This window comes from Macrotis lagotis, chromosome 3 (assembly GCF_037893015.1).
Source record: "Macrotis lagotis isolate mMagLag1 chromosome 3, bilby.v1.9.chrom.fasta, whole genome shotgun sequence".
NCBI lineage: Eukaryota > Metazoa > Chordata > Mammalia > Peramelemorphia > Peramelidae > Macrotis > Macrotis lagotis.
Window position 1 is genome coordinate 170,724,424 of NC_133660.1, and position 72,089 is coordinate 170,796,512.

Below are 72,089 nucleotides of genomic sequence, written 5' to 3' on the forward strand. Positions count from 1 at the left end.
ACTGGAAAGATCTGGCTTCATACATACATACATATATACATACACACACACACACACACACACATATATACACATACATATATTAGATTTAACAAGCATTTATTAAGAATTTTGAAGGTTTGAGGAACTGTTTAAAGAACTGGGCATGTGAAGGCAAAAATTCTTGCCCTCAGTAAGCTTACAGTCAAAATAAATAGATGAAATGGATTATTAGACATATCTACATGGTATCAAAGTATTTTCTTTGGAGGAAAAGAAAGTTGGCTTTATATGAATACTTAAACTAATCATGCTGTAGTTATCCAAAGCATTTTTAGACTTTCTCTTTGGAGTTATTTAGATAATCATCCAAACTATAACTTATTACTTTACAGTTGTTATATTTTCATTTTATTTAACTATTTATTTGCTTATTTGCTTTACCAAAATTGTTATTCTATGCTGGAATCATCAATTCCATCATCTATAAGTACTGGTTTGCCACAACTGAACATATCTAAAAGACTGGAATAGGATTTGAAGACAATTTTTAAAGGAGATTGCAATATTGTGAGCACTGAACAATGATGTCATTCCAATGATTTTATAGACTCTAAAAGTAACTGACTTGAAGGAAACACTAGTCACTTCCAAAAACTTGGACATGTTTGCTTAACATGCCACTATACAAAAAGCTATTTTCTTTATGGTACTTTATGTTACTTCTAGGAAATATTCCATGTGAAAATCAACTATATCATAGTATTGTTACCTGAAATAATCTTAAATTCATAGGAACATTTGTTATTAAAATGATAATACTTGTAATATTAATGATAATCCACTGCTTTCAGCCCCATAGAACATGGGTTCAACTCTTATTTCTGATGCTTACTCTTGAATGACCTTGGACAAGTCATTCATCCTCCTTAGCCCTCAAATCTCTTATCTATAAAATGAAGAAATTGGACTTTAAGACCTCTGAAGGACCTTCAAGCTGAAGATCTATGATTCTGTGTACCACTGCCCATATGTACTTTTCTTATTATGGATGCAAGCTATAGTTCTAATGTGCATGACTTAAAAAGGATTTGGATAGGTTGTCTTAAAGTCAAATATCAAAATATATTACAGTCTAAGAGGTGATATGGTCTACAGCCTAGAATGCTAGGCTTGGAGTTAGGAAGATCTGGATTAAAATCTCTTTTCTAATAGGTACTAGCTGTGTGATTGATCAAGTCTCTTAACCTCTATTTGTTTCAGATGCCTTGCTAGAAATGGATGGAATTCTCTACCCTGATGGAATTTCAGAAATTTTACATAACCAAGGATGGTTATGTAAACTAAATATTGTTAAACAGTATATAATTATTTTGCTGTCAGGTCAAAAAGGAAGGATTAAAAGAATGGTTCAGCCAAAACTGGAAGAGAATTACAATACTATTCTTTTTTTTTTTAGGTTTTTGCAAGGCAAATGGGGTTAAGTGGCTTCAAGGCCACACAGCTAAATAATTATTAAGTGTCTGAGACCGTATTTGAACCCAGGTACTCCTAACTCCAAGGCTGGTACTTTATCCACTATGCCCTAGCCGCCCCAATAATATTCTTAATGTGTCAATTTGTAAAGATTTTTCCATGTTTAAAAAAGTTTTTATCATAGAACTTTTTTTCTGCTAAAATTTTATTTATAGAAAACAGGGTCTTATGCCCATTATCAGTCAGATAGTGTGTTAATATTCAGGGCAGCACATTTTTAGACTTTTAAAATAGAAACTACCTGGTTTTTAAAGAGAAGATGAACGTGGAAGTCAAAAATGGGCATTTAGAGAATACTAACCTAAAGGCATTAAAAATTCTGGAAAAATTGAATTATATTTATACTGATTTATAAGTTAATAAAAGCAATAGCATGTGTAAAATAGAGTCAATTTTCATAAAGTTTCAATAGAGATTGTGTCTAGATTGTCCAACAGAAGTAACTAATCAGAAAACACCAGGTATAAACAAGTTATTTGCTTTATAAGGAAGGAAAAATTGTGACATATTTCCCCCTTGGTCCATTGTCAGTGTTTCACCATCAGAAAATACATATACATTCACACCCTCTCCCTCATTCACACTCTCTCATACACACACACACACACACACACACACACACACACACACACCCCATCATCATCATCATCATCATTCTCTAGTAAGAGTAATGTGAACTAATATTAGCTGCTTTAGAAAACTCACAAGAATTTTTTGATGATATGATCCATGTGTTTAGAGACAAGCCATCTCTATAACCTTGAGAGTTCCAAGATTCTATCAGTGGTTATTGCTACCATCATATCAACATAGTTTTTGACTATGATGAGAGACCTCAGGATATTTCTGTAACTGCTTTGTCTTTTCTGCTGCATTATGTGACTGTCAAGTACTTTTTAAAAATACCGTGTGACTGGGTGCTGTTAACAATATGTCTCTTTACTGTCTTCCATCACTTACAATAACAATTTCATATATATATATTATATTTCCTTTTTAATAATATAAAGAAAGCCTTTATAATACTACATATTGTTTTCAGAATTGTCCATCTTTTCTCTGCTTCCTTGTAGATTTTCTTCTATTCTCTGCTGCTACAATTGAGTATGGATATGTGCATTCAAATACATAAACATTTACACACATACTTGCAAACAAAAACATACTAATATGCATACCCATATATATATATATGCACATTATAAAATATATACATATACTCACATGCATACATATTCATAGATATCTATATATTTGGTTTGTGTATATATATATCTCTTCTTTTTATAACATTTTCTGAAAGCAGTAGCCCCTCCTCACTTCCCCTCTCTACTTCAACTCACTACCTTGCCCTCCTATTCCTTATCCTACCACCCTCCCAAGAATTTCTCCCTTACACACCTTTCTATAACCCTTCTCCCCATTGATCTACCCACCCTTTTTTATGTCCCTTTATCCTATTACCTCATCCTCTTACTCAATCCCTCCTCTTATTTATTTATGAATTTAAAGGCTTTTATAATACATACGCATACATACATATATATGTATTCATACGTATGTATGTATATGTACATGGGCTTCCAGAAGTAGGCTTCCAGAACTACCAGCTTTCCTTCCTCTGGATTGATTATATTGTATTAATTCCTCTATATTGATTCTTCCTCTCACCCCTTATTTGTATAAGATGATAACTTTTTTTTTACCTTTTCCTACACCTTTCTACTTTTTACAATCCTGTCCTACTCAGCTCTACCTCTATCTGTTCTCCAAACTACCCAATTATTAATAACAATCTTGAACACATGGGTTTACATTTCTATGTATAAGTAGTAAGCAACTTATCCTTAGATCCTTGAAATCAGTCTTTGATGTTTGCCTTATATTTCTTTTGGATCTTGAATTATCAAATTTTCTATTAAGTTCAACAAAATCTTGAAAGTCTAACAATTCATTAACTGTCCTTTTCTTTTTATTCAGAATTATGCTTAACTTTTCTGGGTATAATTTTTTTTGTTCACAACTCCAGATTTTTTTGCTCTTCAAGAGCTGCAGTCTTTTAATGTAACCACTGCTAGGTCTTGTGTAATTGTCATTGTGGCTCCACTGAATTTGAATTGTTTTTATTGTCATTATTGTTACTCTTAATATTTTCTCCTTAACCTGGGATTTTGAATTTAGCTATGACATTTCCTGTCAATTTTCTTCTTATAATCCCTTTCAGGTGGTAATTGGCAAAGTTTTTCTATTTCCATTTTCTCCTCTTTATTCTAGCACTTCAGGGCAATTTTCTTTAATTATTTCTTGTATTATTGTGCCAAGATTCTTTTCTACATCATAGCTTTTAAGCAGTCTAATTATTTTAATGTTTTAATCTTCTTGATCTGTCCTCCAGATCTGTGGCTTTTCTCACACTGTATTTCACATTCTCTTCTATTTTCTTTATTCTTTACATTTTTTTTTATTATTTCATGGACTCTAATAACTTCACTGGATTCTCCTTGTCCAATTCTAATTCTCAGGAAGTCATTTTCTTCCTTAAAATTATGGATCTTCTTTTCCATTTTGGTTGTCTTGTTTTTCTTGGATGGTTCTTTTTCTATTTTTTAGTTTTTCCTTGATCTGTTTTGTTTTTTTTTAAATCTCTTTTAGTTCTTCTGTGAATTCTTTTTGAGCAGGTAGCTATTTAACATTACTCTTTGATGTAGGAGAGTTTTACTTTTTTTGCTTCAGTATCTTCCACTAAAGATGAACCCCAGTGTTCTCTATTCCCATTGTAACTATCTATGGGTTGGGTTCTTTCTTTCCCCCCCTTCTGATTGGTTTATTTATTTTATATTATTACAATAATCTTGTTATGAGAGTAAACATAAACCCCCCTCCCCCCAAGAAGATGAGAAACCTCAAGAATAGTGAGAGAGAAAAAAATGTCCTTCAGTTTGTGTTCAGATTCCAATGGCTCTGTTTCTGAGATGAGTTACCTTCTATGTCATAACTGCACCTGAGAAGTTGCTTCAATATTTTTCCCACAGTTGCTATCACTAGTTATATTTACCTCCACTCTATTCCTTTCTACTCTCATATATTTCATTCTCTCTCTCCTTTAACGCTGTCCCTGTTCAAAAGTGTGTTGTATCTGAGTACCCTCTCCCATGATCTTCCCTCTCTTCTATCACCGATTCCCCACTTCTGTCTCCCCATTCCCTCTTATCGCCTCCCATTCTTCTCATTTTTCTCCAGGGTAAGATAGATTTCTAAACCCTATTGAGTGTGTTTGCTATTTCCTCTCTGAGTCATTTCTGATGAGAATGAAGGCTCATTCATTTCCCCCTCACCTCCCCCCTGTTCTACTCCATTGAAAAAGTTTTTTCTTGACTCTTATGTGAAATATCTTAACCCATTTTTCCTCTTCCTCCCAGTACTTTCCTTTATCACCCACTGACTCCATCTTTTTTCTATATTATACCAATATATTCTATTCAGCTCCTTCCTCTGCCTTGTCTATATATGTATATATATATATGTATATATATATATATATATATATATATTTTTTCCTTTGTAACTGCTCTTATAAATGAAAAAGTTCATAAGAGTTATCAGTATCTTCTTCCCATGCAGTAATACAAACAGCTCAACATCATTAAATTCCTCATAATTAGTTCTTCTCATTCACCTCCTCTATTGTTCCTCTGAGTCCTGTACTTGGAGATCAAATTTCCTGTGTAACTCTGGTTGTTTCAGTAGGAAAGTTGGAAAATCTCCTGTTTCACCGAAAGTCCATCTTTTTCCCCTGATAGAGGATGTTCAGTTTTGCTGGGTAGTTGATTCTTGGTTGTAAACCAAGATCTTTTGCCTTACAGAATATCATATTCCATGTCCTATGAGTCCTTAATGTAGATGCTGCCAGATCTTGTGTAATCCTGACTATATAGCCATGGTAATTGAATTGTTTCTGGCAGCTTTTAGTAATTTCTCTCTGACTTGGGAGTTTTGGAATTTGACTATAATATTCCTGGAAGTTTTTCTTTTGGGATTTCTTTAAGGAGGTGTTTGGTGAATTCCCTCAATTTCTATTTTAGCCTCTGCTTCTAGGATCTCAGGGCAATTTTGCTGTGTTATTACTTCTTGAAAAATGAAATCTAGGCTCTTTTCCTGGTCGTGACTTTCAGGTATCCTAATAATTTTTAAATTATCTCTCTGGATCTGTTTTCAAGATTGGTTGTTTTTCCCAATGAGATATTTCACATTTTCTTCTAATTTTGAGGGTTTTTGGTACAGTTTTATTTCTTACTGATTTCTCGCAAAGTCATTGATTTCCTTTAGTTCTATTCTGCCTTTGAAGGAGTTATTTTCTTCAGAGAGTTTTTTTAAATCTCCTTTTCCAGCTGGCCAATTCTGTTTTTTAAGGCATTCTTCTCCTCATTTGCCTTTTGGGTTGTTTTTTCCATTTGGGTTTTCAACATATTATTTTCTTCAGTATTTTATTTTATTTCTTTCACCAAGCTGCTGATTTGGTTTTCATGATTTATCTGCATGACTCTCATTTCTTCTCCCATTTTTCCTCTATCTCTCTTATTTGGTTTTCAAACTTTGTTGAATTCATCCATAGCCTGAGTCCATTTTCTAATTTCTCTTAGAGGTTTTGGATACAGAAACTTTGACTATGTCATCTTATGAGTATGTATTTTTGTCCTCCATGGGACTAAAGTAATTTTCTATGTTCTGATTCTCCTTTTTCTGTCATTTTCTCATTTTCTCAGCCTATGACTGCTTTACCACACTTCCAAGGCTTGGGGGGGGGTTTGGGGGATAATCCACAGGGACCTTAATTCCTCCAAGGTCTTATGAGAAGTTTTTACTGCTCTCTTGCTTGTACTCTGGTATGTGGATGGCCACAGGTCCTCCCCTCTGCCCTGGAACTGTGAGGAGGGTCCTTGCTTGGCTAAGGTGGTAAGGGGGTACAAACTGCAACCTAGATCTGAGTGTGGGCAAACAGCAGAGTCTTGCCCTTGAGAGAGCAGAGATACCTCTGCAGTCTCCCCAACCCCCTTACTGTCTGTGAGTTGCATTCTGGAGGTGCAGACTGGCTTCCCCTATTTCCACTGCAGGTTCTCACTGCAGGGCTGCTCTGAGGCTGGCGATCACTCTGTATTCACTCTGGTGCTGCAGAGTTCTCTCACCACCCCTTCAAGTTGTTCCCAGTGATCTCTGTGCTGTGCTGTGCTGTGGCTATGGCTTTTTTCAACCCCCAGTCTGGTGAAACAGACCTTTCCTAGGGAACTTCCACATTGTCTTAGACTGGGAAAGTGTATCACTCAGTCTTTCTCTGGGTTCTGCTCCTCTAAATTTTGGCTAGAGTCACAATTTGATGGCTTTTGGAGTTTTGGGGGGAATGAGTTCCTGGCAAATCCTGCCTTCAGGCCACCATCTTGGCTCGACCCCATCTTGGTTCTTTCTCCTTTGCCTGCTCATTTTGAATTGTTTTTTAAAAAAATTTATCAGCTTGTTGCTATATTCACCTCTAGGTCTAGAATGTCAGATGGTGCCTCTGGCCTCATAATCTTTGTCCTTGCCTTTAATAGTATTGTTCTATCCTATGACCTGACTGATAGGAAACAGGACTACTGGAGATGGTCTGGTTGCTGCTGGCGTCTTTTGGCCTTGAATTGGTTTCACTTACTCCCATATCAGTGAAGCACCATGGAACATCATCAACATCAAGCAGATACCAACCACCCTGTGATATTTGACAACAGAAGAGAACAACCTGATCAATCCTTAGCTTTCTCTGGATGTACTAATAGTCAGTATGGCATTTCCTCTCAGAATTTCCACTTTTCTTTTTTTTAGGTTTTTGCAAGGCAAATGGGGTTAAGTGGCTTGCCCAAGGTCACACAGCTAGGTAATTATTAAGTGACTGAGACCAGATTTGAACTCAGGTATGCCTGACTCCAGGGCTTGTGCTCTATCCATTGTGCCACCTAGCCACCCCCAGACCTTTCACCTTTGAGCTATTCAATAGTGTACCCCTATCTGCAAGGTACACTCCCAACACCAGACAAACACCAGAATGTGATATTTGGGAACCCTAACACTCTGAGAACCCTCCATTGGCTCTAACCTTCAGTTCTCCCCTCTGGTCTGGAACAAAGACAGAGTACACTCAGTTCTCCTCTAAGTGTCCTTAGCCAGTAGCATCCCCACACTGCTGCTTCTGCCCTCACTTTGAGATGGACAGGACTGCATCTCTGGTGACCCTTATCAGCGGAGGTCCCCCTCTCTTCTTGGCTCAGTAGCCTGACTCCCCAGTTTGTGGGGTGGTGGGTGAGAATTCCTGTGATTGGGAGGTACTTTCTAGGGTGCCCCTCTTGTTATTTCAGTGAGCTACCCTGAAGGTATATATACTCAGCACAACATTGGTCCTGGGACCTTTTCTGGTTGTCTCAGGAAGTCTCTTTTCTGCCCCAACTCTTTATTGTTGCTGCTCTATATTCACCCTGAGGTGCTTTATTTGACTTGTAGAGGAAATCTGGAGAGGTTGGGATTTTCTACTCTACCGTCTTCTCAGAATCCATATTTCTTTTATTAATAAGTTTTAATTTCCTGTTTTAGAAGAATTGAGTGAACTCTCTATATATGCATTCCTCCTCCCCTCCTGCACCCCTCCATTTCTCTCACCTCAGCCCTAAGGTTCACTTGACATAACTGGAAATGTTTAGCCTACAGACGAAAAGATGTGGGGGGGGGCAGGAAAATATAATAACTATGACCTTCACTTATTTGTCATACAAATAAAGGATTGTTCTGTTTGGCATCACAAGTAGAATTAAAAACAAAGAATAAAAGCTATAGGAAGATAGATTTAGACTCAATATCAAGAGAAACTTCCTAACAATTAGAGATATCTGTGTATAATATAGCCAAGTGAGTTATCTTACATTATCCTACTACCAACTTGTTTATCCCCATTATCATCTTTGCTCATGAAGTTTCTTCTACTTGGAATGTTCAATCGTGTCTTATTCTTCATTAATCCAGCTCAAGACTTAGCAGTTGACTTGCTCCTAATTCAAATGATTCTTCTCATTTTATACTATTATTATTATTTTTTTTATATTTGTATAGCATGCTATACTTTAAAAGCTTTTTTATAATAATTTTCTGATTTGGGCTGGTGAAGAATTCTTTCTATTTTTTTGAATGAGGAAAATAAGACAGTGGTTTTGATTATATAAATGATTACAAGTGGTAAAGTTGGGACTAAAATCTGTATCTTCTGGCTTTAAGATTAGTGGATCCTTTTTCCCCTCATGTAATGCTGCCTGTACTCTTCCCAATTCTCACACTGTTGAAAATTGCACTAGTAGGCATTCATTAAATATTTGTTGAATGGATCAAAGACTTTTCTCTATAATGATTAGAACTGTATCTCTGTTCCCTCAGAGTGAATATGCAGCTTGTGCTACATTCTCCTGTATTTGTCTTTGATTCTGTGTATTTCCCCATGTGTCTGTTTTTATCTTCTTATTTGTATTTCATTTCCCATGTCTTTTAATTTTTCTATTCCTCACAGCATTTAAATTGCCTATACAAATAGTAGGCCCAATAAATAACTGTTGAACAAATGGCTAAATCTGTATTATCTGTTTTGAATTCAACATAAATAATTTCTGCCTTATTTGTTCTTTTTTCACCTCAGCTTTACCAATGTAATTAGAAATCTCATCTGATTTTTTTTACCTGCCCATCAAAAATGAACACTTAATTTAATTCAAGGGCTAATTAACCTTGTACAGCATCTGTGTGCCTTTTCTCTCTCTTCTGAACTTTCCCTCCACTCAACATGTCAACTCTCATCTGCAGTTTCTACACGATCAGAACAACATTCATCTTCTAGACTAGAACACCAAGCTCATTAACTAAATGACTGCAAATGATGTGTCTTAGTAACAACTACTGGTGCTGAAATTGTTAATACTATCTTGAGACAGTAGGTTGATATGGATAACTATTGGGAACAAAACAGATTTATTAGTTATTTTCCTCATATTTAAAAGCTGAAGTTGAAAGTTACAAATTGTGTATATTTCCAAACACATCACTGTTTTCCTCTTCTTCATGTAACATTTTTGATAAGCTTCATTTCCTGGAGTTGGTTTTTAAGCTATCACATGGAGCCTATTTTTCCAAAGGAGTATTGTCTAAAGATAATGGTACTTTAGGGTTTGCTAAGTGCTTGCCTTAGGATAATCCTATGAAGGAGGAAGTCCAGGTATTGGCACCCAACCCTCCATTCTCATATTTGAATCAGAAAGGAAAAAAAATTAAGGATCTTCTGTGTTAGCAATTTTACAAATATTGTCTCATTCATCCTTCACAGTAACCATAGGAAGTAAGTGCTATTATCATTTTCACTTTACAGTTGAAACCAAGGCATACAGCTGCCAAATAACTCTCTGAGTTAAAAAGCTAGGGACTGTCTGAGGCCAAATTTGACCTCTGATCTCCCTGACTCCAGGTCCTGATCTCCTTTGATCTTCACAAGAACACTGTAAAATAGGATCCTCCAGATCTAGATTGGACATTCTTTTACTTTTCCTGGTTTTTCTTCTTGCATTTGTGTTGCCTTTTGTTTTGTGCACTCCTAAGATCCCCTCTGACCTTCCCTTCCCAACTCACTCTCATTTGATCTTCACAACAACCCTGGGTGCTAAATACAATTATTTCCCCCTGTTTACTGTTGTAGAAATGGAGGTGGTGGTTAAGTGACTTGCTTAGGAGTCATGCAGCTAATAGGTGGTTGAGTTTCATTAAGAAATTAATAAGAGGTAAACTCGACTCTCAAGCGTCACATAGAATGCTCAGATCTAGTGTTCTGTTTGTTCTGTCTAGCAGCCTGCCAGTGCCAAAGTGCTTCTCTGAAACTACTGTTTTCTTTCTTCCTTATCTTCTGACAGTGCAGTTGCTTATGGTTACCAGTTTATGACTCCAGCCTCACATATTTTAATTTATTTGTGTTGTGTAAAAATAATCCTTATGCAGATTGAATGGAAATGGGGGTTTTCTGTATTTTACAGATGGAGAAAATAAAAAAATTAGGAGCAAGTAAAGCAAGAATATATTCATAATACTAGCATGTAGAACTCTACTATTAATTTCCTCTGGATTCTCCAAGAATCAGTTTTCTTGATTGTGCTGTTCACTACTTTGAAGTCCAAGAATACAAAACCAAAGAATAAACATTTTTATTAAATGTCATACATCAAAGGGCAAAAATATCACTGTGTCAATCATTCTAACCTAAAAGGCTTCAGGTCCTGAGCTCTATGTCTATAAGATCAACCCTGAAAGCCAAGGCATATGAGATGATCTATTGAGAACTGTGTGAAAAAGATCTTTTTATTTAAGAAGATTAACCTAGTACCAGGAAGCCTCAGGGTAAGAGAGCAGACAATGAGATTTTTACAATTACAGACATACCACTGGTAGAGTTTAAAAAGCACAGTGCCAACTTCTAGACCTGTTTTGCTGTAGTCACTTGTGCTAAAGTTAATCAAAATATACAAAAGACTCTTCTTTTAGGGTTTCAGCAGTGCTGGCAGCAAGTTCAACTTCTTTGGGTGGGACCTAAACTTCAGGGTCATTTGGAGAAATAAATAGATACAAAATTAAACTTAGATATGATTTGTGGGGCTGATTTTAATCTAGAATGAGACTGTTTTTTTAAATTTGGAATTAAATCAAGACTGGAATCCTGAAGCCTTAATTTCTTGATTTGTTTCTGTATCCTAACCTTGCTTCCTTTCAGTAAAATTCTATTAACACTTTCTATTCTTTTGAGTCCATCTTCAACTTTATGTACTCTTTGGAATGAGAGAGCCGGACTGAGATCTAGATCAGATATGCTTTTAGTCTTCCTTTTTTTTTGTCTTGCTTGCTTTTCTCATTTGTTGTGTCTGTTTCTTTTTGCACTAATAGCACCCATTCTGGACTCACCTTCCAACCCCCACTTTCATTGGATATCAGTGGGCAATGCCTACTTATCCCTTAAGAACATGTGGCCTCTCATATTATTGTTCATGAGCCCCTATGTAGCATGCACCTTCAAAAAGTGATTTAACTAGTTAATATCAATTGACTTTTATAAAAAAGATATTTACTAAGAAAGCATTGCAAGTACAAAAGTTACAAAAGCTTCCTCCCAAAATGGATGTACACATTCAGTACCTGAGGAGATTGGGTTCAGAATGAGAGCTCAAAAGTAGTGAGGCACACATGTATGGATCACATGAAGCTGATCTGGTACTTCTAGACTCCTAGTTAACCCTAGGAACACTTTCCTCCCCTTCTGGTTTTGGTGTGTCCAGTGGATAAGCCACTTTCTGGCTTACTTTGACTAGCTCCTTTCAAAGGATGATATCTTCAGCAGAACTAATATGGAAATCTGTTAGACACAATTGTACATGTACAACTTTTACCAGATAGTTAAGTGCTATGGGGAGGGGAGAGGGAAGGGAGGGTGGTAGAAAAATGTGGGATTCATAAATTTGCCAATGGATGGATATTTAAAACTGCCTTTGCATGTAATTTGAAAAAAATAAAATTTAAATTTAAAAGAAAAGATAATGTCTTGACTGTCATTCTAATAAGTCTCCACTATTAGTTTTAGTTATTGAAGGCTTTTCTGACTTCTGAAGTTCCCAAGGTCATTTATCTGGTCCATTCTGTCTCCAAATACTCATTCATCTAAGAATTACTATAACAGCAGGCGCTGTATTGTTCTCAGTCTATGTAAGTCACTGGGTGAGGAGATAAGGCAGCAGAAGACACTTTCCTCCACCCCTGCCTAGAGGTTCATAACCATTCTTCCTGAACCAAGGCTGCCAGGGAAGAGACAAGTGAGAAGAATATGTATCTCTGGCTCTGAATCCAAGTAGAGAACTCTTGGCCTCACAGCACTCTCCTTTCAATCTGTCTTGGCTGGAAGTAGACTCAAAACCTCCACAGAGTGAACTGAAAGCCAGAAGGGGATATTGTACATGCTACCAGTTACATCCTCTGACCATTCATTCCCATCCTGCTCCTGTGGCTTCTCTTCCTGCTTTTCTTCTTATCCTTGTTTTTGCTATAGCTTCCTTCCTTTTGCTTTTTATTTTTGCTAACTTTTGCTTCTGTTGCTATTTCTGATCTTGCTGATGCCTTTCTTTTGGTTTCTACTTTTCTTTTGACTGAGCTTCTACTTTTCATCCTTTCCTTCTCCACATTCTTACTGACACTTGACAAAAAAAACCTTGCCTTTTACATCATCCTCAGTATTTTAAATTTCTCCTCTGTTTTTGTTTTCGTTTCAGGGTTTTTTTGGCTTCTGACTGTGGATCCAGCTTTTGTCCTTTTTTTTTTGAACTCCTTTTCTTTTCTCCTCTTCCTCAACCGTAGCTCTTGCTATGATTTCAACTCTTGTTCCTGCAAGGGGAACCAGATTTGCACAGGGATCTACATGTAGAATGATTGTTGTCACTATTGCCATTATAGCTTTTACGAGAAAATTTTCTGTGAGAGTGAAATCTTGAGTGACTTCTTCAAGAGAAATGTTGCTATCTAGAACCAAGAATGTTTTCAGCTAGTTTAATTATTCTGCCATTTATTTTGGTTCCATCCAGTTCTTCAGGAGTGCTTTTCATATCAGAATAGGACCCAAAATCAATTACACCTTCATTTTGATGCCCTTTGTGAGCTTCTCAAGAGTGACATCTCTAAATGCATATAATCTTTAAATATTTTTCAGTTTTATTAATGTTTTGTTTTTATCTTTTTACAATATTTACAAATATTATAATTACCCCTCTACTTCATGAAGGAGCTTTTGTCATGAAGTAAAAAAATTAAACAAAACTAACAATAACAATAGCTTTTCTGAAAGTTCATGTAACATTTCCCTTCTGAAGCACCCCCAACCTGTGGTTCCAATCTTTCTGAGTATGAGGACCCATTTATAATATTAAAAATATGGATTCCTCAGTGATAGAAGTGGTATAATTTTGGTATATATTGGTTGAGATCAACTAGATATGCAAGTAAGCAATAAATATTTACTAAGGGCCTAAGGCCAGGCAGTTCCATAAAGTGACTAGGGGTTGTAAGGGATCAAGCATTAGACATAGAATCCTGAAGACATTTGCACTCTTATCCTCATTTTCTTCATCTGTCAAAAAGGAAATAATAGTAACACTTACCTCACCTTTTTGTTGTGAAGATCAAATGAGATAATAGATGTGAAGAGGTAAATAAATTTTTTTTTTTAGGTTTTTGCAAGGCAGTTGGGTTAAGTGGCTTGCCCAAGGCTACATGTCTAGGTAATTATTAAATGTCTGAGACTGGATTTGAACCCAGGTACTCCTGACTCCAGGGCCGGTGCTTTATCCACTGTGCCACCTAGCCGCCTCTGAGGTAAATAAAAATTAATATTTTATGTAACATTAGCTACTGTATTCAATGAATTTATTTTATTTTATTAACCACAGCATCTAACCAAAATATGAAAAGCATTTTATGTATGTGACAGTTACTTTAATCTAAAGATTTGTTTGCTTATTTATTATAATGACTTCTGAAGTCTATTCTTTTAAAGTTACATAAAAATCAATAGGATATATATATATATATATTTTGAATATGTATTCATAGAATCCTTGAAATATTTCTAAACTTCCCAGAAGTCATAGGGTCATAGACTTAGAACCTGAACATTATTTAATCCAGTTCCCTTATCTTATAAGGAAAATGAGGAAACTGGAATTTAGATTAAATGATTTACCAATAGTCATTTAATTTCAATTTCAAGTAGGTAGCTACAGATTACAGATTCAAATTCAAAAATCTCTAATCAAAATCTTGCACCATTGCCATTATTTCCATGTTACTAGATTTCAAATTCAAGAAGGCCATATACTTGCAGAGGTTCTGAGAAGATCATGGAATTAAAATCTTTGCATGAGCTGAGAATAACATTTCACATTAAAATGTATTCTGAGTCACTCAAAATTTTTACTTTCTTATGAAAACTAATTAAAAATCATACTTTAAATCAGATGATCTAAAATGATATAGCCATTGTTATTAAAAATTAGATTTTCTTTCTCTCCTTCAATTAAATTTAAAGAAAGTATAGAGTCATGAAAACACATTTTAATTCACATTTTAATACAATATACATATATAAGAATAGTTTTAAAACACTCTGGGATATGTATTAATGGTCCATTAATGCACTTCTCAGGAAATGGAAGTCATTTGGACTCCAACATTTCATAGCTTATGGTGCACCTGAGGCTTAGATTAATGTTCCATTATTAGATACCATTTTCAGCCAAGGCAATTCAGCAATTCATTTAATCAGTCCCGTTGCTCATGAAGAAGGACAAAGTTGGATGACTGCAAAATCACCCCAAGCTACTTGGGCAGATATTGGAAATGCTTAGTATTCCTAATGCTAAGGTACTTGGAATAATGATTCCACTGGGAATTTCTGTGGGAAGGAGGAAGGATCTGAAGAAGAAAAAAATTTCTATATATCCTAGAAAGGAGGTACATGTTAGGAAGGCCTGTTTGCTTACCATACAAGTTGGAAAATTTCCTAGGTCATCACTCCAGTAAATTGAGGAAAAGAGCCTGGCACACAGGGATAAACCTATCATTTTATTAGTATGGTGAACTCTGGGGGAAGAAACTTTAACCAATGAAGCTAAACACCTTCTCTGTACCATAGAGTCTTAGAGGCCTGGTCTTTACCATTAAGAGCTTAAGTTCAACATCTTTCCCAAGATCACAAAAAACCTCTCTTTCCCCACCCAGCAGAACTTGATTTTGAGGCAACTCTCTATTCACTCTGCCATACTACTTCACTCACAGAGAATGATAACTTAAGTGCCTCCCATGTGCCACTGACTCTCATATAGGTTCCAAACCAGTGCTTGTTGATTAATTGGTTAATTGCTGTGGGGATGGACACATAAATCCTATCCTTAGTTCCACCAAAATATTGTTCAAACTAGACAGAGACTGAGTTTGAGTTGATAAAAGCACAGGAGTCCTTGTTCCATGATGAAATTTTCCCTTTCTTAGAGTAGAACTAAAAAATTAACCATTTACATAGTGTTTTACAATTTATATATCTATATCTATACATACACACATATATAAATACAAAATGCTATGTATATAAATATACACACATATTTTGCTTTGAAACATGTTTTCAAAAATCACAATAAATCACATTAAAAAACCCTAGGTATTCTAGTCACACTGAAATCTTGCAATATTTATTGCTTTTCACTGTATGTTACTAACATTCTAAGAAATCTGAGTTCACTCACTAAACAATTTGAATAGTATTATGCAAAATTCAAATGAATAAAAATTAAAGATCACTTGATCGCTTTTTTTATACCCAAAGAAATTAGTTTTAGAATTTAATGAGAAATGGGCATGAAAATAATTGACATTTGTGACTCACCTTTTTCAAATGAATACTTGTGACATATGCATATTGCTAGTTGGCTTCTTTCCTTATTTTTTTTGGCATGAACTGGTCAAGAGACAAAATTAGAAAGTTAAAAATAGTCCTAGACTCTCTCCCCACCCAGCAGAACTTTTTGTTTTTCAAGTTGGTTATATCTGTTGGAAGATTTTTCGAACCCACATAATACAAAGGTATGTGCTTGATAATGTAACAAGTAGATTTTAAACATGAATAACATCTATATCCATAACTCTGGTTTGCAGGGGTTTGCATATTCTAAAAAAAAACTTCTTGAATTCTTTAATGAGATCAATTCCCATGCTTTATAGGAAAGCACTTCAGTGCCTTTGAAAGCTAATGTTATTAAATTTTAAGTTCTCTAAATCATAAACTGTTAAAAGATTTATTGCTTTGTTGGTCCTAATTTTTAGTTTACATAATTCATAGCTACTTTTATATACATTACTAATGAAAAATCTTGATTTGCTAAAATTAACATACATAAATCTACTTCACCTAATTTTGAAAATTTTTTTTCCTTGCTACACTAAACAAAGTTGATAAATAGGACAATTGATGCTTTGAATTTTACTGATTAATGAAGAAGTTGATTTTCAAGATTGAGGCAGTTTCTGGGATATAATTTGAAATTTGTTAAATGCAGTACCATATGGATGACTGTAATTACCTGAATTACATTTAGTGATTTTTAAAATGATCACATGTTGTTTAAAAGAATAAAGAATCAGGTTTTCAAAAGAATTTTTTTTTTCTAAAAGGGCAAGTATTAATGTGGTTTGTTTCAATTGTAATTAGTTGAGTCCTCCTCATGATATGGGAAGGTAGAATATTCCCCAGAATATAGATGGGGAAAAAAACCAAACAAACCACATTTTTTTCCTCTTCCATTTTGTATTCTGATCTAAGATTGTCCCATTTTCATGAAGAACACCACTCACAATCCCAGAACCTGAGCAAGCAGTGGTTTTCACATCTTACTTTCAAAAGAACATGGGGAAATAGACATCAGAGGGAATCTGAGAGAATGCAACAGTTATAAGTAACCTGTCTCCTTGCTAATTTGCTGATACTTCTTTATCAGGAGACAAAAACAAAATTCCACATTCAGAGACAAAATCTACAAGTGACTAGGGAGCAGAATTTGATAGGGTGGAAAAAACATGACCCTGAGAAGCTACAATGTGTAAGAAAGTCAACAAGTAGGGGAAAGGGAGACTGAGAATCTGAAATATATACTTACTTTCTTTTATAAGACTGACATTTTACATTAAAATGTGCATTTCTAATAATTCTTCCAAAATTTTTCTTATTTTTTCCAATTACTCATCAGTTAGTTAACCAATTGTGTCACCTAAAATTCTTCCCCTCCCAAAAACCAAGATCAAGTTTTCCTCATTCTTTGTTTTCATTACTAGTAAAATCCTTTTTTTCCTTTCAGAATGTCAGCAATGGGAGAATTTGACTCAGACTTTTACCAGTCTAATTATACTATTGATAATCAAGAGCAAGGTTTTGACAAGGCTGATGCTTATGGAAATCCATATGGACTTAGTAAGTAAGTATATTACATATGCATCAATGCATTTCCTTTTCACATTTTGATATTATAAAAGCATCTAACTTTGATTAAAACAACAGGCAGAGACTTGAGCAATCTTCTAAACTGGGGGCTCTTAACCTAAGGTCCATTAGCTTTTTAAAAAATTAATAATTATATATTAATATAATTGATTTCCCTTGTAATCCTTTTTATCCTATTATGTGCAATTAAAATATTTTTTTCTGATAAGTTAGCAGATTTCCAAAGGGTTCTATGAAATAGAAAACGTTAAGGATCTAATTTTAAAGGTAATGAAACAAGAAACCCAGAATGACTTGTCCAAGGTCATATACAGAAATAGCATAGTCAGAATACAAACACAGATCCTTGGATTCTCTTTTTTTCCTGCTAGTTCTGATTTATCTAAGGGAGCATTTTCAAGAAGAAACAGTATTTCTCCACTTTACAAAAAAAGGGTCCCTAATAAATATACTCTTTGATCTCAGGGTCTAATGTTTCTATGAGTTAGATCTATTAATATTTGCTATATTTGAATTTTAAAAATGATAAAACTTAAAATTTTAATTGATATAATAACATACTTATTAGGTGTTAGGATCGTGTATTTTTATGAAAAAAAATAACTTTTCCAACAAAAATAATGAGAAAGCTAACACTATTTTATATAATTTTGCAAAAAAAATTTTTTATGTATGACTTAATGGAAGACAGCTGGATTCTCATCCTCCTGTATTCAATTAGTGTGATGTATTATTTTGGTCAAAGCATGAAGAAAGTTTAACTTCACAAATATATGTAGTTGGACAAGGAAGGAGTATTTTAATACTATATTAATAATATAAAAGTTTTGACCCTTTGGTAGGGGACCTCCCAGGGTCCAAAGGCCATACTTTGAAAATTACTTTATTAGTTTATCAGGAGAATAAAGAAATTATTTCCAATAACAATTTTTTAGTGACTCTTCTTAAACATCCTATAAAGTCTCTAGGTACACACAGTTTAAATGTATCTGACTCTCTTCTCTTTATATGATTTTATTTGAGAACTGAACATTGGAGAATTAGACAGTTGGGTATTAGGCATATTGAAAGAAGGAGGTTTTGTTTTGCTTTATTTTCCCCCTTTCCCCATCCCAGAAAGGCATTTTTCCAAAACTACTTCAGAAATACAAGATACATTTAGTATACTATAACTTAAAACTGACTTTAATTAAATGAAAAATTAGGTGCAACAAACTGACATTTTTGGGCCTCTAAAGTTTACAGAGCATTTTACAACATTTCTCATTTAAGCCTCACAGAACCTCTGCTTTTTGTTCATTTTAATAATTGCAAAAAAAAGACAAATATGGGGTTAATTAGAAATAGCATGCCAATATCTGTTCCAGAGAATAAATAGGTACAAAGAAATTGAAATGATCCTCCTATTTAAATCTACATAATCTTTCATGCTTTATGAACTCTAAATAAAAGTAGAAATGGCAAAAATGATGAAAAATATCATAGAAACAAGATTTAGAACTAATAAGAAAAGTCAGTGTTTTGTAGACTATACTGTAATATGACATATATCATAGGATGCTGTCATCAAGAAGAGTGTATGGGACTTGAAAATGACCAAAAAAATCCCCCAAATAAAATTGTTTATCTTTTAATTTATAAAACTTGGTTGCTTATTGATTGGTATGGAAGTCATTTCAGAATTGGTTGCTTTTGTGGAGGCAGATCCCAAACTTAGAACACAGAACAACATTCCTTGCAAAAATGCAAATGATAAGATATGAGATGCTACAGAGGCAACTATAGTTTGACTTATTTAAAGAAGAAACTAGAAACAACTTCAGTTAGCAAATGCAAGACCTTTTTTGCCAAGAACAAAAGAGAAATAGGTCATTCAAGGTCAGCATTTGTTTAGAATGAACACCATCTTGAAAAATCTAATGTAAGAGTGTAGTAGAGGATTGTAAGTGGCATCAACACATTAAAAATCAAGAATCAGGAGAGGAGAAAGCAAATTTACAAAAATCTTGATCAGAAATTCATACAAATGAGATTATTTTGACAGTATTTAAATATGAAACTGGACAGAGAATAAGGAATGAAAAGAAAAAGGAAAACACCGCTAAAGAATTCTATAAAAACTCTTTTTATAAATCTAATATCATCAATACAAGGAAGTAGAAATGACACTAAAAGAAAATATCTTTCAGATACATAGAAAGGAAATTTGGGAGGGAAATGCCATAATTTGAAGCCATTGGGAGTCAGTTCTTAAAATATTGAAAAGAAGGAAGATATCATATATATATATATATATATGTGTGTGTGTGTGTGTGTGTGTGTGTGTGTGTGTGTATATATATATATATTTATATATATATATATATATATATATATATATATATGAAAAAACAAGTATTATTAATCTCTACAAAATCCTGAAAAGGCATACAGACCAAAGATATTCTTTATGAAGGGATGAAAAGGAAACAGCTAAACTTTCATAAATGAGAATCTATATTAGATAAGATCTTTATAGTCACACAATTGAAAGAAAGGTGCAGAAATTATATGATCCAGCTGTGTTTATTTTCTTTAAAAATTTTTAGAAATGTTGATGGAATCAAAATATATTATTTAATATTTAAATATTATTCTTAAACTGTTAAGTCAAATTTTCCTTTTCTTTCTACAAGCAAAGTTTTTTCTTTTTTCTTTTCTTTGTTTTCTTGTAAGGAATCCTTTTAAATTCCAAATGAAATATTTTGATAAATGATACTTTTCCTATAAGTCACTTATAAATTTCTCTCTATCAATGAAACTTTGGAGTATAATGCCAATCTCTGTGGGTGAATTGAATTTGACATTTTTCCCTGGAGGTGTCTGGTGAAGTGTAGCAATTTTTAGTCTATCTCTTGATAGAGTACTTCTGGAAAATTTTCTTGAGTGGTTAACTGAAAAATGATCCCCAGGATACTTCTTTCTTTGAATTTTCCAGATAATCTTATCACTCAGATCATCTGATTCTTTTCTTCTGGTTTTATCATTTTGCAACATTTTTAAGCCTTTTGCTAATTATTGTCCTTTGATCATGTTTTGTGGTATGTTCTGCTTTTTTCTGAAAACTTGACTTCTAGTCAGAGAATTTTATTTCCATTGATTCAGTTCTTTTCTTTTTCTTATACTTTCTCTATACTGATATGTTTTTTAAAGCAATTTCTTTTCATTTTTTATTTTTTCTTGTGAGAGAACTCATTACAAATACCAAATGCTTCTTTACTGATACCTAAGCCTCATTAATTTTTTAAAAAGCTTTATAATCTAATTTGATGTATCATGTGCTAGATCTTTGTTTCTTGGACCATTAAATCCATAATATTTATTTGTTGTTTTTGAAGGTTTTTTTTCTCCCTCCAACTGCATTTTTACTTCCTGGTATTCTTTCTATCAGAGCTTATTTTGATGCATTTTGGTTTTGCCCTTGTCCTTTCCTATTATTTTATTTGGGACCAGGTTATTTTTTTTTCTTTCATGACCTCTCAATTCTGCCACCTTGTTAGAATTCTTGTTATATACTAAAATAGGAGAAACTTTGTTTAAGACCAGAGTAAACTGTTTCTTTTTAGCAATAAGAAATACCCTGCTTGACCTAAGAAAAAATCATATATATATATATGTGTATATATATATGCATTTATGTATTTCATAATACATTCAGGAAATTTATATTTTATTTTTATTATATCATATTATATTATAGGTTAGTAAAATAAAAATGAATGGGTTGCCCATAAATTTTTCTTTACACTTTTAGAAGCCACTGACAGTCATGTAGTAAACTCCAGAGTGAAGTCTTGATTAGTTCCAGACATTAGAGATTTTTTCCATTATCCTTGTATCTTTTATCTTCCAGGGATATTTGCCTCTAGAATTTCTAGACTTTAGTAGAACTGAAATGCTCCAAAAGCTGGTGGAGGAACTCTTCTCCCTGTCTTTATTTCCTTGGCTTTATCATTATTTGCCTTCCTTTTCAACCTTTGTTCTGACCATTCCTTAAGAATTTTCATTTTTTTTAGTTTTTTGCAAGGCAAATGGGGTTAAGCAGCTTGCCCAAGGCCACACAGCTAGGTAATTATTAAGTGTCTGAGGCCGGATTTGAACCCAGGTACTCCTGACTCCAGGGCCGGTGCTCTATCCACTGTGCCACCTAGCCACCCCTAGAATTTTCATTTTTAATAAAAAACTTCTGAATGAAAGAAATAAACTCAGAGAATTTTCTAATACTGATTAACAATATTAGTTATGATAATGAACTCAGGAAACTAAACTATAAATAGAAGTTATTGAAGTAGCAAGATGGTAAAAAACTATTGGTTTAACATATTAGTTACAGAAAAAATTATTTTTCAGATTTGTTATGTGGCTTTTAGCAAATGACTTAACTACTTTCTAACTTATGAAACGAGAGCAATCAAAGACTAAGACATTTTTGATCATAAATAAGTTGTCCAAATATTAGCAATACAAAATGCTTAAGTCTGCAGACACTTTTCCTGCAACTCATTGAGATTATGGACCATGAATTATGCTTTCTTTTTCCTTGGTAAAGCTTCCCCTCCCAGCTTCTAGCACAGGGAGATTCACTTAGTATATGTTCAGAGAGGGGAAAAAAAGCATTCCTAAGGTGCTTGCTTTGTTGCAAGCACTGTGCTAAATACTTCCATTCAACCAATTGTCAGATATATATGAATATCCTATTACGAGAAGGATAGCACCTGCAGTACTATGGGGGGCTGTAAAGAAGTAAAATATGCCACTCTTATTTGATGTTTGACTGAATAAATAAACTTTCTCATTTTTTCAGTAACAGAATTTTGCTCTAGTAGGCATTATAAAACAGCTAAGGGAAATTTCATCTCAAGCCTCCTTTATTTAACATGCATTTACTGAGACAGTACCAGATACAAGGCACTTTACTGGACACTGAAAAGAATAACACTGTAAGGGTCAAAAGCTAAAGCTAATCCTAGCTGTGTGACCTTGGGCAAGTTACTTAACCCCTTTGCCTTAAATAAATAAATAAAACATTTTAAAAAGCTATAGCTAAGCTAAAGATTTTGTTTGATTATATGTGATTATTTGTAAAATACTTTATATCCTTTTCTAACCCTGACCCTCTCTTCAAAATAAAAAAAAGACTACTTCTCCCCCAACAAAAGCAGTTTACTAAACATATCTAAATTTCCCTCTTGATCCTCTTCCTTTTTCCTCCCCAATTCCATCTCTGCTAATTTTTGACTCCTCCCCCAATTTTTTTTATAAGATTGTTGGTTATTCATTTCCACTCTTCACATAGACATGGATGAGAATAGAACAGATCTTATTTGGGCAAAGTGAATCTCCATGCTACTAATGGAAACTTCTTTGAAAACATGCTATGGGGGCAGAGCCAATATGGCAGAGTAAAGACAAGGACTCACATGAGCACTCTCCCACACCCCTTCAAATACCTTTAAGTAACGAATCTAACCAAATTCTAGAGTGGCAGAACCCACAAAAAGACTGAGTTGAAACAATTTTTCAGTTCAGGATAATTTGAAAAGTCTGAGGGAAGGGTCTTTCCACCGGGATTAGAAAGGACTCACCAGAGGGAACTGGCTCCAGCCATCCAGGAGCAGACTGTGAGGCACCTGGGTCAGTGGCAGTAGTGATGATTTTCAGACCTCTCAGCCCAGGGAATGTCAAGGAAAACTTGAAAGGTCAGCAGGAAAACTCTGCCACATCAGGTTGAGAGAGAGGCCTCAGAAGCACACCCAGTCCCAGGGGACCAGGAACAGGCCTCTGGAGCCACTTAGCAGGAGCCCCAGACAATAAGGGGTTTGGGGGAGATCATAGAGGTATCTTTACTAACCCTGAGAACAGGACTTTATGGCTTTGCCAGTACTCAGAGATTTGGGTTGCATTCTGGGACCTCAGTCTCAGGGGAAAAAGTAGGACCCAGAGCTTACTAAGTGAAACAAGGACCCTGCTCACTGTGGTCACCCACAGACCAGAGCACAGGTCAGAGTCTTTCTTGGAGAATTGAAAACTTGCAGATCCATGGAGATATCTCTGAAAACAGCTGCACAAACTCTCCAAAGTTCAGTGTCTTCCCCCTGGAAACAGAATCCTACCCTAACAAAAAGTTAAAATTAAGTCATTGGATGGGCAAAGGAGTAAACAACAGAAGAAAAAAATCCATCATAATAGATAATTACTTTGATCCTATGGAGGATCAAGATATACACTCAGAATATGACAAAATCAAAGCTTCTGTATCTAAAGCCTCCAAGAATAATTTGAATTAGTCTCAGGCTATGGAAGAACTCAAAACATATTTTGAAAATCAAGTAAAGGAGGCAGAGGAAAAATTGGGAAGAGAAATGAGAGTGATATAGGAAATCATGAACTCCAAATCAGCAGCTTGGTGGAGGAGATACCAAAAAATACTAAAGAAAATAACATCTTAAAAACCAGTTTTGGTCAAATGGAAAAAACAGTCCACAAGGCCAAGGAAGAGAAGAATGCTCTCTAAAGAAAATATTTCCTTAAAATATAGAATGAGGCTAAGGGGAAGCTGTTGACTTTGTGAGAAATCAAGAAATAATAAAAACCAGAAGAATGAAATCCTAGAAGAAAATGTGAGATATCTCACTGGAAAAGCAACTGACTTGGAAAACATGTCCAGGAGAGATAATTTAACATCTGAAAAACCATGATGAAAAATAGAATATAGATGCCATTTTTTTCAAGAAATTATTAAGAGATTGCCCTGATATTCTAGAAGCAGAGGGTACAATAGAAATTGAAAGAATCCACTGATCACTGAAATTCCAAAATGAAAACTGTCAGGAACATTATAACCAAATCTACCCAAGTCAAGGAAAAAAATATTGCAAGCAGTCATAAAGAAACAATTCAAATATCATGGAGCCACAGTCAGAATAAGACAAGATTAGCAACTTCTACATTAAGGGATATCATCGGGCTTGGAATATGATATTCTGGAATGAATTACCCAGCAAAATTGAACATACACTTTCAGAGGAAAAGGTGGATATTTAATGAAATAGAGGACATTCAAACTTTCCTGTTGAAAAGACCAGAGCTGAACAGAAAATGTGCTTTTCAAATACAAGACTCAAGTGAAGCATAAAAAAAAGTAAACAGGAAAGGAAAATATTAAGGGACTTAATGATGTTGAACTGCTTATATTTCTATATAGGAAGATGATACTGATAACTCATATGAAGTTTTTCATTTATTAGGGCAGTTAGAAGAAGCAAATATAGCAAAGACACAAAGTGGGAGTTGAATTTTGAAGATATAATATATTTTTAAAAATGGAGTTAATGGATGATAAATAGCTTTTGCAGTGAAATGTAAGACGGGAAAGATGTGGGGGGAGTCAGCAAACTTTATTCTCATTGGAATTGACTCAGAGGGAAATAACAGACTCAATTAGGTATAGAAATCTATTTTACCCTAGAGAAAAGTAGGAGAGGAAAGGGATAGGAGAAAGGGGGTGGGGAGAGGGGGAGCAGGAGGGAGGGAGTATGTGATAGAAGGGAGGGGAGATTGTTGGAGGGGTTACTTTTGGGGAGGGATAGAGTAAAAGGAAAGAGAAACAAATAATAAGAGAATAAAATAATGGGAGGGAAATACAGTTAGTAATAATAAGCATGGGAAAAATATTGAAACATATTTCTCTGTTAAAGATATCATTTCTCAAACATAGAGAACTGAGTTAAATTAATAAAAAAATAAGATCCTTTCCCCAATTGATGAATGATCAAGAGATATGAATAATTTTCAAATGTGGTTATCAATGCAATCTATTTAAATCATTTTTTAAAATGTCCTATCTTGAGATCAATGGGATAAATGCAGATTGGAACAATTCTGAGATATATCTATTGGATTGGCTAATAGAAGGAGAAAATGGCAAATATTAGAAGGGTTGTAGGGAAACTGAGACATTGATGCATTGTTGGAGAAGTTGTGAAATGATTCAGCATTAGAGCAATTTGAAACTATGCCCAAAGGGTTGTAAAACCTATGCCTACCTTGTGGCCTAGTCATGACATCACTAGGTCTATATTCCAGAAGAGATGAAATATGGGAAGAAAAGAACCTACTATATGTATTAGGATATTTATAGTAGTTCTTTTCTGGTGGCAAGGAACTAGAGATTGAGGGGATGCCCATCAGTTGGGGAATGGCTGAACAAATTTTGGTATATGATTTAGATGAGATGCTCTTCCATTCTAGGTGATGATGAACAGGATACTCTCAGTAAAAAACTTACATGAGCAGAAGCAATGGGAAAATGTCTCTCATATACAAAAACAATAGCAATATTGCAGAATGATCAGTTGCCCTTTTCTTCACAATGGTCTGTAGGACTTTTGATGAAGAATACTATTCATCCCAAAGACAGAGTTGATGGTGTCTGAATACATATTGAAGCATACTTTGCTTTTTTCATTTTATTTTTCTTGAGGTTTCTCTTTGGGGTTGTGTTTACTTTTACAACATTACTATAGTATTGATGTTTTTCATGACTACCCAATTTTAACCTATATCAAATTACTTGCTTTGTCAATGAGTTGGAGAGGAGTGGGAAGGGAGAGAATTTGAACTCAAAGTTTTGGAAGTGAATGTTGAAGCTTATTTTTTTGTGTATAGCCAGGGGGGAAATTAATTTAATTTAATTAAAAAAAGAAAACGTGCTATGACATCTTTCTAGCCTTGCTATTCCAAAGTGTCTCTGAACAGTCATTGCCATCTTTGTGACTGTGGCTGAAAAGACTGCTTTGTGGACTGTGTTGCAGTGGGTTCTTTCTGAAGTGAGCAGAATAATTTTGAAATTATGTTTTGGGGGTGGCTAGGTGGATAGAGCACCAGCCCTGGAGTCAGACACTTAATAATTACCTAGTTATGTGGCCTTGGGCAAGTCACTTAACCCCATTGCCTTGCAAAAAACAAAAAGAAATTATGTTTTGATTTTTTTTTACTAGACATTGAAATATAGTGACTGACTTTGGAGTCAAGAAGACCTGGGTTCAGATTGAGCCTCTGATTCATGTTGTTTGGATGCTCTTGGGCAAGTCACTGAGCCTTTTGTTGCTCTAGGCAATGCTCTAAGCCTATAAATTGCACTCTAGGCAATGCTCTAAGCCTATAAATTGCAGAGGAAGTAATAACCTGCATGACTAGAGGGAGTTGTTTTTTTTTCCAAACTGGACTAAATCATACTAAATCACAGATTTAGCTCCTATTTCTATGTTTATTGGTAGGAGCAGTGCTGCTATTTGTTAGACCTATCATCATCAATATCTTAACTCTTATAAACTCGTAGTCTTACTCTAAAAGCTAGCACATTCCAAATTGAAGGTAAATTTTAAACTTGATACTTGTGTAATTAGGTACCTGGAAGAATCAAATAACATCTAGAAAAATTAGGTGAAACTGGCAAAGAAAAGTATCACTGTACTAATCTCACAGATGGTTTAATGGCAATATTTTCCATTCCAGACAGCATTCGGCAGAGCAGCTCCATCCTACAGCTTTTGTTCCTCAAGAGATGATGGCATCTTCAGGTTACAGTGGACAACTTTTTCAGCCAACATATAATTCAGATTATTATTCACAGCCAACTTATGCAGGCAGTTTTGATGAAGAGGCACCTTTGCTAGAAGATAAGTTAAGCAAATATTATTAATATTTGCATTTTAGACAAAAATGAAAATAATTAGCATTTAATAAGTGCCTGCTGTATGTTGAACTTTATATGTGATTTCTCTGTGGAGAAGGGCCAACAAATTTTATTGAAATTAGTAGCAACCAAATAAATGCCTTCATGGGAAATGTAAGCAGCACATGTTCAGACGATGATTCTAAGTAATAATTGTTTATTCAAATAAAAAAAAACCCAACCTGTTATTAATTAACTCTCTTCTTTCTACTGTTAGACTCTCTTTTGAATTGAATACATCAGTCAGCTGACATTTTTAAGTAACTACTCTCTGTTAAGTTTTGGAACATGTACATACAAAATGCAACATTTTGAAGTTGAAAAGGTCTCCTAGCTAATATTTCAAAACAATATATTTTTTTAACTAGAATGATACAGACTATGAGAGATTTTAGTCCAATAACCTAGTTGAAGCACAAATGCTCTCTATGAGGGTAAATGTGTGTTTTCATTCTGTCCTGGAGATACCTTCCTACCTTCCCCCTCAAGAACTCTAATGTGGACTTTTTTGTCAGCTTCATAGTTGATTGTTGAGAGCTACTTGAGGAGTCTGGGTTAGAGGTCAGTTATGACTAAATGTCCTAAGCTTTGTTGACCCTCAAGTCTGAAGGCTTTCCACAGAACTGATTTGATAACGCAACTGTGTCATTCATGGCCTTACTTGTTGATAGCCCTGTTCCCAGACTTCTTGACCTGGGTTACATCCTGCTAGGTTGCATCCTGCCCAAAAATAGAGTTACATCATTGTTTTTGTCCTGTATGCTAATTTTGTGGTTTTCTGTTGTAAGAACTGTTTGATACTTACAATAGATGGCTCTACTAGTTGTCCTTCTAGTACCCCTACCTGAGTTGTACCCATGTTTCTTTTTCTCTCTCCTGAGCTGAATGAATCCCCTGGTGGACAGGGGAACTCAACAGCTGATAGGGGAGAACCCTAAGATTTTTGGTGTTAAGGGAAGTTCATTCTTAGAAAATGTTATAGCAAAATCAGGAGACAGTCTAAGTTTTCATGGTTTCCTTGAACTTTTCCCTAGTGGGGAAGGCAGAACCCAAACATCATGTCAGCACCAAAAATATATGCAAAACACCAAACCTGTGGATATAGGAGGGATGCTACTAGTCTAATTACAATTCAATTCACAGAATTATACTGTTCCCATGTTGTCAAGAATAGGAAAAAAAACATTTTTTCCAAAAAAAGGTGATACAGAAAACAGTTTGCTTCATTGTGGTCATAACCTCTCTTTTCTCCTCAAGTTTAGTTTATCTGGTTTTTAGGTTTTTGCAAGGCAAATGGGGTTAAGTGGCTTGCCCAAGGCCACACAGCTAGGTCATCATTAAGTGTCTGAGACCGGATTTGAACCCAAGTACTCCTGACTCCAAGGCTGGTGCTTTATCCACTATGCCACCTAGCCACCCCTTATCTAGTTTTTAATGAAGAAATTTCATGGGTTAATCCATCTTTGCTTGACCCTTAAGAAACAAGAAGCATATCTTTACCTTAAGATTCCTTCAAAGCTTATTTTCAAATTATAGAGTTGGGGGGGAGGTGAATGAGTAACAGTGAGTGGTATTGTAGTTGTAGGTTTGTGGCAGATAGCTTATTCTATTATGACAGGAGAGAGAAACAGTGATTAAAATTCTAGGCTCAGTTTCAAACAGCAATATATTCTATATCTACTTCCCCTATCTCTGCCCCTGTACTCATCACCTATCTCCCTTTTCCCTTATCTGTAAGATTTCCATACTCAAAATTATATTTTTACCCATTGCAAACCTTTTGAGATGAATATCTTGAAAACATTACTGATTGAACTGGTAAGGCTCTCTGAGGCTATCTAGTCCAACCCATACCTGTTCTTCAATATCTACAGCAAATGTCATCTCCGTTATTTGAAAACCTTAGGGCAGCCTCCTTCACTTTAGTTAGAGTAATCATAAGAAATATTTCCTATCGTTAGCCTACCATGCTTAGAACAGTATTGATTTCTGTTTTTACATTCAAGGAATCTTAGTAGGGCTCTTAATTTACTCTTTAAAAATATTTGGTAGATGGGTGGTACAGTTGATTAAGTCCTAGGCTAAAGGCAGGAAGACCTAAGTTCAAACTCAGCTTCAGGCACTTACCAGCTGGGTAACCTTGGATATCACTTACTTAATCTTTGTTTTAGTCTCCTAAATTGTAAAATGAAAATAATAATAGTGTTTATCTCTTGGGATTGAGGATAAAATGAGAATATTTATAAAGAGCTTAGCACAATGCCTAGCACATCATAGGCACTATAAAAATGTTGGCTATCATTATTATTATTATTACTCCTGTATCACATATGATGAGCTTGCAGATTACAACTCCCAGATTCTCTTTCAGATGAATTCCTTGTTTGGATGAAGTGCTACTTCCTCTATCTCATATTTGTGAAGCTGATTTTTTTAAACTTACATGTAAGACAACATTTATTTTACTAAATATTATTACAGTAGATTAAACCCAACCTTTTAGACTTGTCAAGATTCTTTAGAAGAGGGGCAGCTAGGTGGCACAGTGGATAGAGCACCGGCCCTGGAGTCAAGAGTACCTGAGTTCAAATCCGGCCTCAGACACTTAATAATTACCTAGCTGTGTGGCCTTGGGCAAGCCACTTAATCCCATTGCCTTGCAAAAAAAAATGTAAAAAAAAAAGATTCTTTAGAAGAATGTATGACCAAGCAAGAGTTAGAGAACATTATAAAATTCAAAAAGGATAATTCTGATTAAATTAATTTTTAAAAGTTTTAGACAAGAAAACCCAATGCAAACAAGATTAGAAGGAAACAGAAACCTGAGAAACAATTTCTGCAGTTAGTGTTTTTGATAAAGGTCTCATTTCTAAAATATATAGAGAACTGAGACAATTTTATAAGAATACAAATTATTACCAGATAGATAATTGATCAAAGGATATGAATAGGCAGTTTTCAGATGAAATTAAAACTCTCTGTAGTCATAAAAATGATCTAAATCACTATTAATCACTAAAAATGCAAATTAAAATAGTTTTGAGATGCCACCTCACCTCTATCAGATTGACTAATATGATCATTGTGTTTTAGAGGATGTGGAAAACCTGGGTCACTAATGAACTGTTGTTTGTGGAGTTGTGAACTGATCCAACCATTCTGGAAAGCAGTTTGGAACTATGTCCAAAGGGTTATAAAACTGTGTATGCTCTTTGATCCAGCAATACCATCTAATCTCCAATATCATAATAATCATCATTGTACCCTGACTTAATTTCTTTTACTACTTTCTTAACCAGGTCTCTCAAAGTCATAACCCATTTTGAACAAACAAATCACTTTAATGTGAAAGAGAAATTATTATATTTCTTTTCTGATCCTGCTAGCTAAGAGGGAATTATGGTCCATTCATCCACACCATCCCACATCCATCAAATCATCCTAGATGATACTTGCTCAAAATCAATTCATCTGAAATTTTCACTATTTTAATACTACCTACTATATTGTGCTTCCTCCAGGTTGATGATGCCATAAACCCACAAATTGGATTTGAGTAAGGGGGTGCTATACTGAGTCACCAACCTCACTTTCTCCTCCAGAGTGAAATTATGAAATTATGAAGGGTAGAGACTCATTTTGTCTTACAGAGTTGAAAAAAAAAGCACAATAAGATGATAAATGGCTTTTTACCCTTCTTTTTCTTGAGGAAAAGTCATTGTGGTATTTAAAAATATAAGATTGTAAAATGGACATACTTGTCTCTTAAACCACTTTATTTGAGAAATATGCTTGTTTATTCTGGAAAAGGTTTATGGATATAAAACACTCAATTATTTTGGAAAGGGATAACTTTTTGTTATTGATAATGCAACATCAATGCTAACAAATGAATCTTGAGATAATAATCAATTCTCACCTGTCTTACTAGAAAATATAGTAGAACTTAATATTTTATATTTTTAACAAAGACCAGTGTTTACAATTGAAAGGCCAGGGCCACAATTTGCATAGAAAATAAAGTTATTAATTCATTTTTATAGCACATATATCATATACTTTACTACCACTAGATGACAGCAAAGTAATAAATTTTGAATTCACATTTCATGGCAATTTCCTCCTCTACTTTTATTTTACATAATAAGATATTGTGTTAGGGACCCTATAATTAATAAATACTTACTACTATCATCTCCTTTGCATATTTGGCAATAAATTTGGAAGTAAAAATCAAGCTTACTTCAGCAAAAAAAAAAAAATGGAAACCCCTGTTCTTATAAAAGAGTTTCTAAGTCTTTTGTTAGTTCATTGCTTTAATGGACAAAACCAAAAGGTGTGCAGAAATTAATTGTGTCATTTAGCAAGTGGCACATTTAATCTATGCTATTTAAAGTACAATTATATATATATATATATATATATATATATATATACATACATACATACATATGTATACAGAGAAGAGAGAGGAGAGAGAGATGAGAGAGAGGAGAAAGAGAGAGAGAGAGAGAGAGAGAGAGAAGAGGTGGTCATTACATTCACTTCATTCTTTTAATAAGTATTCATATATAGCACTCACTGCCCAGAAAGTCCAATCCTCAGTGCTTTGGAGTAAAACAAAGTGAATTTATCAAATTAAGCAATAAAAACATATGATTAATAAAAGTCAATTTACAACAAAACTGCCAAGTTTAAAAATGATAAATTCCTCAGGTAGAATTAAACTATAAAGCCTATTAATTCCTGAAATAAAAATTGAATGATAGTGCATGCTGATATAAGTGTGATAGATTATTTCTATTTACTACAGTGTTTATGCATTAAGAAATATGTAAATATTCATCAGGTGAACAAATAATTGATTCAATTACATTATTTTAAGATGAAAATATTTTAAAATTTACTTTATCAATAAAATTAATATCTCTTTAGTGCACAATGACACAAGTCCTTACACAGATAGGAGGAAAACCCTCCCAATCTCATTAAGGTTTTCTAATGTCACCAATCAATTCTCAGAGAGAGAGAGAGAGAGAGATTTTGTCACTGCTCTAGCAATATTATTCAACTCTCATCCATGCTGACCATTAAAAGGCCATTGTATATTCTGTGTGTAGGATTTAGATTTTAGGAATTTATGGGTATGAAGGACTATGGCAGAATTAAAAGTAGGTTTCTGTTCCTTCCCAAACTTCCAAATGCTGATCATAGCCTTGCAAAGTCATGGAGAGAGTGACTTTTCCTGAAATAATTTATTGCCAGGGACAGGACTGTTATCGGAGGTTCCCATGGCACAAAGGACTTGGATACGCTTTCAGGATTTTTTTCATTTCTTTTGACTTATATTTCTTATGAAACCTTCTGAAATCTATTGCTGATTTCCCCTATTATATAGTCAATAACTTTCCATATGGAAGCAGTACATATATAAGTTCAAAGTATATCACAGATGAAAATGATATAAAAAAACAGACACCAAAATAGAACTCACTTAATGAATTACATTCAATACAAAAATGCCTTAAAAAAAGAGGTCTTCTCCCCTCCATATCCTGACTTCCTCTCTTGTTTGCCACAAGTTGGTAAGGAGACAATAATAATGATAATAATAATGATAATAAATAGCTATCATTTTTATGATTTTATATAGGCTATATATATTATATAAGAAAGCTAACATTTTTATAGTTTTATATATGTGTGTGTATATATCTATTTGCAAAATACTTTATAAAGATAATCATATTTGAGCTTCATAAAATTCCTTTTGAGGTTGTTTTACAAATGAGAAAACAGCCTGAGAGAGTTTAAATGGTTTGCTCAGGGTCAAATAGCTGCTACTAAGTTTCTAAAATGGATAACTAGGTGATGACAGTAGATAGGTGCAAGGCCTAGAGTCAGGAAGGTCCATCTTCTTAATCTGGCCTTAGACACTTACTAGTTGGATGACCCCTGTGCGAGTCATGTAACCCTGTTTTGCCTCAGTTTCCTCTTCTATAAAATGAGCTGGAGAAGGAAATGGTAAACTATTCAAGTATCTTTGCCAAGAAAACCCCAAATGGGGTTGTGAAGAGTAGGAAATAACTGAAAATGACAGAACAGCAAGAGTGTCTAAATCAGTATTAGAAGCCAGACCTTCCAACCTCTAGTCTAGCCTTATCTCCAAGTAGCTACTTTCTCTTCACCTTCATTGCATTAATTCTCTTCTGTGGAGTTTTTCACGTCAATGGAAGAAACATTGTATCATAGGATCACAGTTTAGAACTGGGTAAAAAAAAACTTTAGAGATAATCTTGTCCTACTCTCTCTTTCTACAGTTGGGAAAACTGAAACTAATTGATTGAGAACTGATAGGAACTTCAGAAATGATCCGGTACAAACTTCTTATTTTTCAGATGAGGAGGAAATTGAGGCCTGTGAAGATTAATTTATTTTCCCAAGGCAAATATAGGCAGTAAGAGTGAGAGGTGGGATCTGAACCCAGAATCTCTGTCTTTAGGATCATTATGGTTTGCTTGTTGTGCTCCCTTACCATGCTGATAGAAGGTAGTAGAACTATGTTTTAAACCAGGTCCTCTGATTTCATATTCAGTCTTATGTCCATTGTCCAATGCTTTTCTCACAACAGTTCTCTGAAGCTCATATGTAAAGATTTTTTTATCCCCATTATAGAGAGGAGGAAACTGAAGCCCAAGGAGCTTATGTGACTTATCCATGATCATTCATACATTATGTGACAAAACTGAGACTCAAACATGCTAAAGTCAAAGTGCATTACTCTTGCATTATGTCAAAGGCAGAGCAAACCAACCATTAGCATATGATGCAGGATAAGTAGGAGGAGCCATAGGGATCAGAGGAGAGGAAGATACTGCAGCAGTTGTCTCAGCCAGATTGGAAATGCTGCTCTCTCTGAGCTGAGCAAGGGGAATAGGGCTTGGAGTTGCAGACTCTTTTGTTTGACAGTTTGCTAGGTCTCCTGAGGTTCTCTGTCTTATAGCAGCACCACATCTTTACAGAGGGACAAACCATTCAGTGGTGTTCTTGTCTTACTGTTCTCATCATTTTCCTCTCTCTGGCTCTCCTTTTTTATCTCCTTTGATTTTTGCCAGGCTCCAATTTCGAACTACTTCTTCGATTGTCTTTTCTTTTTCTTTCATCATATACTCCCCCAGATAGCTGTCATTCTCTTAAATTAGCAGAGGGAAAATAACTAAGAAAGGAAGATTCCAGTATGTGTTACATTGAGGGTTGTGCTGTCAATGGCAAGCATACTCCCTTCTACCCCCAAATTCAGTCATTATAGATAATACTTTAAATTTAATTATCTATCGATTTACTTTAAAAATAATTTTTGAGATCAATCCCTCTGTGCCTCACAAGTAGGATTCACTATATTCATGAAATAATTTTTATTAAACTTGCTTCTTCATTATTCTAATTTTACTGGCAGCTGAGTGACTGGCTACTTTCTAAGAGCTGGAGTTAGGAGTTAACATTCCTTTTCTTTCTTGAAGTTTTCTGACCTTATAGTTTCCTCAGTTCCTCTTAAAATTTAATTTTATGTGATTGGAGAAAAAGTGTCTTACATAGGGCATATCTATTCTATTTTCAGTTGTACTATTTTTATTTTTTAATATAGATGCAATACCATGTAGTAGCAGATTCCATAAGGGAGTATAATCTACTCATATTAAAAAAGAACATTGGAAAAGTTCTGGAAAAAATGGAAAAAAAGCATAGCAAAATAAACTCACAGTCACTAAACTGTACTAATTCTGGCACTAAGAACTACTGCTTTCCCTTGGCCAGGAAGTCCAAAGGGGAAATCTATTTGTCTCTGGAATTTCATCTGCACAGATTCAACCATGGATGTGCATTGACCTTATAAAAATCAGTGACACAAGCCATAATTGCTTTGATTTGGTGGGAGGGCCCCTATTGTTGCTTTTTGTTTATTTTTCAGGCAGCATGAGAACTATGCTTATCATCAGGAAGAGGAAAATTAAAAATAAACAAAAAACCTTACAGTCTCTTTGGGTTGTCACCTTTGGTTTGGCAAATGCTTCTAATTAAAAAAATCATTCAATGTTGCAGACAAGATTTTGGAAGTACTAGCAATTTAATCTGTGAAAAGAAAACATTAAAATAAGCAGTACTAGAGGCTTTTTGGTTGACTAACTTAAGATTTTTATTTGAGGGAAGATAATAAGTATTTCTCAATTTGCAAGTAGAATGTAAGCTTGAATGCACTGCAAGAGCCTGCAAAATAGCTTCAGGTGAACCTTGGTTCACTGTGCATTTGTCATAGGTCATGATCTGGATATGACAAGAGCCTGATTTTGTTTAAATGGGTTGTCAATGACTTCTCTTTACTTCAAGTAAAAGGAAAAAAATCACTTTAATTTTTTTCCTCTGCAGAACTTGGAATAAATTTTGATCACATTTGGCAAAAAACACTGACTGTGTTAAATCCTTTGAAGCCAGCAGATGGCAGCATTATGAATGAAACTGACCTCACAGGCCCGATACTCTTCTGCATTGCTCTGGGAGCAAACCTGCTTCTGGTAATGTATGCTGCAATCAGACGATTTTAACACTTCAGTTTAAGAAGGGTTAAAAAAAATAGGAAGGAGTATTCACTTCTTATGGTGAAGAGTATTCACTTAAGTTTTCATTTATTGACAGCACAGGATTTAATCATGCAAAACTATCTTCATGGGTATAGCACATAGATAAATCATTAATTAAATGTCTTTGTAATAGTACAAAGTGTCACAACTATATTAAGAGGAGTTATAATCAATGTCTTTTAGTAAATTTCCTTATTACAAAAAAGGAAGAGTATAGGTAGAAAAGAGGGTGCCTTATATTTAGATTAAAATATAAGGCTTGAATCACAGATTTATTTTTGGGGGGATTTCACATGATCTAATTATAGGAAACTCCTTTCCTGGTTATTTTAATTCTTCATTCACAGGGAATTCTTTTCTGGTTATTTTAAATCTTTTTAAAGAAATAACTTGACTAGAATTTTATTTTGCTTTTTTGTGCTGGATATAGTGAGATTTTCTTTTGTATCCTTGTATCTATTAGTTGTTGTATTGAGACTCATCAAATGGAAGATGAAGAAAGTCACAATCTATAAATGTTTTTATTCATTTATGAGACTGAGATTAAGAGTTTCTTCTTTTGAAAAATGCATCAGGTTAAAAAAAAGATAAAGAAACAAAGCCTGGAAAAATGAGGTGAGAAAAATAGTATCTGTAAATAAAAGGATAATTAAATCTGAATTTGTGATTCAGTATCAGTATTCAGTATTGACCAAACTCTATGGTGATATATATATATATATATATATACATATATATATTTAAACATCAAGTCAAAAAAAAGAATATTGTTCACAATTAAGTTCATTTAAAAAAAAGTTCTGTGGGGTTTTTAGTTTATTCAAGCTCAAAATGAGTCAACTTTGTGATAACAGCCAAGAGACTATTCTAGGCTGCCTTAAATGAGTTATGGTAGAGATGTGGGAGTACCAATATATTTTATCTTGATTAGCTTAAGACTGAAGTTATGTGCTTGGTTCTGAATAACACATTTTAGGAAGGACATGGTTAAACTGAAAGATATCAAAGAAGAACCAAAGAAGGATAGTGAGAGGCTTCATGTTCATGGTATAAATTGATTGAAGGAACTGGAGAAGACTTAGGCTTCTACCTTCTAGAGGGGAGAAACAAGAAAAATGAGGGGAAAATTTAAAGAACATTGTTGGGCTTGAGATAAAGACAAACTTCATAATAATGAGAACTAACCAAAATTGGAATCTGCTGCCTCTGAAGATAGGACATATGTCCTCTTTGGAAGTCTGAGCAAAAATTAGTGCACTTTTTGGATCAGAGGGCATTCCTTTTTTAGATATTGATTGAAATAAATGGCCTAAGAGATCCTTTATAACCCTTAAGATTCTGTACTGAAGTCCTTAATTTTCATATGAGCAACCTAAGGTCCACAACCTGAGGTCCACATTACTTGCTGAAGGTTAAATTGCTAGCAAGTTTCTTCCCAGTGTGTAGTTTTTCACTATATTTGGCTTAAATCTGAAGATACAAAAATTTTGAATCTGAAAGAAACAGCTCCATTAATGTAGAAAGAGAAATAAAGGGCACACAAATGGTAAGAGAAATTTAGAAACCAAGAAAAAATTCTCATTGAGAATTAGCAAATTTGGGAGTGGCTAGGTGGCACAGTGGATAGAACACTGGCCCTGGAGTCAGGAGTACCTGAGTTCAAATTTGACCTCAGATACTTAATATATTACCTGGCTGTGTGGCATTGGGCAAGCCACTTAACCCCATTTGCCTTGCAAAAATCTAAAAAAAAAAAGTATATAAAAAAGAATTAGCAAATTTATTTTAGATAAAAACTGAAATTCCTAACTGAAAGATCTATTTTGCTAATGTTTATCTAACTCATGATATGTAAAAAAATGCTCATTTAATAAGATTAGTCAGCCTAGTGTTATGTATCAGTTGCATAGCAATTTGTTTTAGTAAAACCTACATTATATCCATTTGAACTAATAGCATTTAGTGATACCATCTTATTTTTTCCTTTCTACAGAAACATATGTAAATTCTCTGTAAATCAAATACTATATCAAGTAGAGTTTTAATTTAGCTGCTGACCTCCCTTCTTCTGTCTTTGTCACAGTAATTTGATAATTTTAGATTAAGCTGCTAAGGAAGGCTATGTCAATTAATCAAATAGTCAGAAACAATCAATTTAATATATTAACTAATCTTTTTCCCCCCAAGTCATTTGTAATATTGCTATTGTTGGCTTTTCTGTTGAAAATATAATCTTCCTTTTTCAAGGGCAGAATTAATTCCATTAAAATATATTTTGAATTTATAATAATACTTTATGATAGTTAAAAGTTCTTTGCTTTTAAATAAGGAAGTAGAATGGTGAAAATATTAGTTAATTAATAAGAGACAGGAGACTATAACCCTGGGATCCTGTTTCACCATATGCAAATTAGAATGAGATTAAATGTTCTAAGGTTTTTTTCAATTCAAATATTCTATGAAATATTACTTGATCAAGTCTCTTTTTCTGAATCTTTTCTTACTGAGTATTAAATTAGATGATCTTAAATTTGACTCATTAGTATTAGGTTGTTATTTCTGTACTTTGATAGATAATCTAACCATTTTTGTGTGTTTTCTCAATGTATGTGACTATTGTTCATGTTAGTTCATAATCTGTTTCCAGTCTACCAAGAATTCTATCCTCTCCTCTTTACATTGTATGGATACTAGTGGAGAACACAGACCATCCATTTCTCTAACTATATAACCCTGCCACTTTTTTTTCCTCTGATCATATATATCACTTGACCTTTAAGTCATCCAGTAAACTACTTGTACAGTTCTTTATATTGAACTACTATATTCATGTCTACCGAATATAACTTTAATTCTTTAGAGACTGTTATATTTGCAATCATTGAAACTTCACCACAAAAATGTTGGTGTTAAAAAGATGGGTTTAAAGCAATTATGAGAGTCATGAAAATTTTTACTGTGGATCTTGAAAAGTTTCTGCTGCACATCCCTAGTATATGTTCAGAGTACAAGCTGGGGGAAAAATGAAAGGTCTGTAAGATCATTTGTCATCCAAATTATCAGGGAGAATGAAATGTCCTTGTAAGAAGAGAAAATAAAGAAAAAAATGATATTAAAAAGCTGAGGAGAATTGTCCTCTGCAGAGAGTCATTGAATAGGAAGGGAAGGAGAAGACCCCATGACTATTTAGTATTATATTATAGAAATGAAACTCTTCCTGAAAAGGAAGAAGTTGTCATCATCTGTGGAGGGAGTATCTTTTTGTGCTCCAAGAAATAATGATATGGATCTCAGGTGACATTAGTTAAGAGGTTCAACAATAGTGTTCAGAAAAGGAAGAATAGTTGATAACTATTTGATGTCCTTATTCAAAAGGAGCAGATTGGATAAAATTCAAGAGGTTGTAGGGTAGGATGAAACATTAATAACATGTAGCCATGTGAGGAAATACAGGAGAATATGGGGTAAAGTCACTTAACAGAGGAAATGAAAAGTGATGTTGTTGGAGCACTAAACTCCTCATCCAGTTGTAGGCAGTTTAGCAATATCATAAACTTAGCACCGAGGCATGATATTGTAGTGACAGGTACTTTAGTAATCTGGATATCTTGTTGGTGCTCTTTCCCTAATGAAGGAAAAATTGTCAATGAATTTGTGAGTTGCATTTACTACTATTTCTTATTTTAAAAGGTAGAAATAAGCATGGGAACTGCCAGTTAGATCTGCTTTGGACAGAAAAGAAACAATTGATTTCTGAATTATGAATGACAAAAATTTTTTGGGGGGGTAATAACTATCCATTAAAGTTTGTGAGAGGAAAGTCTTTATGATTTCTAGAGTCATATGCATTCTAGATTTTGGCAGAACTGATTTTAGAGACTTTAGAAACCAGTAGGATTTAATAAGCTAATATTTTGAAAAGGAAGACTCTCTTAAAAATAAGGGAAGATAATAGAATGAAATGCTGAAAACATAAAGAAATATGTTTCTTATGAAGAGAAAAAATGGGAGTTGACTAAAGATATAAAAGTGGATACAAAGGGAACTCATTGACATACATATTTAAAATGGACAAAAACAGAAGATGGGAGCATAGGGCAAAATATTAATATGGCCCTATAAAAGCTGATATAGAGTGCTTGAGCCTAGAAGCCTAGAATGAACTAAGGGTAGCAATGAACACAAATAATCACAAAATTTTTGAGATTTGTTTGTTTCTCTTGCTATATAGGTATGAACAGATAATCAAAGAAAGGTTTTATTTATTGTGTGGGGTGGGATGGGCTCAAATTAGGAGTTTTGCCACTCCCAAAGTTCTAAAATATGTTGAGCAGTCATGATAAGTGAAATGACAATTATGCAGCAATTAGCGACCCTTTTTAGTAAATTCACACCAATAGACTTAGATTAGTTATATTGTAGAGGGAAGAACTAACCAACAAAAATGATGGCTGAGCTTCTATTAGTGCTTTCTGAAAGATATTAGAGAATGGATATTGCAGGTTTAGAAAAGTACTAGCTTTTTAAAGAGAATTTCTTTTTAAATGGAAGAAGATGGAGATTGTTAAGTATTGTATAGTAAGCTTAAATTTTATTCATGGAAATAGTCTATAACACATTATTAAGGGAGTAGGATGAGCACTTAAAAAGGGAAACTGATCACTAAAAGCTTGTGTGGTTTCATCAAGAACAGGTCATGGCAGACTAACTTCATTTCCTCTTTTTATTTTATTTTATTTTATTTTATGTTAGGTTTTTTCAGGGCAAACGGGGTTAAGTGGTTTGCCCAAGGCCACACAGCTAGGTAATCACTAAGTGTCTGAGACTGGATTTGAACCCAAGGACTCCTGACTCCAGGGCTGGTGCTTTATCCACTATGCCATCTAGTTGTCCCCTCTCTTTTATTTTATAACAAGGTTACTAGATTTTTATATCTAGGGAATGTTGTACATAATATATTTAAATTTCAACAAAACATTTGACAAAACTTCCTATGATAATAAAAATGAGTAGATATGGACTTGGTAATTTGGCACTAATTCAGTTACTTCCTCTGACAGCCTTCAGGGAGCAAAATCAGGCCTATATCAAGTTGGAAGGAAGTTTCTAGTATGTTCCAGGAATATATCCTTGGAACTCTCCTGTTTAGCCTTTTAAACAAGTATTTGGATTTTAAACAACAAATGGCATACTTTTTAGATGGCAGAAGTCAAAACTTGGAAGAATGATAATACATTGGATGAGAGAAGCTATATCTAAAAATATCATGACAGGAAAGAGCAATAAGATAAAATCAGTAAGATAATTAAAAGAGGATAAATCTAAGTTTTTATTCTTGGGGTAATGCTATTTGGAACTGCTTTAAGATAGTCATAATGTCTGAGATGATGATGATAAGAATTCTGAGATATTCCTACTTCTTTCACCATGTTTTAGCAAAGACACAGATTAGTTGGTACATATTTAAAAGAGAGTAACCAGAATGGTTAAGGTAATAGAAAGGAGGTGAAAAAGGAAGAAGACTCATGAAGGATAGGATTGTTGTCTTCAAGTATTTCTAAAACTGTCACATGAAAGGGGAATTAAGACTCTAGTTGACCCCAGAGAACAGACGTAGGAACAGTGATTAGAAAGTGTAATGAGGTAGATTTAGGCTTGATTTAAGGGAAAAAATATGACAACAAGAGCTAACCAGAAGTGGAATAGGAGGCCTTCAAGCAAAGACTAGATAACTGCTTTTTGGCCATTTTATTGAGAGTTAGCTACAGGTTTAACTGTAAGTTTCTGAGGACCTTCTTAGCTCTTAGGTTCTATAAAAATAGAAACCAATTAATTTGATCACTTTTATATTGTAAATATTAGTAAGTGATTTCTGATCATATATAAAGAAAGGAAACCCTCACAAAATCTCTACTTCTTAGAAATGTACAATGCTCCAGTAATGCCACAGAAAACCCCTCTCAACCATAGTCCCCAAAGGCTAAGAAGAGAAATGTGCAATATTTTATAAATAATGCTTTTTCCAGTAGCTGAATTCCCCAGTTTCCCCAAGGACAGTCCTGCAGGAATGAGAGCCAGCAGTGAGCCAGCTTTAAAATATCCTACCCCCTTCATTGCCTTCTGAATTTGCTCTTGGTGGATTGTGTTTGCTTAGGTGATTAACTTGTGATATTTCCATTTCTTTCAGGCGGGAAAAGTTCAGTTTGGCTATGTGTATGGCATGAGTGCAATCGGGTGCCTGGGGATTCATGCTTTACTGAACTTGATGAGCACTTCAGGAGTATCCTATGGATGTGTGGCCAGCGTGCTGGGTTACTGTCTGCTCCCTATGGTCATCCTGTCCAGCTGTGCCATATTCTTCTCACTGCAGTAAGTAGCTGTGTGTGTTAATTGACCCCACAAGCACAATCTCAACGAAGACAGTGGCATATCAGAGCAGCTGTTTCCTGTTTCTGAACATTTTCGATGTAGGATTGGTAGAACTATGGTTCAAAAAGAGGGAAAAGTAGGTCAGTGTTGGTCTCAGGTGCATTATCTAACTCTGTAACTTTTTTTTATAAATCCCAGTTTTTCTTTAAATCTGGAACATTTTAAGCTACTGGCTCTTAATGTGAACTGCTGCCTTGGGTAGTATGGTGACTACAAATAAAACATTCATTTGTTTGATTTTTTAAAAATAAGAGCTCTATGAACATTGACAAATTGTGTGGGCTCCCAGGCAATTTTACTACCCAAGAGAAGAGCAACTCTGATCTATCTCAGCATGATTTCTAGCAGTAAAGACTTCCCAGTAACATTGAAAGGGACATTGTGACTTTGTGATAAATATACAGTGGCATGTATGTATGTATGTATGTATGTGTATATATATATATATATATATATATATACATACATATTTTGTTAACTATAAGGAATGGTATAAATGGAAGGTGTTGTTATTAGTGTAGAGGCAGATTTTGGCTCAACTTAAGGCAAAATTCTTACTCCAATATCTCATCATGAGTAGACATGACCATCAGTTGTGAGAGATCATATATTGGATCATATATTGAGGGTCATATATTGGATTTAGAGTCAGGAAAATTCAGTTTTAATACTACATCAAGAATTCCTACAATATCAGGGTTATCATAAAGCTCTAATGGTGATTTTTTCAACTCTCAAATTTTGTCATAGAGGGCTTATGAGCTATGTTGGTTGGAGTGACCACATTAGCAAAAACCACAAATCCTTGAATTTTTAAAACTGGAAGCTATATTTTAAAAAAATAATGAAATTCATTTTTATCTTTATCACTAAGGCCTTTGTATTTACAATTTGGAAGCACTTAACAGTGATATAGGAATTATATCAAGCTATATCAACATTCTTCCAGTCCATGAATATGCCAGGACCACTTTGTCTTTTTCCACCTGCCAAAATCTAAAGCCTTGCTAGAAGAAAGTCATCCTAGAAGCAGGTCTCCTACCTATGTTTTTTGCCTGGGTTTGCAGTGACACTGTTGGCATTCCTTTACATTGTTCATCAAATGAGGTAGGATCTCAGATTAACTTGGAAAAGGACAAACGAAAGAACAAAATCTAGGAAACTCATCTTTTACTTTTGCCATTAAGAAGTCCCCCTCATATATCACTGATAACATTGTTTTAAATAAGATTGAGCTGGGACAATCCTGGCTAATCTGTTCAAGAATGGCAGCCCAGGGTTACTTTGTCACTTTTTAAATACAATTTAAAGAAGTAGTGTGTATGTCTGTGCACCTGCACTGGACTTCGTAGTGTTCTTCAGGGCTTTATTCCTGCCTAAAGCCACTTCAGTGAAATACTAGAGGTGGTTGGATGGTTGGATACCCTAAAAGCCAACCTGATATGGACCCAAGCATGCTAATGAAAAAAGTCTATACTATTAAATATTATTCCCTTTTAAAAATTGATCCATTTTTTCTTGTTTAGAAAAGTTTAAAAATCATAGAATGTAAAAATAAAAAGAAACTTTAAAAATGAGTCCAGTTCTTAACCTTTTTGTGTCATAGACTCCTTTGCCAATCTAGTGATTCCCAGTAGTACTGCGGATTGTTGTCTATATTCATAATTGAAGGAAATATTAAATTTCAGAGACTAATAAGAGGAAATACTTTTTTTATCTCAGATCATGAACTCTCTGAAATTTATTTGTAGACCCCCAAATTAAGAACTCATGACATAGTCCAAACCATTATTTTTTTTCAGATGAAGAAACTGAAGACCAGAGGTGTGAAGAAACTGACTAGAATCTATTAATGGGTGGATCTTAGGGACATCTTAGCAAAATCATCATTTGTTTATTTTTATTTTTAAATTTTTTATTGGTTTTCCAAACAAAGATATTACTCTCCAACTTCTACCTATCAACATTGAATCTTCCATTCTAATAAGGAAAAATATTTAAACAAAACCTGACTCAGGGACCAAGACTGATAGACATTATACCAAATTTCTTTCTCTGTAGTTTCCCTTCTTTCTACTGAGAAGAGGGAATAATGTTTCAGGATCAGTTCTCAGGGACTAAGAGTAGGCATTATAATTAATCAACATTCAACTTTCTTTTAGTGTTGTTTTCATTTGTATTTTATAGTCTGTATATATTGACAAAATTCTTTTCAAAGAGGATTTGTTCTAATGCTTGATTATCATTTTCAGCACAGCTGAAATTTAAGCCAGGAATATCAAATGTCATAGATAGAGGTTAAATGTCAGTAGATTTTCGAAATATCTGAGTTTAGGATAACAATCTTGCCTTTTTCAGGTTATTGTAATTTAGTGTTTTAGTTGTTACATTTTAACGGTTAACAACCAAATATAGTCCCTTAGACTGTTAAACTAGAAATACATTCAGAGTACTTTGATTGTATTAATTGCAGTAAATAATCTGGTATCATTTTATAATTTCATTTAGAAAATCAGTAAAATTAATTACTATAGAAATCATTCCTAATTGATGTTGATTGAACCAACATGTAATTTTTATTGCAGTGCTTTAAAATGTTTTAGATAGGTACAAGGTCTAAGAACATATTTATCAAGGCAGTGTTTCAGAGTAGATGACTCAGAATACTTAAGCTGGCACAGAAATAGAGGGTGACTCTGCTGCTCCCACTTTCCAAGTCACCTCTTCTTATCCTCAGAAAACCAAGAGAAACAAAAAATTGTAAAGAATTGTAAAGAGAAAATTAGAGCCAATATCTATAGTGAATGAATGAGACAGTCAGTGATTCAGTTAAAATGTTCTTTGCTACACTCTGGGGACACACCCTGCACTCAAGGAACTTATGTTCTACTAGAAAGGCCAAACATTTGAAACCCCCCCCCCCCTTCCTGATTCTCAGCACCACACTGCTTATTGATTGTGTGACCTTGGGGCAAGTCACCTTATCATTTTGGGGTTTTCAAATGATCTCATCTGTAAAATAGTTTAATACTTTCTTTAGAGGTCCATGTTTTTATTGGTGTGAATACTTCTTTTTCTCATGCAGATCAGAACCACTCCATTACTTAGTAAGGGCTTTTTGAAGAGTTACCATGGCAACTGAAAATCAATCTGAAAATTAAAATTAAAATTAATGTTGAAAAATTAATCACCATATACCCAGTCTAACCTTTTAAACTTAGTTTTTTTCAAACATAAACTGGTCCTTGGATAGGAAGCATACAGTCCTTATCAGGTTAATACTTGAAGCCTTTCCATCTTGGTCTGCCCTTCAAGAGTTGCTAAATCGCTGGCATACCCTTCAAGAACTCAAGATTACTTTTATCCTAGAATGTACTAGGAATATTACAGGAGATAATTCAATTCAACTCAGCAAGCTTCTGTTAAATATTTTCTATGGATAAAAGACATAATGTGGAGGAGTAAAAAGAGAGCTGGTCCAAAAATCTGGTAGACTTAGAAATAAATTCAACCTCTGTCCTATACTGGCTGTGTCATCCTGGGTAAGTCTCCTATTTCTCAGTGACTCTGGCAACTTTGTAAAGCTAAAGTTTCAGGACACGTTCTTACATGAATTGGTAAAAGAATTTTCTTCATCAGAAATTCTCTACCACACTAATGAAATCAAAGGTCTGAAAAATTCTCAATATACAAGATACTGTATGAAACCATAGACAAATGAGAAAAAAAACAAAACAATCTACTATAATAGCTTAAATCCTGGATGACCTGACATCTTGAAGGCTCTTTCAATAAAAAAGATATGATTCTGGGAAATATATTTTTTCAGGCTAAAAAGAAAACCCTTTCTCCCTTTACCTTATCCTAAATTCTCTAGAGTAACCAAGATTCAGGGCCTTGTGGCTACCACAATACTGCCTTCTTGCCACCACATGTGGTATTCTCTCTGTACAATATTTGACCAAGTCTTTCATGGAATCCTAGCTACCTATGGACCTCGATTTCATATGGATTCTTCCCCTCCTTTAAAAGAAGAGGAAATCAGTGCTCTAAGAAGTAAAATTACCCATTTAAGGTTATTAACAGTAGGACTGCTCTGGTTATTGGTGGGTACAAAATTAGACTGCTAGACCACAATTCAGCAGAATCTTTGGAGCAACTTTCCCTTATTATAGCCACTTCCCTCAATCAAAAACAAGCAAGCAAACAAACAAAAAACAACAAAGCCCCACAAACTTTACACTTTTATTTGTATATCTGGCAATACACCAATGGAATAGTTAAGAGTTGAATCATTCTCTCCATGTTCAAGGAAAAGAAACATTCAGCCCCAATCTTAAAGGGAATTGGGTGGTGGCATTGAGATTGTAAAGAGAAAATTAGAGCCAATATCTATATCTGATTACACAGCTGCCTCAGTAGATGTCATAATAAAGTGTTTCAAGAGATGAGATGTAGAGATTTGAAAGCAGCAGGATGAGAGTGGCTTCAGGAGGATTCTCCTATTTCCAGGGGAATTTACATTTTTTTTTACCCAAGTCTAAGGCTTATAGCTAGATTTAATAAGATTCTTGGCTCTGAATTTGTGATGTCCTTTCATCTTAATGTGTATTAATCATACAGTTTTCTTACTTCTAGGGGGACCACTGGGACCATAGCAGCACTAATCATCATTGGATGGTGCAGTCTATCTGCATCCAAAATCTTCAGTTCAGCACTGACTATGGAAGGACAGCAACTTCTAGTTGCCTACCCTTGTGCCTTACTTTATGGACTTTTTGCCCTCTTGACTGTTTTCTAATATATTCAGAATAACTTTATTGTCTGTTCTTTGCATTTCTAGCTATTTTAGAAAGGGATTTACTTAATGATATGAATTCTCCTTTGCTTCTGAATAGATGATAGTAAATTGAGAAATAAAACAACATTTTAAGATGGTATGGGGTGCAAGCTTCTCTGGCTTGAAAGATATTTTTGCTTCTCTGCTTGTGAAATAAGATCTAAAATAAAATCGTTGTAAAATGAAATAATTCTCTTAAAGAGATTTCTCCATAATTCGTCTTAAGCAGGAGATATATTTGGGACACAGTTGTGTTTTGTGTAACTCACTAGAAATATTCATGAAGAGTTGTGTGTTAAGTAAAATCTTATGTACTAAGGGAGTTTACTTCTTTTTTTTAAATAAAAAATATTTTTATTTATTAGGAGTTTACATCTTAAAAATGTCCTATGGAAAATTAATTGAGACATTAAAGAAATTAATTGAGAAACTAAAGAACACTCAGTAGTATATGCTCACTTCTTAATCCAATGTGATTTCTTTTAAAAAAGTGAGATACTTAACAATCTTTTAACAGTAGGTACAAAATACAGATATTATAGATGCTTATAACTATAGGACAGAAAGTTGTTTATCTTGACCTTTCCTTTGTGGCTATTAAGTGAACCCCTTAATTTGAAAGAAAGATGAATTTCTCTGAGTTTTCTTTTGACAAGCAATAATATCCATTTCATTAGACTTGTGTTAGAACTTAGCCTATGCCCAGAAATATGGCTGCCAGGATAAGTGGATGACAATATATTTATCAATGATTTTATCAACAAAGATTAATTAAATGTCTATTATAGGTCAGACTGATTAGGCACTTGTGAAAAAAAAAACAATGAAACTTTTCCTTACCTCAAGGAGTTTATGTTTGGGAATGGGGGGAAACAACATATAAATCTATAGATATCAAGGAGAACACACTCATTTTCCAATAGAAATACCAAAGAAGAATTAGAATATCTTTATATATTGAGATGATTACTCATTATTTCTGTGTACTTTCCTTATGCCTAGAGGAGAATTGAGTGGCTTGATTGGAAGAAGCTTTTATGAAGGATATAAGGAAAAACATGGACAAGGATTGAAAGGATTAGAAAGTGGGACTGGGTTGCACTCTTCATTGAGAGAGGAAATAGTGGTACTGATGAGATTGCAAATTCACTGAAATATCAAATCATAATTAATCTTTGTTAGACTTTCTATATGGAAAAGGGGACTGAATTAATATTTCAAAGAAAAAAATGTTCAACATAAAATGTTATACTAAGATATATATATATATCTATGTCTATCTATATCTATCTATCTATCTATCTATCTATATATATATTTTTTTTTTAGGTTTTTGCAAGGCAATAGGGTTAAGTGGCTTGCCCAAGGCCACACAGCTAGGTAATTATTAAGTGTCTGAGACTGGATTTGAACCCAGATACTCCTGACTCCAGGGCCAGTGCTTTATCTACTATGCCACCTAGCCACCCCTTAAGATATATATTTTATTTTTAAATTTCTTTTATGTTTCTTCTTTCCTCTCTGTGGATCAGGTCCTGGGAAGTCATCATCTTGAGACACAGCAAATTGATTGTACCTTTTCTCTTGTTGATTGCTTTAAATTCAAGAATTTTTTTGGAGGTGGGGGAAGTGGATATAGTAGGTTCTTTAAAAGGAGTATTTTGAAAAAGTCTTTTTTGAGAAATTTGTTCAGAATTTGAAATAACTTCAAAGCACACACATTATCAAGAAAAAATAAGATAATGTTCGAATAATATTTGAAACTTTAAAAACTTTATTGAATTTCATTAAAGGAAAGCCTATACAAAAGTAAGTTTTTTTTAAAAGCTCATTCAAAGATAGGTACTGAACACTCCTGAAGGAGTTTTTTTTAAATTAAAAAAACTTCAGATTGTATCTGCATAAATTCAGAAAAGTACACTTACCTCAACTTTGGCATGTTTATTTTTTAAATGAATTTATATTAAAATTTATATTAAAAACTATATATTAATAGTTTGTTTTTCCAGCATCTTGAATTCTCCCTTTTCCCTTTCTTTCCTCTCAGAAAGCCATCTCCCTTGTAACAAAACACTTATAAATAAAAAAATCATCAAAGCCTAAAAAAAAATTTAAAAATCTGCAGTGACCCCACTTCTGCAAATAATTGAGAGGAGGTGATTCTCATATTTCTTCTTTGAAGACTGTTTGGTCTTTGTAAATTCACATCATTCCTTATTTATTTATTTATTTTTGTGGTTCTTAGCATTTATATGTTGTCATTATATGTAGTATTTTTCTGACTTTACTTATTTTATTTTGCATGGGGTCATTAAGTTTTCCATGCTTCTCTGTATTAATCCTATTCATTTTTCTTACAGAATAGTGATTTCTATTGCACTCATATACCACAATTTGATGAATTGATAGACATGTACTTTGTTTCTACTTCTTTTCTACCACAAAAAAATGCTACTAAAAATATTTTAATGTACATCAAGTCTTACATTTTGTTAGTGACCTCCTTGGGGTTTATGCCTAGCAGGGAAACTCCTGGGTCAAACTCTATAGATAGCTTATGTTTTCCAGAATTGTAATACCAATTCATGGATCTATCAGTATTTCTAGAGGGGTTTCTAGAATCCCTTCAGAAGATTGGGTTTTTTTCCCCAACTTTTGTCATCTTTGTCAACTAAATATGAAATGAGACCTTAGAAATCTTTCGATTTTCACTTTTATCATTATTACTGATTTAGGCATGCTTTTATATGTTTGTTAAGTTTGCAATTTCTTTGAGAACTGGTAGGTTCTATTTGTTGATTATTCAGGAATGATTTTTGATTTAATATTTTTTTGGTTGTCTTTATGTCTGGGGTTGCTAAACCTTTATCTGAGATATTTAATGTAAAGATTTTTTTCCCAGTCAACCACTTCTTATACTTGATGCATTAATTTTCTTTGTGCAAAATCTTTTTTTGTTTGATGTGATCAAAATTATCAATTATATCTTTTGAAATAATCTCTATCCATTATTTAGAAATTTACTTCCTTTTTATTGTTGTAAAAGTTATTTTATATGATTCATTTCTAATTTATTATTTTGTGATCTTTAATATTCAAGTCATGTTTACATTTTGTATTTATTGTGAAATGTGGTGAAGTTGGTCTAAACCTATTTTTTTCTTGATTGCTTCCCACTCTTAGCAGTTCCTATCAGTTAGGGAGTATAGATAATTTATGTCTTTGGGTTTATTGAACACTGGGTTATTAAGTTCCATTATTTCTCATTCTCATTTGTCTAGTTTGTTCCCTTAATCAACTTCTGGTTTTTTAAACCATTACTACCAAATGATTTTGATGATTGCTATTTTACATTTGAGTTCTGGAAATACTAATTTTCTTTTCTTATTTTTTATTCTCATTATTTCTCTTGATATTCTATTTTTTTCTCCAAAAATGAATAGAATCTAGCTCTATAAACTAGATGTAGCTTAATTGGCTCAGCATGAAATGTGTAATTGATTTTGGTAATATTGACATTTTTATTATATTGGCACAACCCAGCCATGAGCCCTGAATTACTAGTATAATTTTAAATAGGAGTGAAATTGGGTGAGTTCCAACTTTTCTGGGTCCCAGTTTCCACATATATAAAGTTAAATCATTGGATTAGATAATCTTATAAGTTTCCTTCTAACTCTAAAATGACATTGAATTTTGTCTGCATGATAAATTAGATGCATATTTTACTATTGTCAGTACATCTTTGATCCTCTGCAAAATGATCTCCTTTCCAGTGGGATAAGAGAGTCATTAGGGATAAGCATTTTTGTATCCTAATTACCAAGTCCCTGTGTGGACCAGCAGGCAACTCTAGTTTTTTGTTAATTTTAGTATTTGGAGAATCTACTCAGCTGGTACAAATAAACTATGCAGCTCTAGGAAAATATGAAACCCAGCACCATCATCATTTAGCTTCCTTTATTGTCCTTGCAAGCAGTTTTTTGACTGTGGAATAATACAGACACATGAAGCCTAGTTTCCCCCGGAGCTATTTAGAGGACACTCTATACTCATTAGACGAAAAACTAAAGGAGAAAATCTAGGAGTTTTAAATCAGTGGCTCTGTGGTTTCTCTCAGGTCTCACTTGGTCTTCTCTCTTGTCTCACCATGCATACTTTGCTTATCACTCTTTGTGTTTCTGTGTGTGTGTGTGTGTGTGTGTGTGTGTGAATGTGTGTGAATGTGTGTGTGAATGTGTGTGTGAATGTGTATGTGAATGTGTGTGTGAATGTGTGTGTGAATGTGTGTGCACTCATGCCAGGTGGTTTAAAGATGCATCAGCTTTGTTTCCTGACTCTGAATCCCATAAATATCCTGGCTAACTGCAGGCCTACATAAAAGCACCGACATCCCCCAGCTGTTCCAGCAGACTCAGGAGGTTTCAGTCCTGGGAGTTCAGAACTTGCCATCCCATCTGTGCTCTCTGAAGCTTCCAAGCCGTGCTCTGTGCTACTTGCTGACATAGACAGCTTCCTTATGTCTATCTGATTTCTACTCAAATTTGCTTTTCCACTTGATCAATGCCTAATATGAGTAATCAGTTTGATCTCCAGGACAAAAGAGATGGTGATGGCATAGAAAAAGAAAATAGTTTTAAAATCCCACTTTTCTAACATTTAGAGAAGGGAACAGTGTCAAGGTTATCAAGTACATGGATGGAAGTTCTATAGAATCCATGGCTATTCAAAATTTCTCACATTTTTAGCTCTCTGTTGAGATCTAATTTTTGTCCCTAATGTTTTTTTACCTTCAATAATTATGAACAATGCCTACTTTGGGCAATGCACTTTGCCAACCACTGAGGGAGATACTAAAACAAATAAGAAATAATGAACTGTTATGTTTATAAATTGTTTTCCTTGTATCCTATAAGATAGGTTATATAAGCATTAATATTAGCATAGAAGAGTATATACTAGGGTACAGAGATGTTAAATAACTTACATGATAAAGACAGTTTGTAAATATTAGAAGCAGAGCTTAAACTTGAATCTTCTCATCAAAAGTTGAGGACTCTTGCTACTATATATATATATATATATATATATATATATATAGAGAGAGAGAGAGAGAGAGAGAGAGAGAGAGAGAGAAGATAATTTCTTTGCTCTTAACTGAAGTGTATATTTGTGTTGAGTAGTATGAGGTTTGTGACAAATGAAGAAAATAAGTTTGGAAGTATTTCTGTCTGGTTTAATTAAGTTTCACTTGATTCTTCCCCCTCCCCCCAAGTGCTCTCAGTCTCTATTCTCTGAATTTAAGACTTTTTTTCTATTCTTGCTTTCCTAGTAGAATAAAAAGTACAGATTGCATGCAGAAGGTAGATAGTCATTTAGAAGTAAGAGACCGCCTACATTTTGACAGGTGTGATTGGGGACATGTGCTAGAAATAGAAGATCTGAATTACATAGGTCCTGTTCACAACAGCCTATTCCTAAGGCTGCAGCAACCTTTATGGCACTCAAAGTCGCAATCTTTTCCATTCGGCTTTACCCCCAGGTTAGGAATGTCAATTCTTTCAAAAAATAGAAAATTTCCTGTTCCTTTTTTTTCCCTTAGCCCTTCACCACTGCCAATACCACCTGTTACTTGATGACAGACTCACAGGGTCCCTGTTTTCTAAGCCACTTTTCACTTGTGAGTTGAGAACTGGAATCATTTTCTGAAGGTTCCTTATTCTTATCAGTGTCAACTGAGCCATGTCAGAGGAAAACCTTGAGGGTGGCAGCCAATCATTTACTGTTTCAGTAAACAATAGAAGCGATTTATTTCCTGTTACTTTAAGGTCAGTCTTGAGTAATAAGTCTATAGCTGACACCAGCCCCTTAGGATAGTCTTAGGGGAAAGAGTGACATGTTTTTATTGCTTTCTTTTTCTTCTTTTGGTCCTGCTCTGTGATTTCATTGTGTAGGAAACTATTAGCATGGAAACTTTATTAATTGCTGGTAAAAATACATTCCCTGCCCTCAAGGAACTTTCAATCAAATGGGAGATGCAGCATGCAAACACTATGGTGCATCATATAAATGGGAAATTGTTTCTTTATTTCTTTTTTTCTTTTTTAGGTTTTTGCAAGGCAAACGGGGTTAAGTGGCTTGCCTAAGGCCACATGGTGGTATTTTTTTTTATTTTTATTTTTTCTTTTTTGGGGGAAATTTTTTCAGAGGAAAGACCCTAGCAGTGGAGGGATAGAAGGAGTAGCAATGCCTCTTATGGAAAATGGAATTATAGTTGAGTCTTGAAGGAAAAAAAGAAAGCTAAGAGGCAGAGGTTCAGAAGGAAAATCTTGGCATGAGAGACAGTAAATGAACATACACAGAATTGGTTAAGTGTAGCAATAAGGTGTGAGGAGCAGCAAGGAAGTCAATGTTCACGGTCACACAGATATTATGTTTCATAAGGCAGATCTGAGTTCAAGTGTAGTCTCCAGTACTTGGTAGTGAGGTTATCCTAGGTAAAGCACCTTGGTTTGCCTCAATTTCCTCTCTTGTAAAATGGAGATTATAATATCACCAAGTCCTAGAAGTCATTGTGAGGATGTGATGAGGTAATAGTGCATAGCACTGTATAGACCTCTAACAAATGCTTGTTTCTTTCTACCTAGTTCAATTTATGGCTTTACAACTCCTGGTTATATGAAGATAAGTACTGCCCTTCTCTTTGTCTCAGTTTCCTTATCTGTAAAATTGTACTCTATAAAAAATCTCCAGCATATCCTTAAACTCTGTGAAAAGGATAACTGGATTTAGTTGACATTGGTAGTTCTTTAAAAATGGATCATCATATCAAGATATCATAACAGGATTAATATGATTGATAGTCTTTCCCCTAAGACTATTCTAAGGGACTGGAGTCAATTAAGGACTTACTACTTGAGACTGACCTTAAATTCTTGAATGAGATATGACTGATTTTACTGTACATAATACATAGCATGGCTAAGTACTGAATCCCCACAATACACTTTGCCTTCTACTGCAATTGAATATGGCAAACCATACACCAAAAATAGTCTCCCAAAGCCAAGAAGAGAATCCAATCCCAAGCCCTGGCAGGGCACCATGAGTGCATCACTATAACTTCATTCATCTTGACGTTGAACCTTTGGAGACTGATTAGAAACAGTTGTGAGTGAGGGCTAAGTCATGGGAGAGGAAAAAGCAGTATATGCTGCAGCACATGTTAAATGTTTCATAGAATCCAAAGTAGCAGTAGAAGGGAATGATAAAGAGCACATGTCAATGAAGGGAGTCAGTCACCCAAACTACTCTCACCACAGGAGTGAAAAGTTCAGACAGAATTTCAATTGCTTCCTGAAACGCAGCTGCTGTGAGAGCATCTCAATCAGCCCTGCAATTTGTTGACTCTTTTTAAAAATTGATGCTTCTTATTTAATAAAAAAAAAAGTGGTGGGGGAAATTGAGAGAAATGGACACCTGGAAACTCTGATGCAAAAGGCTTTTTCTATTGAGCAGAGAAAGGTAAGACAAGAAAACTACAGATTACAGCAAGATAGTTGGTAATCAAATGAAAAAGTCAATATTGACACTGATGATAAAGCTCTGGGAGCTCAGATTTTCATCTGAGAATCTTATGACTCCAGAGGAGCCAGATTGGGCACCAGTGTTTTTCCTTCTGACATATTGCTTCTTCCCATGTTAATTTGTAACACTAACTCTAAAACAAAGAAATCTACTTCCTTAAATCAAAAGATTTCCTTTTCCTTTGACTTGGATACTCTGTCTACCAATGTAGGATATAGAATAGAGTAAGACTTTTGTGGGATGAGGAAATCATTCATTATCTTGATTGGTTCTTAGATGCAAAGTGGCACTCCATTGCTGGGTTCATATTTTAACAACCTTTCCAACTTTGTAGGACATGGTTATTCTCTGTTTGCCATAGAATTGAAGAACCCAGTGTGGTGATAGTCTATTTGAGAAATGTTGCAACTATACAATTAATAAGACTCACAACTGGTTGGATTTTGGTAGGTCAGGAAGAGTTAGTACTGTATACATAGCCTTTGATAATTTATCTGATTCCATGCATGCAAAATATATCCTCCATAATGTTCATGGGATGACTGAATTTTACAAATTCAGCCCCTGACCTTTGGAAACTTGCTAATGATACAGACTGTTTGAACAAATATAAGCAAAAAAGGATTATACTGGATTACTGACTTATTTAGTCTTGCATTCTCTCTTTGATAGGGGACATCAATCTCAAAGGCAAGACTGTCCTTAAAGTAGTATGCATCTTTCTTGTAACATACCCTTTGTATATACAGAGTAATGCTGCCATTTTTGTGATATTATTTAAGAATTTATAACTCTGAAAAAGCATCTAAACTAAATAATATTTCTCACTAGAGCAGTTTATGACTTATTTAACCTAAATAGAAAACATGAATGGGGACCTCCTTCCCTTTCAAGAACATTTAGGGGCACTGACCACTAGATCCCAAATGTCATTTTCATTGCTTAATTTATTTCTTTGCCCTATTAAAAAAGCAGTTTGTATTTATTTGTCACTTTCCTATCAACCCCAGCCTCATAACTCATTCCCTGACTCCAACCTCAACTTTCAACAAATATATCCTTCACACTGCAGCCATATTAATTTTCTTTATGGGTAGATCTAGTCATTAAATTCAACACTTTAAATCAACAAATATTTGTTAAGCACTTACAATTATGAGGTGATTTCCTTGGCATTAAGAATATGAAAAAATGAAACTTTGCCATGGACCTCATGGAGAGTAGGGATGCAATATAAATATTGTAAGTATATTTCAGGGAAGAAGATATGTTCACTTATTTTTACATGCTGAAGAGATAATCAGTGCTGTATCCTCTAGAAACCTCTAAATTGTAGAATCCTGGGTCAAAACCATAGTTGTTTTAGCTTAGTTATGGTCTAAATATCATGAGAAAGAATTTTCATCAGGGTTTAGTTTTTATATCATCAAAAGGGATCTCTAAAACACAGGGAATCAAGTGGTGTGGGAAATGGGAGTTTGCTAGCCCTAAGCTAGAGGAAATCTCAGTTAAAAGGAGTTGTGTTGAGTTACAGTCTCCCCTTAAGGCAAGAGTTCTTTTGTTTTTCTTTTTAAAAAATTTTTCCAATTACATGCAAATATAGTTCCAATATCCATTTTTGTAAGATTTTGAATTCTACAGAATTCTCCCTCCTTTCCCTCCTCCCTCCCCAAGAAAACAAGTAATATGTTGTAGGTTAATCATGTATAATTATATTAAGTATATTTCTGTATCAGTTAAGTTGTGAAAGAAGAATCAGAATAAAAGGGTAAAAGAAAAAAACAAGAGAAAGAAAAAACAAAGATAATTTAAAAAGTACAAATATTATACTTTAATCTGCATTCATATTCCATGCTTTTTTCTGGATGTGGATGGTATTTCCATTTCAAGTTTTTTGTAATTGTCTCAATCACTGTGGTACTGAGAAAAACTAAGTTTGTCATAGCTGATCATCACACAATGTTACTGCTGCTATGTACAATATTCTCTTGGTTCTGCTGGCTTCACTCAGTATCGTTTCATGAAAGTCTTTCTAGGTTTTTCTAAAATCTTCCTGCTCATGATTTCTTATAGGACAATAGTATATCATCATATTCATGATGCAGGGGACGATGAAGAGAATTTGAATGTAACAGAAAGAATTTGGGTGGAGATGTAAATTAATTCTTGAGATATAAATTGACTTGAAGTAGAGAATTATGATTGTAACAGAAATAAATAATTGTAATCTTGGGTGGGGAACCTCCCCATTCTTAAAGTACATTGCTTAATGTAAAATATGTATCCTGATCTCCTTGAGTTTTACCCTCTACCTAATTCTGGGTCAAGTATAGGGGAAGGGAGTTCAGCTTTTGCCCTCTGGATGAGAGGCAAGACATAAAAACCTGAGCTGGACTCCAGTTCAGGGTCAGCTCAGTCTTCTCTGGCCATGGCTGCTTGGCTGTTCTTTTCTCTCTCTCTCTCTCTCTCTCTCTCTCTCTCTCTCTCTCTCTCTCCCTTCCTTATGTAACCTGGTTAATAAATTTTTATTTTATTTCCACCCATGCTTTCCCAGTCTGAATAATGATTCCTCACAGGCAGAATCAAACTCAAGTAGCCAGTAGCAACATTTATACACTACAACTTTTTCATTCATTCCCCAATTGATGGGCATCCCCTGAATTTCCAATGTTTTGCCACCACAAAAAAAGAGTTTATAAAAATATTTTGCATATGTGGGTTCTTTTCCCTTTTGTATGATGTCTTTGGGATATAGACCTAGTAGTGCTATTACTAGATCAAAGGATATACACAATTTTAAAGCCCTTTGGTCATAGTTCCAAATTTAGAGCAAGAATTCTTAACCTTTGTGTCATGAACCCCTTTTGCAGTCTTACAAAACCTGTGCACTCCTCAAAACCATGACTGTTGTCTACATACATAATTGAAAATTTTTCTAAATTTCTGTTAGTTTAGTGAAAATGAAGTATTTTTTTTTCTATTCAATCTCACAGATCCATAGACTACTCCCAACTTAAAGACCATTGCAGGAGCAGCTAGGTGGTGCAGTGGAAAGAGCACTGGCCCTGGAGTCAGGAGGACCTGAGTTCAAATGTGACCTCAAACACTTAATAATTAACTAGTTGTGTGACCTTTGGCAAGTCACTTAACCCTATCTTTTTGTAAAACAAAACAAAGACCACTGCAGAAGAGAACATAAATGAATGACTCTTTGTTTTCTTAGGGTCTAGCACAGAGTAAGTGTTGGACAAATGTTTGTTGATTGATTGATTCCATTCATATTCATCACAGTTGTTATGAGGGGCTGGTGCCAGGTTAGATGCCTGCTTTGTCAAAGGCAACTTCTAGACTTAGGTGGCATACAGCAGGAAAGCCTCCACTAGTCTACCTCCTCCTTCCTCCCTCATTATACCTCATTAGCATTGTGACCCGCCTGAAAAAGTTAATGGTGTCAGGAAAAGGTCTAATCTCCTTGGGTGGTAGAACTTGTCTTTCTGAAGATCATACTGGACCCTTGGAAGTTCCTACTGATATGGTAAGGATGTTTTGATCCCAATCTTTATTAATGGCTATGTATCTAACTGGGGACCAAGTAAATTCACACACTGCACTTTCCTCCTTGCCCTCTTGCCTTACTTTTTGTGATGAGCACCCTCTTTACTATCTTGTATTTACCTCACATCTGTCTACAACTGTCTACCTTTCTGTAAAGTGTAGGCTACATAGAATTAGAAGAAATCTGACTTATGTTAAAGAACTTGGAATTATCAAATTAAGGAAGAAAGCTTAGTAAATAAAGAAAATCCTCTTAAAAACATGTAAATAGAACAGAAAAAGTTTTTAAAATGGAAGCCACATTGTAGTGCCCCACTTGATGTGCCTACCTTTGGTAATAGTTCATATACTAAACTTTCTCTCTGCTTTTGCCTTTTACCCCCATTCAAATCTTACTTCTTTTGTTTCCTAACTCTCTAAGGATTTACTTCTGATCTAAATGACTATTAGCTAATCTAATTAATTATTCCAAGTTAAAGTGTTAATAGATGCTAATGAATTAGTGGGTCACTAAACATTTTCAATTTCAGAGGGGTCTAGTGCCTGGAGACACAATTTCATAATACATGGAAGTGACTCTGATGATAGTCTTCAGATACTATGCCAGGATGATGAGGATGACATTTTTGATGAGATTTGAGATTTGTATTCTCACTCAAATCACTCCAATGTATATAAACTAGTAAATGTTCCTCTGGAAGAGTAATTTTGTTTACTTCAAAATTTAAAATAATCCTTCTCTCCTCACAACTAGAAGCCTATTCTTTGTAAAGCACTTTTACTTTTGCCTTTGTTCCCAACAAAACTGTCTGTCTTGAAAATACAGAATTTAGGGCAGAGAGAGCTCTTTCTATGAAGAAGCAAGGTACTGTGGTCTTCTGGATTCTCAAGATAAGGAACCTTAGTCCACTAATTACTTATATAACATACGCTTTAGGATTCTTTGAGGGGGGGAAAACCCAACTATTTTGTTTTTATTTCATAATATTCATAACACTAGTCATCATGCTTCTACACTAAACTTTTCATAACTCCCTACTTATTAGCAAATACATTTCAAATTCATAACTTGAAATTCAAGTTCTCTCTCAATATTATGAACCTTACCTTTCTAAGCTATTTTCCTCCATATGCATTGTACTGGAATCCGTGGGAAATCCTGCTCCCACCTCCTGCCATTTGTGGGGGTAATTATTACATTTTCTTTCTTTTTTTTCCCCAGTTGGTGACCAAGATGTACTGGGTGAATGAACTTAAAGTATGGTCAGGGGTTCACTTGAGGTGAATTTTCATTCACTCACTGAACATTCTAGGTCAACCCCACCATGGAGTTTTATGATGAATCCATTAATATATTATTATTGTTATTATTATTATTATTATTATAAATATTAATTATATAGCCCAAGGACCAAGCTTATTTTGTTCAAGGATAACCCAGATTCTGTTGCTCCCCCTCACACCCCAGGCCTAGGAATGGCCACTAATCAAGGTCACATATACTCTAGTGAAAGTGTCTAGCATTCCTTACTGGTCAGTCCACTTGGAGTTACAAAGCCAGTGAGCAAAGCCTCTAGGGATAGCAACACCAAAGGTCTCTGAACCAGCTCCTCCCCCAACATGAGATCCTAGGAAAAATGAAGAAAAGCCAGTGAAGAGATCCTTTGAAAGTTACATTGAGAACAAGGATCCTAACTTAGAGAGAACTAGAACTTCAGAGGAGAAGCCCAGAAAGCCTTCTTAAAAGAGGCCAGGAAGGAGTTTAAAAATCCATTGGGAAATGAAATGCAAGAAAAAATGATCATCTTGCAACAAGAAAAAAAATACAATTGGACAAGTGCAAAAAGAAAATAATTCTCTCAAAACCATAATTGGGCAAATAGAAAACTCCTTCAAAAATAGAATTACCCAATTGGAAAAGGAGTTGCAAAAGGTAAATGAAGAAAATTCATCTCTTAAAAAAAGGTTGGAATCTGTGGAAACTAATGACTTAATTAGACACAAGAATCTGTTAAACAAAACTAAAAAACACAAAAAGATAAAAAAAAATATGGCTTATTGGCAAAACAACTGACCTGGAGAATAGTTCCAGTAGAGATAATTGAAGAATCATTGAGCTTCTTGAAAACATTGAGGATTAAAAAGGCTGGTCAAAACATCAGGATATAGTGAAGGAGAATTGCCCCGATATCATGGAACCAGAGGGCAAAATAGTTTTTAATATTTATTCATTTTTTGCAAAATAGTTTTTGAAAGAATATATCAATCCCTTCCTGAAAGGTATCTCAAAATAAAAATCACCAAGGAATATTGTAGCCAAACTCCAGAACTATCATAAAAGAGAAAATTCTGCAAGCAGCCAGAAGGAAACAATTTAAATACCAAGGAGCCATAGGCTGCATCTCAAAGGGCCTGGAATATGATAGTCCAAAGAGCAAGGGAACTTGAAATACATCCAAGAATTAATTATCCAACAAAGCTGACCCTTCTCTTCCAGGGGAAAAGATGGAAATTTAACAAAATAGGAGACTTCCAACTTTTCCTGATGAAAAGACCAGAGTTAAATAAAATTTGGACTTCAAACAGGAGACTCAAGAGATACATGAAAAAAGTAAAAAAAAGGGAAAAGAAAAAAAATTGTTATCCAATAACATGAAAATGGCTATATTCCCATGTGGGAGAAAGATTCTCATAACTCTTGAGAATTGTAACTTTAATAGAGAGAATATACTTACCTAGAAGTAATGGGCACTCATGACATCCATGAAGAATAGAATTATTTGAAAATAATATCTCCTTAAAAAGGGAGGAAGGCAGTAAAGAGATGGGATGATGGAGGAGATTGAATGGGGTAAATTACATCACATGAAGAGGTGCAAAGGACCTATTGCAATAGAGGGGAAGAAGGCAGGAGGTGAAAAACCACCTGAATCTTACTCTCATCAGATTTGGCTCAAAGAAGGATTAACACATACACACTCAGCTAAGTTTAGAAACTTATCATACCTTTCAAGTATTAAGAAGACAAAGGGAGACATGAGAGTTGGGAGGAAAAGAGGAACTAGAAGGGAAGTAAGAAGGGGCAAAGGGAAGGGGGTTGGGTATAAGGGGGGGGCAAACACACTGAAGAAAGTGGTATTTAGAAGCAAAATACTGGGAAATAGGGTTAAGGTGAAAAAAAGGGAAAATTACAAACAAAAGGAAGATAGCATGGAGAGAAATAAAGGGTTAGTAATTATAATTTTAAATGTGAATTGGATGAACTCTCCCATAAAGCGTAAATAGATAGCAAAGTGAATTAAAAACCAGAATCCTACAATATTCTGCTTGCAAGAAACTTATTTGAAGCAGAGAGATACACAGAGTAAAGGTAAAAGGTTGGAGTAGAATATATTATACTTCAACTGAAGTGAAAAAAAGTAAGGATAACAATCCTTATCTCAGACAAGACAGCTGCAAAAATAGATCTCATTAAAAGAGATAAGGAAGGGGGTGGAACCAAGATGGAAGCATGAAGGCAGGAATTACCAGAAACTCATTCCCCCCACAATTCCAAAAGTCATCAGATTATGACCCTAGTCAAAAGAGGAGCAGAACCCACAGAAAGACTCATTACAATTTTCCAATCCAAGACAATTTAGATGTTCCACAAGAAAGTTCTGATTCACTGGGACTGGGGGGTTTGCAGAACAGTGTAACCAGGACAGGGCAAACTAGCTTCAGCCTTCCAAGGACAGCCCATGGGACACATGGGTCACTGGGGGTGCAGTCCCATGGGTCTGTGGCAGATGGGGTGACTTCTACACCTCTTGGCAAAGGGATCACCAGGGGCAGCTTGTAGGGCAGTGAGAAAACCCTGTGGCATCAGGGTGAGTGTGGAGCATGGGCCTCAGAGCAACCCTGAGGTGCGAATCTGTAGCAGGAATCAGCAGAGCCACCCAGCACTTCCAGAGTTCCCAGCCCACAGATGGTAAGGGGGTGGAGAGAAACTCTAGGAGGTCTCTCTGCTCTTCTTGGGGCAGGACTCTGCTATTTGCCCACACTCAGAGCCAGGCTGCAGTCAGGGCCCTCATACTATCAAAATGGAGCAGGGATCATCCTCACATCTCCAGGACAGAAGGGAGGGCCTGTGGTCATCCACATACCAGAGTACAAGCAAGAAAGCAGTCAGAACCTCTCATAAGACCTTGGAAGAATTAAATTCTTTGTGGGTTATAAATCAGTCATAGATTGAGGAAATGAGTAAACAAAAGACAAAGAAGAATCTGGCCATAGAAAATACATAATGGGCTCAGGCTATAGATAAACTCAAAAAAGACTTTGAAAAACAATTAAAGGAAGTGGAGGAAAAGCTGGGAGAAGAAATGAGAGTGATGCAGATAAATCATGAAAATCAAGTCAGTAGTTTGGTGAAAGAAATCTCCCCAAATACTGAAGAAGATAACATGTTAAAAACCAGTTTAGGCCAAATAGAAAAAGCAGCCCAAAAGGCAAATGAGGAGAAGAATGCCTTAAAAAGCAGAATTGGCCAGCTGGAAAAGGAGATTAAAAAAACTCTCTGAAGAGAATAACTCATTCAAAGGTAGAATGGAACTAAAGGAATCTGATGACTGTGAGAAATCAAGACATAATAAATAATAAATGAATAATAAATCAAGACATAATAAAACAATACCAAAAGAACCAAAAATTGGAAGAAAATGTAAAATATCTCAATGGAAAAACAACTGACCTTGAAAACAGATCCAGAAGAGATAATTTAAAAATTAGTGGGCCACATGAAAGTCATGACCAGGAAAAGAGCTTAGACTTCATTTTTTAATAAACAATGTAGCAAAATTGCCCTGAGATCCTAGAAGCAGAGAGCAAAATAGAAATTGAGAGAATTCACCAATCACCTCCTGAAAGAGAAGGAAACTCCAAGGAATATTAAAGTCAAATTGCAAAACTCACAAGACAAAGAGAAAATACTAAAAGCTGCCAGAAACAAACAGTTCAACTACTGGGGCTCTATAGTCAGGATTACACAGTATTTGGCAGTGTCTACATTAAGGGCTCATGGTGTTTGGAATATGATATTCTGGAAGACAAAAGAGCTTAGTTTACAACCAAGAATCAACTAACCAGCCAAACTGAACATTTTCTGTCAGGGGAAAAGATGATCTTTCAATGTAACAGGGGACTTTCAAACTTACCTGTTGAAATGACCAGAGCTGAACAGAAAATTTGATCTCCAAGTACAGGACTCAGGTGAAGCATAGAGGGGGTAAATGAAAAGGATTAATTATGGGGAACCTAATGATGCTTAACTATTTGTATTCCTGCATGGGAAGAAGATAGTGATAACTCATATAAACTTTCTCATTTATAAGAGCAGCTAGAATGACTACATATAGACAAGGTGCAGGAAGGAGTTGAATATAATGATATTAACTGGTATAAAGACAAAGTCAAGGGATGATAAAGGAAAGCACTGAGAGGAAGGGAAAGGAGAGGAAGGTAGAATAAGATATTTCTTTTTTAAATTTTTTTTTGAATAAGATATTTCACATAAGAGTCAAGAAAATGCTTTTTCAATGGAGTGGAATGGGGAAGGCGAGGAGGAAAGAGTAAGCCTTCATTCCTATCAGAAATGACTCAGAGAGGAAATAACATACACACATAATAGGGTCTAGAAATCTATCTTACCCTAGAGAAAAATTAGAGGAAAGAGATGGGATAAGGGGGATGGGGGAGGGGAGGATAGGTAAAAGAAGAGAGGGAAGAACATGGGAGGGGGTACTCGGATACAACACATTTCTGAGCAGGGACAGGGTGAAAGGAGAGAGAAAATAGAATAAATGAGAGTGGAGAGGATTAGAGTGGAAGGAAATTAAAGGAGGAGGACATTAAAGTAATTATTTAGGAGTATTTTGCCCAACTATATGCCAATAAATTTGATAATCTAAATGAAATAGATAAATATTTATTTAATTTTTTATTTTTAAAGATTTTATTTGAGTTTTGAGTTTTACAATTTTTCTCCCAATCTTACTTCCCTCCCCTCACCTCCCCACCATGGAAAGCAATCTGTCAGTCTTTATTTTGTTTCTATGTTGTACATTGATCCAAATTGAGTGTGATGAGAGAGAAATCACATCCTTAAGGAAAAAACAAAAAGTATAAGAGATAACAAGATCAGACAATAAGATATCTGTTTTTTTCTAAATTAAAGGGAATAGTCCTTTAAATTTGTTCAAACTCTATGGCTCTTTATCTGGACACAGATGGTATTCTCCATTGCAGACAGCCCAAAATTGTGCCTGGTTGTTGCACTGATGGAAAGAGCAAGTCCATCAAGGTTGAACATCACCTTCATGTTGCTGATAGGGTGTACAGTGTTTTTCTGGTTCTGCTCATCTCACTCAGCATCAGTTCATGCAAATCCCTCCAGGCTTCCCTGAATTCCCTTCCCTCCAGGTTTCTAATAGAACAATAGTGTTCCATGACATACATATATCACAGTTTACTAAGCCATTCCCCAACTGAAGGACATTTAATTGATTTCCAATTCTTTGCCACCACAAACAGGGCTGCTATGAATATTTTTGTACAAGTGATGTTTTTACCATTTTTTCATCATCTCTTTAGGGTACAGACTCAGTAGTGGTATTGCTGGATCAAAGGGTATGCTCATTTTTGTTGCCCTTTGGGCATAGTTCCAAATTTCTCTCCAGAAGGGTTGGATGAGTTCACAGCTCCACCAACAGTGTAATACTGTCCCAGATTTCTCACAATCCTTCCAACAATGATCATTATCCTTTCTGGTCATATTGGCCAGTCTGAGAGGTGTGAGGTGGTGTTTAAGAGAAGCCTTGATTTTCATTTCTCTAATAATTAATGATATAGAACAATTTTTCATATGACTATGGATTGCTTTGATCTCCTCATCTGTAAATTGCCTTTGCATATCCTTTGACCATGTGTCAATTGGGGAATGGCTTTTTTTTAAATATGACTCAGTTCTCTATATATTTTAGAAATGAATCCTTTGTCAGACTCATTAGTTGTAAAGATTGTTTCCCAATTTACTACATTTCTTTTGATCTTGGTTACAGTGGTTTTATCTGTGCAAAAGCTTTTTAATTTAATGTAATCAAAATCATCATCTAGTTTGTTTTTGGTGATGTTCTCCATCTCTTCCTGAGTCATAAACTGCTCCCCTTTCCATAGATATGACAGGTAAACTAGTCCTCGATCTTCTAATTTGCTTATAGAATTGTTTTTTATGTCTAAATCCTGTAACCATTTGGATCTTATCTTGGTAAAGGGTGTTAGGTGTTGGTCTAATCTAAGTTTCTTCCACACTAACTTCCAATTTTCCCAGCAGTTTTTATCAGAGTTTTTATCCCAATAGCTGTACTCTTTAGGTTTATCAAACAGCAGATTACTATAATCATCTCCTGCTTTTGTAACTAGTCTATTCCACTGTTCCACCACTCTATTTCTTAGCCAATACCAAACAGTTTTTTTAGGTTTTTTTTTTTGTAAGGCAAACAGGGTTAAGTGGCTTGCTCAAGGCCACACAGCTAGGTATTTATTAAGTGTCTGAGACCAGATTTGAACCCAGGTACTCCTGACTCCAGGGCCGGTGCTTTATCCACTGCGCCACCTAGCCACCCCAATACCAAACAGTTTTGATGACTGATGTTTTATAATATAATTTTTAGATCAGGTAGGGCTAAGCCCCCTTATTTTGCACTTTTTTCATTGAATTCCTAGAAATTCTTGACTTTTTATTTCTTTATGTGAATTTACTTACATTTTTTCTAACTCATTAAAGTAATTTTTTGTAATATTGATTGGTAGGGCACTAAACAGGTAGTTTAATTTTGGTAGAATTGTCATTTTTATTATATTAGCTCTACCTATCCATGAGCAGTTGATATTTGCCCAGTTATTTAAATCTGATTTAATTTGTGTGAGAAGTGTTTTATAATTGTTTACAAAAAATTTCTGAGTTTGTCTTGGCAAATAGACTCCCAGGTATTTGATATTGTCTGAGGTTACTTTGAATGGAATTTCTATTTCTAGCTCTTCCTGCTGTATCTTGCTACACATATATAGAAAAGTTGAGGATTTATTTTATAACCTGCAACTTTGCTAAAATTGCTAATTGTTTCCAGTAGTTTTTTGGATGATTTCTTGGGATTCTCTAGGTAGACCATCATGTCATCTGCAAAGAGTGAGAGTTTTGTCTCTTCTTTCCCAATTCTAATTCCTTCAGTTTCTTTTTCTTCTCTAATTGCTGAAGCTAACATTTCTAATACAATATTGAATAGTAGTGGTGATAATGACCACCCTTGTTTCACCCCTGGTCTTATTGGAAATGCCTCTAGCCTCTCCCCATTGAATATAATGCTTGTTGATGGTTTCAAACAGATACTGCTAATTATTCTATGGAACAGTTCATTTATTCTTACCCTCTCTAGTGTCTTTAGTAGGAATGGATGCTATATTTTGTCAAAACCTTTTTCAGCATCTATTGATATGATCATATAATTTCTGATAGTATACTCAATTATATCAACAACAAACCTAACAGTTTTCCTAATATTGAACCAACCCTGCATTCCTGGGATAAATCCTTCTTGATGATAATGTATTATCCCAGTGATAACTTGTTGTAATCATTTTGCTAAGATTTTATTTTATTTTATTTTATTTAAGATTTTCATTAGGGAGACAGGTCTATAATTTTCTTTCTCTGTTTAAACTCTTCCTGGTTTAGGTATCAGCACCATATTAGTTTTTAAAAATATGACTCAGTTCTCTGTATATTTTAGAAATGAATCCATATATTTTTGTAAATATTCATAAGTGGATGAATATTTACAAAAATATACATTGCCCAGGTTAAATGTCTCAGAAAAAGAAATTCAACAAGCCATTAATGAACTACTAAAGAATAAAATCTCCAGGGTCAGATGGATTCACAAGTTAATTCTATCAAACAATTAAGGAACAATTGATTCCGATTCTATATAAACTCTTTGGAAAAATAAGTGAAGATGGAACTCTGCCTAATGCCTTCTATGATGCCAATATGTTATTGATACCCACACCAGGAAGAGTCAAAACAGAGGAAGAAAATTATAGACAAATTTCCCTAATGAATATGGATGTAAAAATCTTAATTAATATCTTATGACAAAGCAATTACAGCAAGTTATCATTAGAATAATACACTATGAGCAAGCAAGATTTATTCTAGGAATAGTGGCTTGGTTCAATATTAGGAAAACTGTCAGTATAACTGACTATATCAATAACAAACCCAACAGAAATCATGTGATTATCTCAATAGATACTGAAAAAGTCTTTTAAAAAATATAACACCCATTATATTAAAATCACTAGAGAGTATAGGAATAAATGGATTGTTCCTAAGAATGATTAAGCAGTATCTATTTGAAACCCTCAAAAAGCATTATATGCAATGGGGATAATCTAAAGGGATTCCCAATAAGATCAGGGGTGAAACAAGGATGCCCATTATCACCACCACTATTCAATATTGTATTAAAAATATTAGCTTCATCAATAAGAGAAGAAAAAAGAAATGAAAGGAATTAGAATTGGGAAAGAAGAAAAAACTCTCAATCTTTGTAGATGACATGATGGTATACCTAAAGAATACTCAGAGATTATCTAAAAATCCACTGGAAACAGTTAGCAACTTTAGCAAAGTCACAGGATATAAAGTAGATCCACATAAATCCTCAGAATTTCTATATATTACTAGCAAGATATAGCAGCAAGAGCTAGAAAGAGAAATCCCATTTAAAATAATTTCAGACAACATAAAATACTTGGGAGTCTATAGAAACTCTATGAAAACAACTATAAAATACTTTTCACACAAAATCATATTTAAATAACTGGGCAAATATCAACTGCTCATGGAAAGACCAAGCTAATATAATAAAAATGATGATTCTACCTAAATTACTTTACTTTTTTAGTGCCTTGCCAATCAAATTTCTAAAAAAATTACTTTAATGAGATAGAAGAAATTATTTTTTTTAGGCTTTTGCAAGGCAAACAGGGTTAAGTGGCTTGCCCAAGGCCACACAGCTAGGTAATTATTGTCTGAGACCGGATTTGAACCCAGGTACTCCTGACTCCAAGGCTGGTGGTTTATCCACTATGCCACCTAGCCACCCTGATAGAAGAAATTCTAAGCAAATTCATATGGAGAAACAAAAAGTTAAGAATATCAAGGGATTTAATGAAAAAAAAAGTACAAAAGAAGGTAGCTTTGCCTCACCAGATCTAAAATTTTATCATAGAAATCTAAAATTATATTATAAAAACTGTCTGGTACTGGCTAAAAAAAAGAATGGTGGATCAGTGGAATAGAATAGGTGAAAACGAGACAGCCAGAAATGATTATAGTAACCTGCTGTTTGATAAACTCAAAGAGTTCATCTTCTGGGATAGGAACTCAGTCTTTGATAAAAACTATTGGGAAAATTGGAAGATAATATGACAGGAACTTGAATTAGACCAACTCATGCCCTATACCAAGATAAGATCAAAGTGGGTGCAGGATTTAGATATAAAAGACAATATTATAAACAAACTATGTGAACAAGGAGTAACTTACCCGTCATATCTATGGAAAGGGGAGCAGTTTATGACCAAGATATAGAGAACATTATAAAAAAGAAAGTGGATAATTTTGATCACATCAAATTAAGAAGTTTTGCACAAACAAAACCACTGTAACCAAGATAAAAAGAAATGTAGTAAAATGGGAAGCAATTTTTACAGCTAGTGTTTCTGATAAAGGATTCGTTTCTAAAATACATAGAGAACTGAATCAGATTTATTAAAAAAAAAAAACCTAGCCATTCCCCAGTTGACAAATGGTCAAAGGATATGCAAAGGAAATTTGCAGATGAGGGAATCAAAGCTATCTATAGTCACATGAAAAATTTATCTAAATTATAACTGATTAGAGAAATGCAAATTAAAGCATCTCTGAGTTACCACCTCACACATCTCAGATTGGTCAATATGACCAGAAAGGACAATGATCAATGTTGGAAGGGATGTGGGAAATCTGAGACACTAATGCTTTGTTGGTGGAGCTGTGAACTGATTCAAACATTCTAGTAGAGCAATTTGGAATTATGCGCAAAAGGCAACAAAAGTGTACATTCCCCTTTAATCCAGCAATCCAACTACTGGGTTTATACCCTGAAGATATCATGAAAAAAAGGTAAAATATCACTTATACTAAAATATTCATAGCAACTCTGTTTATCAAGGCAATGTCCACCAATTGGGCAACAAATTGTGGTATATGTATGTTATGGAACACTATTGTTCTATTAGAAATCAGGATGGATGAGATTTCAGAGAAGTTTGGAAACTTGTATGAATTGATGCTGAGATGAGCAGAACTAGAAGAACACTGCATAACCTAACAGCAGCATGGGGGTGATGATCATCCTTACTGGACTTGTTCATTCCATCAGTGCAATAATCAGAGACAATTCTGGGGTATTTGTGATGGAGAATACTGTCTGTATCCAGAGAAAGAACTGTGGAGCTAAAACAAAGACGAAAGATTATTACCTTCAATTTTTAAAAAAAAAAGTTGTCTTAGGTGTTACATAATTTTCACTAATATTTTATTTCTTCCTCAGGGATATATTTTTTCCCCCCCTCTCAACACATTCAATTTTGATCAATGCATAACATGGAAACAATGTAAAGCTTATCAGATTTTCTTCTGTGGGGAGAGAAGGGAAGGAAGGGAGGATGGGAGGAAATTGTAAAATTCAAAACCTTACAAAAATGATAGGTATAAACTACTATTGTATAAAATTGGAAAACAAATAAAATATTTATTAAAAAAAGAAAAAAATTGGTCCTGGCACATTTTAAATCTAAATCACAGAGTACAGTATTAATAGTATTTTTTTCTTCAACAGGTACCTAGATGGAGACTTCTCAGCATTGTCCATCAGTAATAATTTTTATCCCCATTGGATCTCATAGAGCAATTTATTTATACCTCTCTCCTACATTGAATATAAAGTGTTTTATTTTTTAGTTATTTAAGTTATATATCAGATGTACATACTTAATTATATCATTCACATGAGTACAAGGACCCTAGTTGGATAAGGGCATTCCTACTCAATAACAAGTTGGAGAAGAAAACTTTTGCAATCCCTTCCAAATCTTACTCTTATTCTGTGATTTTTGTAGCCCTATGTTGTCTAAATTTTCTAGTTCCGTATAAGTTAACAGAATATTCAGCACAGAGTTTATATTCAATAAATGTTTGTTGAATTGAATAAACATTGCCTTTAGGATAATTTGAAATCTGTTTAAAACCCCAAAATGGTTTTCAAATATTCTTGTGCCTAGAATATCTATAAAGGAGGCATTGGGAGTGTCAACATTTCTTGTATGTTTTTTAATGAAAAAAAAATAAAAGTGGTCTTTTTGGCTCAGCCAGTCATTAATCACTAGAACGATAACTTGAAAGTAAATTAACAGATGCTATAATTTCTTCTCCTTCTGGAGCTAGGCTATCATAAAGGTACCACAGGAAAATTAGTCATGTCTAGTCATTTTTTTTTTCCATTGGGGAAAGCTAAAAATAATTAAGAATGAAATCAAAATATTTGATTTCTTTTAGATTCCAATATTCAGAGATTTGGGGGTTTTGCCTAGCAGCATTATATTCATCAAAACAAAACTAGTCTCCAGGTGAATCTTTTAGTTCCAAAATACTAACCTATTGACAGTTTACTTGGGGAAAAAAAACAGGAAAAATGTAGATTGAGCAGAATTTGGCATACAGTACCAAATATTCTCATTACTAACCATTTACCCATGATGTACAATGAAGCCTGAATTCAAGGTTTCTTCTGGGAGCTGAGATCAGCTGCTATTTAAAGTCCCCCAAGTTAGCAATACCTTCCCTCTGCACCCCACAAGTTGGAGATTGAACAGTATGACTCATTTCTGTGTTGGAGGTGGCTGGGAAAATAGGTTCCTTGAACAGCATTTTTTCTTTTAGTCTTCCCTTTTCCTTACTCTCTTTCTTCTCTCCTAAATCCATCGTCACTCTGGTCTCCTGTTCTAAAGATCTTAATGTACAGGGATTCAAAATGACTACCCAGAGCAGCTTCAAGTAGCTGTTAACATGGGTTAGAAATATTCTCCTCAGCCTTCCCTTTTCCCTGATGCAGCTATAATGTTCCTAGGAGTATTTTTCTAATTGTATTTAATAAGTATATGAAGATCTCTGAGATCTGCTTAAAGGAATTCCAGGCTCGCTTTTTGAACAAGTTCTAAAGCTTGAAAAATTGAATGAAAAATTTGATCTGTTGCTGGGTTTGAGGAAAATGTGTGAGAGTGAGTCATAGCTTAAATTTAAACAGACGCTTAGTATCTGTGGTTTTCCCCATTGTACTTATCTACTTGGGACTTGATTTAATACCAGAATTTACTTACTTTCTTTTAGCAATATCATTAATGATTTGGAAACAAAATTATGGAAACTTTTTTTTTTGTACTGTGGTAAATTTTTTAATTGAACTGATGAAGTGATTAAATTTA

General features: G+C 34.5%; 1 protein-coding gene across 3 annotated transcripts; it reads left to right on the forward strand.

Annotated features, from left to right (window-relative positions):
* The first annotated feature begins 16,150 nt into the window (after positions 1-16,150).
* Positions 16,151-49,100, forward strand: YIPF7 (Yip1 domain family member 7). 3 transcript variants are annotated; one of them, XM_074229516.1, is made up of 6 exons: positions 16,151-16,230; positions 17,499-17,615; positions 27,197-27,358; positions 35,839-35,986; positions 42,240-42,421; positions 47,120-49,065. In XM_074229516.1, the coding sequence occupies exons 2-6, from the start codon at positions 17,500-17,502 to the stop codon at positions 47,280-47,282; spliced, it is 771 nt and encodes a 256-aa protein (XP_074085617.1). In that variant the 5' UTR covers positions 16,151-16,230; position 17,499; the 3' UTR covers positions 47,283-49,065. The 3 variants fall into 3 exon arrangements, 2 of the variants coding, with proteins under 2 accessions (XP_074085617.1, XP_074085618.1); XM_074229517.1 differs by lacking the exon at positions 27,197-27,358 and having other exon boundaries at positions 17,499-17,611; positions 35,841-35,986; positions 47,120-49,100; XR_012477030.1 differs by lacking the exons at positions 42,240-42,421; positions 47,120-49,065 and having other exon boundaries at positions 27,197-29,861; positions 35,841-35,922.
* The last annotated feature ends 22,989 nt before the right edge of the window (positions 49,101-72,089 follow it).

Coding starts and splice junctions, on each gene's coding strand:
- YIPF7 (XM_074229516.1), top strand. CDS start 17,500: ATGTCAGCAATGGGAGAATTTGACTCAGACTTTTACCAGTCTAATTAT. Junction 27,359..35,838: donor GAAGAGGCACCTTTGCTAGA/AGATAAGTTAAG, acceptor TTTTTCCTCTGC/AGAACTTGGAATAAATTTTG. Junction 35,987..42,239: donor TGGGAGCAAACCTGCTTCTG/GTAATGTATGCT, acceptor CATTTCTTTCAG/GCGGGAAAAGTTCAGTTTGG.